The 72,089-nt window shown below is 44.8% G+C and overlaps 1 protein-coding gene across 1 annotated transcript; it reads right to left on the bottom strand.

Moving 5' to 3' along the window:
• Positions 1-27,197: 27,197 nt before the first annotated feature.
• PDZK1IP1 (PDZK1 interacting protein 1) lies at positions 27,198-43,519 on the bottom strand. The gene is made up of 4 exons (XM_082266632.1): positions 43,376-43,519; positions 36,083-36,203; positions 31,862-31,942; positions 27,198-27,300 (listed from the first exon to the last, which is right to left on the bottom strand). The coding sequence occupies exons 1-4, from the start codon at positions 43,437-43,439 to the stop codon at positions 27,219-27,221; spliced, it is 348 nt and encodes a 115-aa protein (XP_082122758.1). The 5' UTR covers positions 43,440-43,519; the 3' UTR covers positions 27,198-27,218.
• Between the last annotated feature and the right edge of the window lie 28,570 nt (positions 43,520-72,089).

The raw sequence follows: 72,089 nt of genomic DNA, 5'->3' as shown, positions 1-72,089 counted from the left end.
AAAAGTGAGTACACCCCTAAGTGAAAATGTCCAAATTGGGCCCAAAGTGTCAATATTTTGTGTGACCACCATTATTTTCCAGCACTGCCTTAACCCTCTTGGGCATGGAGTTCACCAGAGCTTCACAGGTTGCCACTGGAGTCCTCTTTTACTCTTCCATGACGACATCACGGAGCTGGTGGATGTTAGAGAAATTGCACTCCTCCACCTTCCATTTGAGGATGCCCCACAGATGCTCAATAGGGTTTAGGTCTGGAGACATGCTTGGCCAGTCCATCACCTTTACCCTCAGCTTCTTTAGCAAGGCAGTGGTCGTCTTGGAGGTGTTTGGGGTCGTTATGTTGGAATACTGCCCTGCAGCCCAGTCTCCGAAGGGAGGGGATCATGCTCTGCTTCAGTATGTCACAGTACATGTTGGCATTCATGGTTCCTTCAATGAACTGAAGCTCTCCAGTGCCAGCAGCCCCAGACCATGACACTCCCACCATGCTTGACTGTAGGCAAGACACACTTGTCTTTGTACAAACTGTGGCTCAGTGTACATGAACACTGACAGGCAGTGAAAAGGGATTATGACAGAAGCCAATAGGGTCTCTTCCGTCAAAAAAATTCCATCACTTTTGTTTTTAATTCAGCAAACACATTACAATCTGATTGTACAATGTACTTCAGATCTGCCGAAACCTGTAGTGCCAGGTTCTACCTGATTTCATACAGATTCATTGGATGGTTAACTGGTTGCCGACTATATACTGCGGCGGTCAGCCCCGGTCAGGCAGAGTGACGTAGGGGTACGTCACTCGCATGTCACTGACTTGTGAGCCAATTGCAGGCGCCCGCTCCGGCTCGTTCACTGACAAGTCAGTGCGTGTGACCGGTGGACCCGATCGTCCGCCGGTCACTCACGATCGCTCCGGTGAAGGGAGAAAGGCAGGCGGCTAATGTAAACAAGCCGCCTGTCATTCTCCCTGGTGTAAAAATGAAGATCAGACGGTTCTACTATGGAGAACCGTTGATCTCTGTTTTTACACCAATAGCCATGTCCCTTTACAGTTAGAATCACGCCCCTAGGACACACTTAACCCCTTCCTCCTCAATACAGTTAACCCCTTCCCTGCCAGTGTCATTTTACAGTAACAGTGCATATGTATAGCACTGATTACTGCAGTAATGTCACTGGTAACCCCAAAAGTGTCAAAAATGTCTGTCAAGGGTCCGATCTGTCCGCCGCAATGTCGCAGTACCACAAAAAAAATTGCAGATCGCCGCCATTACGCGTAAAAAAAAAAACACCAAACATGACAAAAATCTTTCCCTTTGTTAGTAAACGCGATAACTTTTGCGCCAACCAATCAAAATATGCTTTTTGCGATTTTTTTTTACCAAACATATGTAGCATAAAAAAAATTGGCTGAAAATGTTAAAAAATTTTGATTTTTACATTTTTTTGGTAATTTCATATAAAAAAATGTGAAAAATATTGTTATTTTTGCAAAATTGACGCTCTTTTTTTGTTTATAGCGCATAATCAAAAAATCGCACAGGTGATCAAATACCACCAAAAGAAAGCTCTGTTTGTGGGAAAAAAAAGGACAACAAATTCGTTTAGGTACAGCATCGCACGACCGCGCAATTGTCCGTTAAAGTCACGCAGTAAAAAATCGCAAAAAACCCCCTGGTAAGGAAGGGGGTAAAATCTTCCGGGGCTTAAGTGGTTAAAGTATTACTAAACCCAGAACCTGCAGTCACTATATCTGGTCTCCCACAGTACACAGTACACAGAACACGGAAATGCAATTATTTTAGTAAATATAAACTGCTAAATACCTTTCTTCATCAGCAGTATATAGCAGTCTTGTGACTTCTATCAGTTTCTAATAAAGGAGTTTTTATTCTCCCCTGACCCTCTGTCTGGACAGAGCTGATTGGCCCTGTGCTGATCACATGCACTCTCCCAAGAAAAGAAAATAGCTCTCTAGCAATACACACCAAACTGAGCATGTGCAGCCCGCCCCCTTGCTCTGTAAAAATCTTTTTTTTATTTGTGGAGACAGTAGAAGAAGGGGAGGATCAGAGAGACAGGATCAAACAGCCTTTATACACAATGCACATGATTAACCCCTTAGGTTCAACAGTATGACAATTATGCTGTTCTGCATATACAGACTGATTTTATTGTTGTGGGTTTAGTAACCCCATTAACCACTTCTGGACTGGAAGGATTTGCCCCCTTAATGACCAGGCCATTTTTTGCGATTCGGGATTGCGTTACTTTAACGGAAAATTGCGCAGTTGTGCGATGCTGTACCCAAATACATCAGATTTTACATACATGGCAGATAGCTGTCATAACCTCTGTATTTTTTTCAATGGCGGGCGATCGGCTTTCAGATAAGGGTGGTCCCGGTGGCGGATTCGCTACGGAATCACCCCTACGGAGCGGCAGAAAAGGTGCCCCCTCCTGCCACATCCTGGCCGTTTTCCCCACTTACCGGCTGCGGGGAAAACGATCCGGTCCCGGATCCTCAGAGACAGGAAGTCGAGTGAGGGCAAGATGGCCCTCACTCGACTCTATGGTCTTGGAGGACTGGAGCGACGTCAAACGTTGATGCCTAGCAACTGGTTTAAAGGGCCGATTTTTTTTAACACTTTTTTTTTTTTTTTCTTTTTTAGTGTAGATGTGAGGTCTGAGGTCTTTTTGACCCCAGATCTCACAATAAAGAGGACCTGTCATGCCTATTTCTATTACAAGGGATGTTTACATTCCTTGTAATAGGAATAAAAATGATCAAAATTAAAAAAAAAAAAAAACTGTGTAAAAATAAAAAAATAATAAATAAAATAAATAGGAAAAAAAATGTAAGCGCCCTGTCCCTATTAGCTCGCGCGCAGAAGCGACTACATACTAAAGTCCCGCCCACATATGTAAACGGTGTTCAAACCACACATGTGAGGTATCGCGGCAATCGTTAGAGCGAGAGAAATAATTTCAGCCCTAGACCTCCTCTATAACTCTAAGCCGGTACCCTGTAGAAATTTTTAAAGTGTCGCCTATGGGGATTTTTAAGTACCAATGTTTGTCGCCATTCCGTGAGCGTGCGCAATTTTTAAGCATGACATGTTGGGTATCTATTTACTCGGCGTAACATTATCTTTCACATTATGGAAAAAAATTGGGCTAACTTTACTGTTTTCTTATTTTTTAATTAAAAAAAAGTGAATTTTTTCCAAAAAAATTGAGTTTGGAAGACCGCTGCGCAAATATGGTGTGATAAAAAATATTGCAACGATCTCCATTTTATTCTCTAGGGTCTCTACTAAAAAAAAAATATATAATGTTTGGGTGTTCTAAGTGGTTTTCTAGCAAACAAAAATTAGTTTAGCTTGTAAACACCAAGTGTCAAAAATAGGCTCGGTCTTAAAGTGGTTAAATTAACCACTTGCCGACTGCTTACAGTAACCCTACTACAGCAGTGCGGCTCCCCTGGGTCCAGCAATGTAGACCTACGTCGCTGGACTCCTAGTGATTTCGTCAGCGCGCTCCCGCTGTGTTTAGACACAGCGGGAGTCGGGCCGGAGGAGGAGAGGCGGCCTCTCTTCCCCGATCGTCTGGGAAAGTGTGAGAAGACCCATCTGCTTATGTAAACAAAGCAGGCGGATCTTCTCAGTGACAGACAGGAGGAGATCACAGGATTCAGCATAGCTAAACCTGCAATCTCTGTCTGTGTCACAGAACCCCCCCCCCCCCACACACACACACACACACGCACACACGCACAACAGTAAGCATGAGGCTCACATTTAACCCTTTGATCACCCATAGGGTTAACCCCTTCCCTGCCAGTGTCATTATTACAGTAACAGTGCATATTTTTAGCAGTGACTACTATAGTAATGTCACTGGTCCCCTCAAAAGTGTCATAAATGTCAGTTAGAGGTCCGATCTGTCCGTCGCAATGTCGCAGTCCTGCACAAAATTGCAGATCGCCGCCATTACTATTAAAAAAAAAAAATGACATAAATCTTTCCCGTAGTTAGTAAATGTGATAACTTTTGCACAAACCAATCAAAATACGCTTTTTGCAACTTTTTTTACCAAAAATATTGGCCTAAAATGTTAAAATATTTTGATTTAAAAAAATTTTTTTGGGAATGTTATATAGCAGAATGTTTGTTTTTTTTTTTTTCAAAATTGTCACTCTTTTTTTGTTTATAGCGCAAAAATTAAAAATCGCAGAGGTGATCAAATGCCACCAAAAGAAAGCTCTATTTGTGGGAAAAAAAGGACGTCAATTTTATTTGGGTACAGCGGCGCACGACCACGCAATTGTCTGTTAAAGTATCGCAGTGCGGAATCGCAAAATAGGGCCTGGTCAGGAAGGGGGTAAAACCTTCTGGTCTTAAAGTGGTTAATAAAGCATGATATTCAGGATAATGCGCTAGGCCGTGCGCCCTTCTGTTTTTATTTTTTTTTTCCCCCAACCTGACCCTAGTGGTTGTATTGAGGTGACAGGTACTCTAAACGTATGTTCATATCTATACAACTCTTTAAATCTGTATAGAACAAGCTTTGACAGTTTTTTTTTAGATGTCAATCCCGAGATCCAAAGAAAAGGGTTAATATGCCCCCGGCTGGCATCAGGGGGCACGCTGAAAAGATGGTATTTTAGCACAGCGGTGGCTGAGACCAAAAACGTTTATCAGCCGTCATTTTCCGATAGCCAAACAATTGAAGTAAACGTAGACCTATCAGGCAGATAATCGTGAGCGGCGTGTCATTACTACACATCGCACATTTATTATCTGCTCCTGCAGTCATGTCAGTGCCACTGCACAGGGCCTGATAATTGAGTTCATTCATGCAGATGCTGTATTATCAGCTCCTACAGGAGGAGGTTGCAGACAGTTAGCGACGCTGCGTGCCAGTTAGAGATTAGGGCCCTTCTAACCCTCGGAGAATAATTAACAGTACCAAAACCCAGTATGCTGCAGAAAAAAAAATTCAGCCTGATCTCTTAACTGTAGCAGGTGTAATATGCTGATAACGGCAAGCTTCAGCCATGGCTTGGCTGCTGGGGACTGCGTATCATGGCGGCTGCGGTAAATATATTTCTCCTAGGCTCCTCCCATCCCCAGAGCCTGGCCGCTCAGTCTATGTCAGTTTGGTCATTGTTATATTCTACCGAAGGGTCATACGGACAATACGGCGCTCAGAGGTTTACAGACAAATTCCCTTCTATGACATTTATTGAACGTTTTTCATCTGGCTGTATTTTGTTATCTTTATCCCTCGTTTTACCTCTCCTTTTCATTGCAGCGTCCTTCTGCTTCTGTTTTGCTTTTTGCCAATGTGTACATACACTATATTACCAAAAGTATTGGGACGCCTGCCTTTACACGCACATGAACTTTAACCGCTTCTGGACCACCCGCCGCAGTTTTACTGCCGGAGGCAGCCCCTCTTGCGTGAACCGACGTAGGTATCCGTGGGTCACGCACCTGCAGCTAGGGGGCGAGCTCCCACCCTCACTCGTCAGCGGGGACTCCGATGCACAGGGCAGACGGCTCCAATTCCCGCCTGCCACCCGCAATCACTCCCCGCTGAGAGAGAAAAACGGTCAGCTGTTGTAAACACAGCTGACTGTTCTTCTCCCTGGAATAATCATAGAGCCCCTGTGATCCTTCTATATAGGATTAAAGGTCTCTATGGTCATTCCACAAGCCACGCCCCCCACAGTTAGAAACACGCCCCTAGGTACACATTTAGTCCCTTGAACCCCTTCCCTGCCCGTGTCATCAGTAAAGTGACAGTGCAAATTTTTAGCACTGATTACTCTAGTAATGTCACTGGTACCCCCAAAAAGGTAAAAAATGTCAGTTAGGGGTCCGATCTGTCCGCCGCAATGTCGCAGTCCCACAAAAAATCGCAGATCACCGCCATTACTAATAAAAAAAAACAATAAAAATGACATAAATCTTTCCCGTAGTTTGTAGACTTTTGCTCAAACCAATCAAAATACGCTTATTGCGATTTTTTTTTACCAAAAATTTGTAGCAGAATACAAATTGGCCTAAAATGTTAAAAAAATATTGATTTTTAAATTTTTTTTTTGGGAATGTTATATAGCAGAATGTGAAAAATATTAATTTTTTTTCAGAATTGTTGCTTTTTTTTGTTTATAGCGCAAAAAATAAAAATCACACAGGTGATTGAATACCACCAAAAGAAAGCTCTATTTGTGGGTTTAGGGTCGTTGTCCTGCTGGAAGGTGAATCCTCTGCCCTGTCTCAAGTCTTTTGCAGACTCTAAGTGCCGGGTCACACTTGTGCGATGCGGGAAGGCTGCGAATTAACGACACCCCCAGTTTGATCGCATATCACAGTGCTATCTGACAGTTCGCACAGGATCGGATCGCACAAGTGTGAACCACTGTGCGATCCGATCCTGATGCGGCTGAAAAGATGCCTCATGTGCGACTTTTGTGCAGGTGCAGTGCGAATTTAGCCATACAAAGTGTATGGCTGAATTCGCACTGCACATCCGATCGCATGTAATGAAGGAGCAGTGCGCTCCGATATTACATGCGATCTCTGCACACGCGGAAGTGTGAACCGGCACTAACAGGTTTTATTCTAAGATCGCCCTGCATTTAGCTCCATCCATCTTCCTATTAACTCAGACCAGCTTCCCTTTCCCTGCTGAAGGAAAGCATCCCCACAACATGATGCTGCCACCACCATGTTTCACGGTGGGGATGGTGTGTTCAGGGTGATGTGCAGTGTTGGTTTTCTGCCACACATAGTGTTTTGCTTTTAGGCCAAAAAGTTTGATTTTGGTCTCATCTTCTTCCACATGTTTGCTGTGTCCCCCTCATGGCTTCTCGCAAACTGCAAACAGGACTTCTTATGGCTTTCTTTCAACAATTGCTTTCTTCTTGCCACTCTTCCATAAAGGCCAGATTTGTGGAGCGCACGACTAATAGTTATCCTGTGGACAGATTCTCCCACCTGAGTTGTGGATCTCTGCAGCTCCTCCAGAGTTACCATGGGCCTCTTGGCTGCTTCTCTGATGAATGCTCTCCTTGCCCGGCCTGTCAGTTTAGGTGGACGGCCATGTCTTGGTAGGTTTGCAGTTGTGCCATACTCTTTCCATTTTTGGATGATGGATTGAACTTGGGATATTGTTTTTTAATCTAGCTTTAAACTTCTCCACAACATTATCCCTGACCTGTCTGGTGTGTTCCTTGGTCTTCATGATACTGTTTGTTCACTAAGGTTCTCTAACAAACCTCTGAGGGCTTCACAGAACATCTGTATTTATACTGAGATACATTACACACAGGAGGACTCTGTTTACTAATAAGGTGACTTTTGAGGGCAATTGGTTCCACTAGATTTTAGTTAGGGGTATCAGAGTAAAGAGGGCTGAATACAAATGCATGCCACACTTTTCTTTGTAAAAACTGTTGAAACCCATTTATCATTTTCCTTCCCCTTCACAATTATGTGTCACTTTGTGTTGGTCTATCGCATAAAATCCCAATAAAATACATTTACGTTTTTGGTTGTAACATGACAAAATGTGGAAAATTTCAAGGGCTATGAATACTTTTTCAAGTCACTGTATCTCTGCTCAATCCTCCTGTCAGCCTCCTGTCTTTTTAAGCTCATGTTAATAAAGGTCACCTGATTGGTTGAATGTGCTGCCCCTCCTCCCATTTTGAGAGTTGCTACAGAGAGGACTACATGATGCTGACAACTTTCATACCTCTCAATGATATATACGCATAGGTGTGCACGCAGGGTATGCCAGATGTGCCTGGGCACACCCTTTTTACCCTGTGTGGCAGAGATTCCCCCTGTTTAAACCACTGATATTTCACCAAAGCCCCCTAATGGGGTTCCTAAAAAATATTGTAAAAAAATAAAAATAAAAAAAAAAGGGAGAACATGCAAACTCCATGCAGACAGCCTGCTGACCAGGATTTGAACCAAGGGTCCTGGTGCTGTAATGCAAAAGTGTTAAAGCGGTTGTATACTGCCGAAAAAAAAAAAAACCCTGCAAGACAAAGGCATAATGAGCTAGTATGCAAACAAAATCACCTCTTTTAGTACAAATCTTTACCCTTAAAATTTCCTCTCCATGTACACATCCTCTGTCCCCCACTCGATTCCAGCACAAACCTCCCCCCCCCTCTCCAAATTTCCTCTCCTAGCACAAATACCCCCCAATCATCCCTACTAGCACAAATCCCCCCCAAAGAAAAAAATTCTCTTAGCACAACCCCCCCCCCCCCCCCCCCATCGTATCACCTCCTCTAGCACAAAACCCCCAATCCCCCTCCTAGCACAAATATCCTCTCCCCCCATCCCCCCTCCTAAGACAGATCCCCCTAAATCACTACTCCCCCAAATCCCCCCCCCTCTCCAACACAAATCCACTCTTCCCCTATCACCTCACGGCGCCATCCCACCTCCCACCAAATGATAACACAGTGCCCTGGTCAGCCGCCCCTCCTACTTACCCCTTGTCCTGGCCCTATCTGCCTCTAATATGTCAACTTACTTTGTGATTCCTATTGTGATTGTATATATGTAAATATATATATATATATATATACAGTGCCTTGCGAAAGTATTTGGCCCCCTTGAACTTTTCTACCTTTTGCCACATTTCAGGCTTCAAACATAAGAATTAACAACAAGTGGGACACAATCATGAAGTGGAACGAAATTTATTGGATATTTCAAACTTTGTTAACAAATAAAAAACTGAAAAATTGGGCGTGCAAAATTATTCAGCCCCTTTACTTTCAGTGCAGCAAACTCTCTCCAGAAGTTCAGTGAGGATCTCTGAATGATCCAATGTTGACCTAAAAGATGATGATAAATAGAATCCACCTGTGTGTAATCAAGTCTCCGTATAAATGCACCTGCACTGTGATAGTCTCAGAGGTCTTTTTAAAGCGCAGAGAGCATCATTAAGAACAAGGAACACACCAGGCAGGTCCAAGATACTGTTGTGGAGAAGTTTAAAGCCGGATTTGGATACAAAAAGATTTGCCAATCTTTAAACATCCCAAGGAGCACTGTGCAAGTGATAATATTGAAATGGAAGGAGTATCAGACCACTGCAAATCTACGAAGACCTGGCCGTCCCTCTAAACTTTCAGCTCATACAAGGAGAAGACTGATCAGAGATGCAGCCAAGAGACCCATGATCACTCTGGATGAACTGCAGAGATCTACAGCTGAGGTGGGAGACTCTGTCCATAGGACAACAATCAGTCGTATACTGCACAAATCTGGCCTTTATGGAAGAGTGGCAAGAAGAAAGCCATTTCTTAAAGATATCCATAAAAAGTGTCGTTTAAAGTTTGCCACAAGCCACCTGGGAGACACACCAAACATGTGGAAGAAGGTGCTCTGGTCAGATGAAACCAAAATCGAACTTTTTGGCAACAATGCAAAACGTTATGTTTGGCGTAAAAGCAACACAGCTCATCACCCTGAACACACCATCCCCACTGTCAAACATGGTGGTGGCAGCATCATGGTTTGGGCCTGCTTTTCTTCAGCAGGGATCGGGAAGATGGTTAAAATTGATGGGAAGATGGGTGGAGCCAAATACAGGACCATTCTGGAAGAAAACCTGATGGAGTCTGCAAAAGACCTGAAACTGGGACGGAGATTTGTCTTCCAACAAGACAATGATCCAAAACATAAAGCAAAATCTACAATGGAATAGTTCACAAATAAACATATCCAGGTGTTAGAATGGCCAAGTCAAAGTCCAGACCTAAATCCATTCGAGAATCTGTGGAAAGAACTGAAAACTGCTGTTCACAAACGCTCTCCATCCAACCTCACTGAGCTCGAGCTGTTTTGCAAGGAGGAATGGGCAAAAATTTCAGTCTCTCGATGTGCAAAACTGATAGAGACATACCCCAAGCGACTTACAGCTGTAATCGCAGCAAAAGTTGGCGCTACAAAGTATTAATTTTTCAGTTTTTTATTTGTTAAAAAAGTTTGAACTATCCCATTAAATTTGTTCCACTTCATGATTGTGTCCCACTTGTTGTGTCCCACTTGTTGTTGATTCTTCACAAAAAATGACAGTTTTATTTCTTTATGTTTGAATCCTGAAATGTGGCAAAAGGTCACAAAGTTCAAGTGGGCCGAATACTTTCGCAAGGCACTGTATATATATATATATATATATATATATATATATATATATATATATATACACATACATACAAGGTGTATCACCTAGAGGCATATCCTTACTTCCCTAAATATCACACTTCTACCCCAAAAAACAAGAGCTAAGTGCGAGGGAAACTCTCTGCCTTCCACCTATGGTCTAGACCAGTGATGGCAACCCTTGGCACCCTTTAAGTTTTGGAACTGCATTTCCCATGATGCTCAACTACACTGCAGAGCGCATGAGCTTAATGGGAAATGTAGTTCCAAAACATCTAGGGTGCCAAGGTTCACCTTCACTGGTCTAGACGGTCTACCTGGCCTCTCCACCTAGTCCCTAGTCCCACTCACCCCATCCCCTCCTCCCCATCCCCCCCCCCCCCCCCAACCACCCACATCTTCCTAGGATAGTGGGGAGAAGACGAAAAAAGAGAGAGAGAAAAAAAATATATAAAAACCTCACTATAACAGAACAAGAGGCAAATCAAGAAAATGCGTAGACTATCTATAATGATTTAGGGGGAAGAGCCAGAGAGAACCAGCTATGGCTACCTCCCTGACTCTACCCTTCCCTTGCTACTCTGTGCTCTCATATCCATCCCCCTTCCCATCATCCTCTTTACCTGTTTGGGCCTAATGTGGGCATTCTGCTTCGGTGATCACTATACCAAATTACTATAAGAGGGGAAAAAAACCACTCCACTAGGTCTCCAACCAGTGAACCCTACACAAGAAAGAAAACACACCACAAAAAGCAGCAACAAGACCAAACCAAGAAATATGTGAACTATGAAATAACTATCTGACATCTCTTTGAAGGCACTCTGGGTACCTGTGCAGTATGTGTGGGTATCATTATTTCAACTCAAATCCTGGAGTGAGGACTCAACTCTTTCTGTGCCATCTCCTTATCTGCTCTGTTATCTCCTCCGATCTCCTAGCACTTTGCTGACAGCTGAGAATCAATCAGGAGTGTTTGTCTGCTGTCTGGTACCTGCTGTGCTCCATCTATATACAGTAGCTGGTGAGTTGCTCAATGCTCCCGGCTTTTCTTACAAGTCCCCAGACAGTAGGAGCAGATTTATGACTTTCAGATAGCGCAGTCTTTATAGGTAATGATACACTCTGATATCTGCAATGTACCCAGAAGTGTCATCTGCATGCACAGCCATCTGTCTCCGGGCCTTACCCCAGGATGAGAAGTTAAAGCTGAACTCCAGGTACCATTGTAATTGCTTACTAAAGCTGGTGGTTATACAAAAGTACAATTTTATGAAAATTCTTCAATTTGTTTAAAAGTATTTCAAGGTAGCTCACTGAGATAAGTAATGTACAAGGTACAGTATGCCTGCTGGAATATACACTATATTACCAAAAGTATTGGGACGCCTGCCTTTACACTCACATGAACTTTAATGGCACCCCAGTCTTAGTCGGTAGGGTTCAATATTGAGTTGGCCCACTCTTTGCAGCTATAACAGCTTCACCTCTTCTGGGATGGCTGTCCATAAGGTTTAGGAGTGTGTCTATGGGAATGTTTGACCATTCTTCCAGAAGCAAAATCGTGAGGTCAGGCACTGATTTTGGACAAGAAGGCCTGGCTCGCAGTCTCTGCTCTAATTCATCCAAAAAGTTGTTCTATTGGGCTGAAGTCAGGACTCTGTGCAGGCCAGTCAAGTTCCTCCACCAAAAAAACTCGCTGATTCTTGTCTTTATGGACCTTGCTATGTGCACTGGTCCAAATCATTTTATGGAGGGGGATTATGGTGTGGGGATGTTTTTTCAGGGGTTGGGCTTGGCCTCTTAGTTCCATTGAAGGGAACTCCTAAAGCGTCAGCATACAAAGACATTTTGGACGATTTAATGCTCCAACTTTGTGAGAACAGTTTAGGGATGGCCCCTTCCTGTTCCAACATGACTGCACACCAATGCACAAAGCAAGGTCCATAAAGACATGGGTGAGCAAGTTTGGGGTGGAGGAACTTGACTGGCCTGCACAGAGTCCTGACCTCAACCCAATAGAACACCTTTGGAATAAATTAGAGTGGAGACTGCAAGCCAGGCCTTTTCGTCCAACAATTGTGCCTGACCTCAGAAATGCGTTTCTGGAAGAATGTAAAAACATTTTCATAGACACTCAAAAACCTTGTGGACAACCTTCCCAGTAGAGTTGAAGCTGTTATAGCTGCAAAGGGTGGTCCAACTCAGTATTGAACCCTAGGGACTAAAACTGGGGTGACATTAAAGGTAAAATTGCGTGTAAAGGCAGGCGTCCCAATACTTTTGGTAATATAGTGTATCTCTATGTATCACTCCCAATACCCATTGTACCTTGATGTATTTTTATAGTATACTGTTTTTTTTCTTGTTTTCCATGTGATTAAGTATTGGAATTTAATATTTTTTATTTCCTCAGATCTTTAAAAAAAATTATTGGAAAGAAAAGTATTTCAAAATTTTGTTTGCTTTTAGCACTCAATTTTGGAATGAATGTAATTTCCTGAACGGAAAAAGCATTCACTGTTAGAAATGAAATCATTCAAGAAAAATGTTCTCGCTCCTTCAAATTTTTTTTATCACATAAATGTTCTTAAAAACCCAAATTTTGAACAAAATTCTACTAGGGTATGGCCCAACTTGGCACAATGTAAAGCTGGCCATGAATGGATGAACATTTGGTTGGTTAAAAAGGTGCTGGTCAAATTTTGATCAGTTTGTGGCTGTCGATCTTCGTCAGAAGTTGATCCTTCTGATGATTTCTGTATTCTGGAAAATTCAGAAGCAGGTGGGAGAAAACAAACACCCCCCCCCCCCCACCCCCAGCTTGGAAACCCTGACCAGACTTAGGGCTCTTTCACACAGGCGGGCCGTTCAGATCCGCCTGTCAGTTTTTTTTTTTATTTTCAGATCGGATGGGATCGGATGAGAACGGACCGACGGTCCGTTCCCATCCGATTCCCCCATAGAGATGTATGGGGAAGGGGAACCATAGAGATGTATGGGGAACACACAGCGCGGAGAACAGCTGTCATTCTCCTGCTCAGTGGGGGGATCGGCGGATCGATCCCCTGCTGAAATAAATGGCCCCTTTCACACATACGGTCTGTTCAGTTCATCAGTTCAGTTACGTCAAATGTATCAGTTTTTCATCTGTTTTTCATCCGTTTTTCATCCGTTTGTCGTCCGTTTTTATCCCTTTTTCGTCCGTTTTTCATCCGTTTTTCATCCAGTTTTCGTCCATTTTTCATCCAGTTTTCATCCGTTTTTCATCCGTTTTTTTTTTTTACATCCACTACCAATGCAAAAACAGATGAAAAATGGACCGTTTGTCCTTTTTAAATCCGTTTTTCCTTCGATCCGTTTTTTTGACGGATGAAAAAAAGGGGAACTCATCCGTTCCAAAAAACTGACATTGACGGAAGCGGATGTCAACCGATGTTAACGGATGATCATCCGTTGTCATCCATTTTTACATAGAGATGTATTGATGTCCGTTTTTCATCCGTCAACGGATGGATGAAAAACGGACAAATGGACCGTATGTGTGAAAGGGGCCTTTAACCACTTAAGCCCCGGAAGATTTTACCCCCTTCCTGACCAGGGTTTTTTTTGCGATTTTTTACTGCGTGACTTTAACGGACAATTGCGCGGTCGTGCCTAAACAAATTTGACGTCCTTTTTTTCCCACAAACAGATTTCTTTTGGTGGTATTTGATCACCTGTGCGATTTTTCGATCATGCGCTATAAACAAAAAAAGAGCGTCAATTTTGCAAAAATAACAATATTTTTCAAATTTTTTTATATGAAATTCCCCAAAAAAAAAAATGTAAAAATCTAAATTTTTTAACATTTTCGGCCAATTTGTTTTATGCTACATATGTTTGGTAAAAAAAATCGCAAAACGCGTATTTTGATTGGTTTGCGCAAAAGTTATCGCGTTTACTAGCAAAGGGAAACATTTTTGTCATTTTTGGTGTTTTTTTTTTAACGAGTAATGGCGGCGATCTGCGATTTTTTTTGCAGGACTGCGACATTGCGGCGGACAGATCGGACCCTTGACTGACATTTTTGACACTTTTGGGGTTACCAGTGACATTACTACAGTAATCAGTGCTATACATATGCACTGTTACTGTAAAAATGACACTGGCAGGGAAGGGGTTTACTGTATTGGAGAGGGAGGGGTTAAGTGTGTCCTGGGGGCGTGATTCTAACTGTGATGGGACATGTCTACTATTGTAAAAACAGAGATCAACGATTCTACATAGTAGAACCGTCTGATCTCCATTTTTTCACAGGGGAGAATGACAGGCGGCTTGTTTACATTAGCCGCCTGCCTTTCTCCCGCTCTACCGACGATCGCCGAGTGACCGGTGAACATCGGGTCCGCCGGTCACACGCACTGACTGCTTAGTGAACAAGCCGTAGTGGGCACGCGCTAGCCCGCTATTGGCTCACAAGCCGGTGACAGGCTAGTGACGTATATATACGTCACTTTGCCTGGCCGGGGCTGACCGCCGCAGTATATTTACTTGCGGCGGTCGGCAAGTGGTTAACCATCATTTACTGTTCAACTGACTGCAGTAAATCCAAAAACTAAATTTAAGCTCAGATCGCACCTCAAAGGCGTAGATACTTGGTATCGACGAGTATTTGACCAAAAGTATCAGTACTTGTACTCGCCGGTAAAAAAAAACTGTATCGGCGCAACCCTAATTACAATACTAGCTCTAAAGATGTACCTGCTAAAAGACCGCACACTTCCCCTTTAAAGAACAGAAGTGTTATGCTAATGACTGTATCATTCATCAACTTTTTTTTCTCCTTCTAATCTCTTCACCTTTTCATCAGTTTGTATTACAAAACATTACATTATCAGCCAGTGATGTTATCTGGGGGGCCCGGCAGTCTCTCCAGGGCTGCCTTGTACATGGTATCAGTGGCTGTCTCAGCAAGAAGTTACTTGCACAATTCCCATCTTCCTGTTAGGAGCCTCCAAGCCCCCCTATCATTACAATGCACACGCCACGTCTGTGCGATAGTGCTGATACTGCAGGCTGATTGCCACCGGTGACTCGGCAGCCTACAGAGCTGGCAACAAATGAGGCTGAAGCAACAACCTTCGGCACTGTGTAATGTTGGGTTTAAAGCCAGCAGGGCTCCCACATCCATCCCTGATGGGGAGAGAGGAAGAGTTCTCATTTCTCTTCCACTCTGAACATCAGTATGAAATGATATACTTGTCATTTGTTCCTAGTACTCACCATCAGGTCAGAGGATCAGAACGGTTGGTCTTATCTCTCCAAAAAAGAAAAAAGAGACAAGCCGCGGACCCTGTCTCACTGTAACTGATATCACATGACATGGAGCCTGGATCCGTTAAAGTTTGGCAACAAAGTTTAGTACATAGATGGTATCTGTAGATATGAGCTTTTAAACCGCTTTTTTCTCGGAGAGGTGATAAAGTAACGGCCTGTCGTGCTTGAGAAATAATAACTGTATCTTGAAGAGCAGCTAAGGTTTAGTAGGGGTCTCCAAACTTTCTAAACGAAAGGCAGTTTACTGTCCTTCATACTTCAAGAGGGCTGCGCTGTGGCCAGTGGGAGTAGAAAATGCCCCATTATTGGTATTATTGGAGGGGGTATTGCCCCATTATTGGTATCATGGGAAGGAATAGTGCCCCATCACTGGTATTAGTGGGAGGAGGAGTGCTCCATCATTGGTGTCAGTAGGAGGAAGAGTGCCCCACCATCAGTGTCAGTGAAAGGAATAGTCTAGTGCCCTATTGTGGGTATCCGTGACAGGAATTAGAAACCATCCTTGGTGTCAGTGAAAGGAATAGTGCCTATTGTTGGTATCCGTGACAGGAATTAGATTTAGAAACCATCCTTGGTGTCAGTGAAAGGAATATTGTCCCATTGTTGGTATCCGTGACAGGAATTAGAAACCATCCTTGGTATCAGTGAAAGGAATAGTGCCCTATTTTTGGTATCAGTGGCAGGATATATGAACCATCATTGGTGTCAGTGAAAGGAATAGTGCCCTATTTTTGGTATCAGTGGCAGGATATATGAACCATCATTGGTGTCAGTTAAAGGAATAGTGCCCTATTTGTGGTATCAGTGACAGAATATATGAACAACCATTGGTGTCAGTGAAAGGAATAGTGTAGTGCCCTATTGTTGGTATCCGTGACAGGAATTAGAAACCATCCTTGGTGTCAGTGAAAGGAATAGTGCCCTATTGTTGGTATCCGTGACATGAATTCAATTCAGAAACCATCGTTGGTGTCAGTGAAAGGAATAGTGTCCCATTGTTGGTATCCGTGACAGGAATTAGAAACCATCCTTAGTGTCAGTGAAAGGAATAGTGCCCTATTTTTGGTATCCATGACAGGAATGATAAACCATTGGTGGTGTCAGTGAAAGGAATAGTGCCCTATTTTTGGTATCAGTGGCAGGATATATGAACCATCATTGGTGTCAGTGAAAGGAATAGTGCCCTATTGTTGGTATCCATGACAGGAATGATAAACCATTGGTGGTGTCAGTGAAAGGAATAGTGCCCTATTTTTGGTATCAGTGGCAGGATATATGAACCATCATTGGTGTCAGTGAAAGGAATAGTGCCCTATTGTTGGTATCCGTGACAGGAATTATAAACCATCATTGGTGACAGTGAAAGGAATAGTGCCCTATTGTTGGTATCCGTGACATGAATTATAAACCATCGTTGGTGTCAGTGAAAGGAATAGTGCCCTATTGTTGGTATCCGTGACAGGAATTATAAACCATCGGTGGTGTCAGTGAAAGGAATAGTGCCCTGTTTTTGGTATCAGTGGCAGGATATATGAACCATCATTGGTGTCAGTGAAAGACATAGTGCCCAATTGTTGGTGTCCGTGACAGGAATTATAAACCATCGGTGGTGTCAGTGAAAGGAATAGTGCCCTATTTTCGGTATCAGTGGCAGGATATATGAACCATCATTGGTGTCAGTGAAAGGCATAGTGCCCTATTGTTGGTATCCGTGACAGGAATTATAAACCAGCGTTGGTGTCAGTGAAAGGAATAGTGTCCTATTGTTGGTATCCGTGACAGGAATTAGAAACCATCCTTGGTGTCAGTGAAAGGAATAGTGCCCTATTGTTGGTATCCGTGACATGAATTCAATTCAGAAACCATCGTTGGTGTCAGTGAAAGGAATAGTGTCCCATTGTTGGTATCCGTGACAGGAATTAGAAACCATCCTTAGTGTCAGTGAAAGGAATAGTGCCCTATTTTTGGTATCCATGACAGGAATGATAAACCATTGGTGGTGTCAGTGAAAGGAATAGTGCCCTATTTTTGGTATCAGTGGCAGGATATATGAACCATCATTGGTGTCAGTGAAAGGAATAGTGCCCTATTGTTGGTATCCATGACACGAATGATAAACCATTGGTGGTGTCAGTGAAAGGAATAGTGCCCTATTTTTGGTATCAGTGGCAGGATATATGAACCATCATTGGTGTCAGTGAAAGGAATAGTGCCCTTTTGTTGGTATCCGTGACAGGAATTATAAACCATCATTGGTGACAGTGAAAGGAATAGTGCCCTATTGTTGGTATCCGTGACAGGAATTATAAACCATCATTGGTGTCAGTGAAAGGAATAGTGCCCTTTTGTTGGTATCCGTGACAGGAATTATAAACCATCATTGGTGACAGTGAAAGGAATAGTGCCCTATTGTTGGTATCCGTGACATGAATTATAAACCATCGTTGGTGTCAGTGAAAGGAATAGTGCCCTGTTTTTGGTATCAGTGGCAGGATATATGAACCATCATTGGTGTCAGTGAAAGACATAGTGCCCAATTGTTGGTGTCCGTGACAGGAATTATAAACCATCGGTGGTGTCAGTGAAAGGAATAGTGCCCTATTTTCGGTATCAGTGGCAGGATATATGAACCATCATTGGTGTCAGTGAAAGGCATAGTGCCCTATTGTTGGTATCCGTGACAGGAATTATAAACCAGCGTTGGTGTCAGTGAAAGGAATAGTGTCCTATTGTTGGTATCCGTGACAGGAATTATAAACCATTGGTGGTGTCAGTGAAAGGAATAGTGCCCTATTTTTGGTATCAGTGGCAGGATATATGAACCATCATTGGTGTCAGTGAAAGGAATAGTGCCCTATTATTGGTATCCGTGACAGGAATTATGAACCATCATTGGTGTCAGTGGGAAGAATAGCACCTTATATCATTGTACCGGTGGGAGGAATAGTGCCCCAAGGGCCAGATAAATGCAAGCAATGGGCCACATCCGGCCCTCCAGCCGCAATATGGAGACCACTGGGCTAAACTGATGCTACAGTTTGGGTAGATATAATCAGTACTTCGGAGGCCCATGGCGGTGAGTAACTTGTATGAATCCTTTATTAGGGAATGGTATCTTCTTGACAGTTCCTAGGTTCAATAGCTAACAATAATTTATTATGGGTGGGTATACTGCCACTTGATACTCTGTATTTAGGATGAGCCAGCAGTAGAGTGGGGGGGGGGGCAGGAGTATGAAGATCAGTCACCAGATCTTGGGTAGATCAGCCAGTACTTTTCATTAAAATCTCTGCATTTTCATATTGAGTGTTTGGTTCTTATTTTTTTTTTATATATTACCATCATCTTCATCATCACCAGCCTCATAATAACTGGTGTTTTGCATACATCTTAACCATTATCCTAATAATCCTCCTCCTCTAATCATCATCCAACCTTTTTTGAAAAATCGGTACTTGTTAGGACTATTTGGGTATCGTCTTGACAGATAATGATTATTGGGTTGGGGTTTTCTGCCATAAAAGGCTGATGCATGGCAATTTAAAAGGGTTGATTTACTAAAACTGGAGAGTGCAAAATCGGGTGCAGCTCTGCATAGAAACCAATCAGCTTTCAGGTTTTTTTTTTTTTTACAAGCTGAAGTTAGAAGCTGATTGGCTGTCATGGACAGCTACACCAGATTTTGCAGCTGTATCAAAGTAAAATGTTTTTAATATTAGTTTTGGATAAAACAAAAAAAGGATTAGGACCCCCGTCATATTCTTATTGCTGTTTGTGTCCCTTCCATGGAGATTTACCCTCCCTAACCGTCCTGCCGCCAATTTTTTTCAGGCAGTGAAAGTGAGGGAAATATCAAGTTATCGCAGGAACAGATGGGACATTTTCCAGTGTGGACATCTGCTCCACTAATAACTGTCTGAAAATGGATTTCCCCCAATTTGGATATAGAGGTCTTCCCGCTTCCTATTGGGTCTATAGGACAGAACATGAAGGGAAATCTCTCCAATTGGACACAAATGACAAAAGGTTGACCAGATGGAATGGAATACCCAGCTATGGGATGTCATATTGTCATGTCCCAAATCCGCAGAATACTTGATGTCTTCTGTATGATCTGGAACTTTGGAGCCAAATTAGAAAGACTTGGCCGAACATCTTTTTTGTCTAATTTAAGCCTCGTACACATGCAACGATTGTTGGCCGGCCGATTGGCCGTCTTTTGTCCAGTGTTGTTGTGTTGGTTGAAATGTGCTCTAGACTGCACACAAATTTTCTCGGCCAACAAAAACCAACTTCAGAAGTGATGTCATGTGCTGGTTTACTTTCCGTGTGTTTTTTCTTCTCTGAGCATGCCCAGTCTGGCTCATCTGATTTTTGTCTGCCGAAACCTGTACTGACTGACGGAAAATCGGCCGTTCTGTTGACGGCCAACAAAAATTTTATAGCATGCACACCAGATTTTGTTCGGCCGAAAAGTCGGAGTCGGTTGTCGGAAGCATCATACTAACAAGCCGACAATCGGCCGATCGGACGTTGGCCGAAAATTCACGGCCAACAATCGTTGCGTGTGTACGAGGCATTAGGTCTGGAACCTTTTATTAACATTTGGGTCATGTTACTGACCCTGCCACCCAAGCCACAGCCTATGTTTACTATTAAGAACCCCCAGCCCTGGCATGCTTGCAACAGTGGAAAGTAAAATGATCCTCTGGTCAGGGGGACAAATTATGGGCTTATAACTGTGCACTTAAACCAATCTTGAACTTTGGCATGGTCAAGCTTTTATATCAATAAATTGTCTTTGCCTACAAGAGAAGATTGGCAATTACAAGTCCATGAGACCAACGTGTTTGTAAAGCTTGAGGAAAGTGCTGAGACAGCCGGGAAGTTTGAAGATAACAGAGTTATTATTAACAGATGTATTGAGTATCTAAGCAAAACATTGACTATAGACATTGTATTAACCTGAACTTCTGTCCTGCAAATAAATAACCTTGTAATGTCAGCTGAACAGGTCAGCACACACATTAAGCCCTCACCGTTTTACCGCTGTGCATATGATCTTGTGGTCCACTAACAACTGTTATGTTGTAACTGCAAAGTGTAAGGTTCTGACAACTGTTGTCAGTTCAACATATTAGAGATGAACGAAACAGTTTTAAATTGGGATGATAACATTGATGTCAATGCAGGAGAGCGAAATTAAGGTGGGTTAAAGTGAAATAGGCTTTAAATAGCTTCTGAGGGCCAGGGGAGTACCTTATCCTCAATAGTTAAGCTGAAATTTTAATCCTTATGCTGCTTGTCTAAATAAATAGGTTAGTATATTATGTAGATGGCCTCAAGATGGATAGTAGGACCAGAGCTGGACATTCCATATGTTGTAAAGAGGCTGCAAACCACCAGATACGAATCCTTAACTTGGCATGAGAAATGGCCCACACAGCGGGTGCCTTGGAGAGTAGTGACTGTACTTCCCTACTCCTTACTGTCTGTGCAATCTAAAAGGTTGGGTCTCATCTGACCTTGCTGGAAGTAATTGACTCTGTATTGGTGTACTTATAGTAGGTACTTGCCTTGTAGAGTGCCAAAACATGATCGCCTTCCAACTCCACCACTAGGCTGCGCTCACAGTGTGCTGGGCCTGAGCACACTTATGTCATCTGTACCCTTAAATACCTGAGTGGGCACAAATGCATCTAATTGTCTCCAACATTCGAGTTCCATGTTTAGGCACGGTTATTGGTCACACAGATATTCACCGTAGCCTAAGTCCAACACCCTCTCATTCAAGCAGGCCAGGGCATAGTATGCTGAACCGTGTCACAGTACAGTACGAAGTGGTCACACTAGTCGAATGAACTGGATCAAATGTGCTCATGCATAATATGTTCACCCTAGGATAAATATATTCCAGAGCTGTCCATACATGGCTCGGTTTATATTCACTCAGTCTGACAGCTGAACAAAGGTAATTGAACCAATTTACCGATCTACGCATTTACCCACTTCCTGCCCGCCCTATAGGGAATTGACAGCGGGAAGGTGGTTACATTATCCTGACGGGACGTCATATGACAGGGGGCGCGCAGAGCGGTGATCAGTGCTGTGGTGTGTCACTCTGACACACCGCATCTCCGATCTCGGTAAAGAGCCTACTGACGTAGGCTCTTTACCATGTGACCAGCTGTGTCCAATCATGGCTGGTCACATAGTAAATAGGAAGGGCCGTTGATCAGCTTTCCTCAGTTCGCGCCTGACAGGCACGAGTAGAGGAGAGCCGACCTGCGACTCTCCTGACGGGGGGGGGGCATTGCACTGGTAATCAGAGCATTGATCACCAGTGCAGACCCTTGGGGGGGGGGCACTAGAGCCACCAGGGATGCGCTCCCATGACCCCAGGGATGCCCACCCATGACCCCAGGGATGCCCACAATGGCCACCAGGAATGGCAATCAGGGCTCAGGGAGCCCGCCAGTGCCCTCCCCTTCAGTGCTGCCCACCAGTGCCCATCATTGCCATCTATCAGTGCTGCCCACCAGTGCCCATTATTGCCCCATGAGTGCCGCCCATCAGTGCCACCTATCAGTGCCCATCAGTGCCGCCTATCAGTGCCCATCAGTGCTGCATATCAGTGCCACATATTAGTGCCACCCCATCAGTGCTATTTACAAAATTTTATAACATAAACAAAAAACCTTTTTTTTTTTTTTCAAACTATTCTTTTATTTGTTTAGCAAAAAAGAAAAAACCTTGCGGTGATCAAATACCACCAAAAGAAAGCTCTATTTGTGGGAAAAAAATGACATACATTTTGTTTAAGTACAGTGTTGCATGACCGTGCAATTTTCATTCAAACTGCAACAGCACTAAAAGCTATAAATTGGCCTGGGCGGGAAGGGGGAAAAGTGCAGGGTATTGAAGTGGTTAAGGGTGATGTGGAAATCCTCCTGTGTCTTTGTATTCTGACAGCAGGACTCCCCCAGCATCAGAATACACTGCTTTATGATCAGTTACAGCAACAGTTTTTTTTTTCATTTTGGGATGACGATTTTATGTAAATTACAAAAAACTGATCAGTGTAAGCATCCCTGTCAGTAGTAAATGGTTTGTCTCATCCCTGTAATTGCTACATCTGCAGGACAGCTTGTTCTTTTGAAAAACAACATAATTATTGGCTGGATCTTTAGGTGAAAATAAAAGAAAGAAAGCTTAAAAAAAGAAAACAAATGCAGCCACATTAAAGAATTAGTAAATTGCAATATAATAAATGTCTGCCTTTGGGTTTATTACTGCTTTACATTTACTGAAGGGCAATTTAATACTTCAATAACGAAGACCTTGTGGCAACTGTTTGGGGAAGGCCCTTTTCCATTCCAGCATGACTTTGCCCCTGTACACAAAGGTAGCTCCATAAAGACAGTTTGAGGAATTTGGTGTGGAGGAACTCATGTGGCCTTCACAAATCTCTGACCTCAATTCTACTAAACATCTTCGGAATTATTTAAAATTCCAATTGCAAGTCAGGCCTTCTTATCCAACATCAGTACTTGACCTCACTAATGTTCTTTTGACTGAATGGGCACAAATTCCCACAGCTACGCTACAACATTTTGTGTAGATCCTTCCCAGAAGAGTGCTAAACATTCCCTATGGCGCTCCACACTCCATGGCTTGGCTCTTTTTCCCCAGAGCAATCAGTTTTAACATCTCAGAGGAACACCGCCACCAAAGTCCTCACTATACTAAATGTCTTCTGCAGGATCTGGAACTTCGGTGCTAACAGGACGTGTTACCTGCTAGGCACAAGACTTTATCTTGAGAAAGGCCTATGTCTAATCCGAAACGTATCAGACCAGTATTTGTTCCTGCTGGCAAACGAAGTAAAGAACAATACAATTGTGCACGTCAGGGTGCGGGGTTTCCTATGCCATGGTAAAGTTTCCCAGAAGAGTCAATTATATCCACAAAGGAGCGGTTGGGGCTACTCCACATTATTGCCCATGGTTTTGAAATGGGATGACCAACAAGCATAAATACACTATATTATCAAAAGTATTGGGACGCCCACCTTTACATATACATGATTAGAGTTGAGCGGACACCTGGATGTCCGTGTTCGGCGGGTTCGGATAAAAAAAAGTCCAGGTCCGTGTCCCGGACTTTTTTCGAACTTTACCCGGACACCGAACCCCATTGAAGTCAATGGGGACCCGAACTTTCAGGCACTAAAATGGCTCTAAAAAACCAATGGAAAGGGCTAGACTGCTGCAAATGGCAGCAAAATGTAGTTAAGAACATGGCAAGTGCTCTTAAAAAAAATTCCCCTTTAAATTTGTAATTTTTAAATAGCAGATTAGAACAGCAATCTGTAGTAAAATATAGCTGAACGCTGCACACAACAGACTGATAAAAATATATTTTTTTCTCCCTCCTCCTCAGTGGGCTCAAGTGAGGGCAAAAAGATTGTTTACTGCACCACCCCCCACACAGCAAAATCGATGTAGATCGCTAACGGACGATTGTTCTGTCCTGTGTCTCCTAATCTCTCCCTGCCTAATCTCTCCAGCCTGTCCCTAAAATGCTCAAATATCTTTCCCTGCCTACACTCCGACCTGTCCCTGCATTCTTTTCAGCACAATGTTGTTTTACCCTGTCTGTCCCTAATCAGCAGCAGCCAGCACCTTTCTGTGTGCTCTCTCCCTACACTACAGCAGACTGACGCACCGCGCTGTGTCTCTCGAGCTTATAAAGACCTGGGTCACATGCTTCAGCTGGCCAATCACAGCTACTAATACATTAGTAGGCATGGCTGTGATGGCGCACACCAGTTAAACGCTTGTTGATTGGCTGTTGAAAGCCCGCCATTAAAAGCGCACCATTACATACAAAACAGGAAATAAAATTACCGAACACGGATTTTAAACCTGAACATACAGTAATGTTTTCGGGTCCGTACCGGATAATTGGATTTTTGTTACCCGGACACGGACCTGAAAACAGTCCGTGTTCGCTCAACACTATACATAAACTTTAATGGCATCCCAGTCTTAGTCCGTAGGGTTCAATATTGAGTTGGCCCACCCTTTACAGATAACAACTTCAACTTTTCTGGGAAGGCTGTCCACAAGGTTTAGGAGTGTGTCTATGGGAATGTTTGACCGTTCTTCCAGGAACGCATTTGTAAGGCCAGGCTCACAGTATCCACTGTAATTCATCCCAAAGGTGTTCTATCAGGTTGAGGTCAGGACTCTGTGCTCATCCATGTCTTTATGGGCTTTGCTTTATGCGCTGGTCCAGAACATTTGGTGGAGGGGGGATTATGGTGTGGGGTTGTTTCTCAGGGGTTGGGCTTTACCCCCTAGTTCCAGTGAAGGGAACTCTTAAGGTGTCAGCATACCAAGACAATTTAGACAATTTCATGCTCCCAACTTTGTGGGAACAGTTTGGGGATGGCCCCTTCCTGTTCCAACAGGACTGTGCACCAGTCTGAGTGTCAGGTCACACTTATGCGATGTGGGAAGGCTGCGAATTCGCAGCCTGTTCCCGAATCGCAAACGCACCCTTGGCAGTTCACACTGCCATATGCGATACACTGGGGGTGTCAATGAAATGTTAACGACACCCCCAGTTTGATCGCATATAGCAGTGCGATCTTTACAGTTCGCACAGGATCGGATCGCACAAGTGTGAACCACTGTCCGATCCGATCCTAATGCGGCTAAAAAAAAAAGGGTCATGTGCGACTTTTGTGCGGGTGCAGTGCGAATTTAGCCATACAAAGTGGATGGCTGAATTCTCACCGCACAGCCGATCGCATGTAATGAAGGAGCAGTGCGCTCCGATATTACATGCGATCGCCGCATTCCCAAGAGTGTGAACCGGCCCTTAGTCCACAGGGTTCCATTTTTGACAATATAGTGTAGGTGGAAGGCCCCGTTCACATTGGGGCGATCCGACTTCCCGGGGAGACCTCCGAGGTCGCAGTGCGAGCAGCGCGCCGTGACCTCGGAGCGGCCGGCACGGACTTCAAAACATTGAAGTCTATGACGGTCGTTCCGGGTCGCCCTAAAGAAGCTCCGGACCCTTTTTCTAAGTCGGAGCGACTTGGGTCGCTCCTATTAGAACGGGTCCGCAGCTTCCCTATGGAAGGCGACCTACGGCGACCTGTGAGGCGACCAGGTCGCCTCACAGGTCGCCCCAGTGTGAACGGGGACTAAGGTCAGGTGTTTACAAACATTTGGCAACAGTGTGTATATGACTTTGTTTTGGTACTTTTTCAGCTTTCAAAACAATTTTAACCTATTTGCTGTATTTATTTATTTATTATGTATTATCTTTATTATTCTATCCTAGCCCTGTAGATTCTCTTGAGTAGGTAGTTGTTTTTCCACCATACATGGGGACTTCTGTTTTCAATGGGACTTCTGTTTTCTGGCAGACAGAATTGAATTGCCAGAGCAGTAGCGTACAATCATTGGAACCACATTCTGTATACTGTATTTAAAGAAGAGATAAGGCAACTACATGCTTAATATAACAGCTTTTTAAAACATTAACTCATAGCGATAAAATTATATACATCATACTGATCATGTCAACATATATTATATGTAAAAGAAACTATTTAAAGAATAATTGATTACAATTCATGACTCTAAAGTTAATGGCTGAGATCACAAGTGAGTCACAAACAGTGGTGCATATATGTGACAGTAAAAGAAAGTATTTTTTTTTTGTGGTCTGTGGTTTTCTCTAATTGCTTGTTCTGTTACAGTTGTCAAGAAATCAAAGGGCAGTCCAAGATGTTTTGAGTGTCACTAAACAAGAAGTTAGGGTAAATCTTTAATTGGGGACACCTGTCTGGTGCCTGCCAACTATTAGATGGTGGGATTCCCTTTAATTCTGGGGACATTTTCACTTAGATCCTGTTAGATACCCAGCAAAGAAGTGAGGGTAAGGCTAAATATCTGTGGATAGCTTGCTGCGTTCATATCTGCTATACCCTGCCTTTGGACGCAGCAAGACTTTGTGCCAGGCCGTGTACAAACTGGTCACTTAGCTGCTGCCGGTTTGTGCGCAACCAGAACTCCACAGACATGCCAACCCTGGATGTACTCTCTCTGCGTTCAGGGTCGGTCAGATGAGTGGTTACATGTGAACAGCAGCCAGCAAACAGATGCGCCCGTGGGCTCTACCCAGCCTTCAGGTCCTGGATGAGCCCACCAGCCCATCTGAACCTACATGTGCAAAGAAAGGGAATATTTTGGACTTCCCTGGTTGTAATCTTTGCGCCTGCATAGGAAACCCCATGCATGCACAGATAGCTGATAGAGGGAAATCAGCGTTTGCGCAGATAATGTGCTGCGAGACGCATCCGAGGGGGGAGAGTGGTAGGAGGCAGGGCAGTACAGCATGATGGGTGATGGTCCACTTTATTCTCCAATAAAAAGAACCTAGATTGTTCTAGATGTAGAATTTCCATGATAGTTAGAGTAAATAGTCTTATTGAATAAAGACATAACGCCAGGACCCATGAGTGATATAGCAGAATCCATCCACAGAAATATTTTCTAACTGCATCCTGAGGGATGAGGTGTTTGATTCCATTTATTCGATAATTATGTCTCCATGTCACCTTCCATGGTGACGAGTCTTTAGTTCTCTACGTGATGGTCAATACCAAGCCTTGGTTACATAGGTGTAGAAAGTTCATTATCTGTGACTTTTATTGGGTTTTCATAAGCGTGCTGAACTTGTTCTTCATCACTGGACCTGAAATAAATTGTAAAATTATCAGTTGAACAATATGAAGAACAAGCTCCTTACTAGATGAAAGATACTCTTCGCAGTTTAACAACAAGTCTACCTCTAGGCAAAAACTCCACCCAAACCCAATCAATCCATCAGCTGGCTATACTATTTATTTATTTATTTTTTAAAACAATCTCTTAGGGCTCTTTCACACTATCCGTCCGTTGGACGGAGTCCGTTTTTCTCAGCGGGGGATCGAGCCGCCGATCCCCCACTGAGCAGCAGGAGGACAGCTGGGTCTCCGCGCTGTGTGCGGAGACACAGCTGACAGTTCCCCATGCATCTCTATGGGGGAAATCGGATGTCAACGGACCGTCAGTCCGTTCTCACCCGATCCCATCCGATCCGATCCGCTGGACGGATGGAAAATAGGGTTTCCATCCGTCCAGATTTGACGGATCGGATCGGGTCGGATGTCAGCAGACATGTCTCCGCTGACATCCGATGCCCCATAGGAATGCATGGGGGGACCGTTCAGATCCGCCAAAAAAACGGACAGGCGGATCTGAACGGTACGCCTGTGTGAAAGGGGCCTTAGGCTCCGTTCACATTAGGTCGCTCTGACTTAGGGGGCGACCTGTGAAGTCACGTGCAGCGCGACTTCGGCGCGACTTGCATGGACTTCATAAAATGAATGTCTATGCAAGTCACTCCAGGTCACCCCGAAGTAGTACAGGACCCTCTTTCTAAGTCGGAGCGACTTGTGTCACTCCTATTAGAACCGTTCCTGTACTACACTATGGGACGCGACGGACCGCGTCTTTTCAGGCTGACCAAGTCGCGGTCCAAGTCGGATCAGTGTGAATGGGAACTTAGGCTTGGGTCACACTGCCGCGACTTGTCACATGACAAGTCGCACCCCATTAACTGCAATGGAACCGTTCTAAACGGTGCAACTGAGAAAAAGGTTCTTGCACTACTTTGGGGCAACTTCATCACGACTTGCATTGACTTCTGTTAATGAAGTCGCAAGCAAGCCACAATGAAGTCGCGTGGGAGTCACCTGGCAAAGTCACACCTTAAGTCGTGGAACTTTCCGGTCACGGCAGTGTGAACCGAGCATAAGATCTTTATTTGCTTACTTACTGTTACATGAGCCTTCACAGAGCCTGCCCGGGCAATGGTCGGCCACTGGAGCCCTGGCCTGCTGACCAATCTTGCCGCTGCTCCTTGTCAAGACATCATAACATGACCAGCACTGGATCTTCAAGACCCTGGCAGGTCTTAGAACCTCCCTCAGGCTATTATTGCTGCCTGTGCCCCCATTATGGCCAAAATTCATTCAGCGTGCAACCCTGCCAGCTCCATTTCAATTAACAAAAGTTGATTTTGTGATCAACTTTTGTTTCAGGAGCCAAATGGAAATTTTTTAGTGAAACAGCAGCTGCATTATCTCAGAAGGACTACACCAGCAAACAGGTTTATCTAAACCCATGAATAACCTATTGCAGCTTACTAGTCCTTGGATATGAAGGCTGCATTCGTTATTTCTAATATTGTCTAAGCACATTCGTCATGTATACTTGAATCTTGATGTGCTTTGTGTATTTCCTCCAGATCGCTACAATATACTCATGAGAAATGTTACCTCTGTGCAGGAGTAATAAAGACCGTTCACTGCTGGCCTCTCCCCTTGTGCAGGGTGACTGGTCTTGTCTCCGCCCCTTCTGTAGTTTTCTGCAGTCAGCATATAGTGGGGTCCCTCCAATAGCTTAGTTCTTTGCAAAGGCTAGGTAAAGCATGGTGATGAGGTGGCTGCTACTTTCACAAGGTAATAACTGGACATGCACAGGTTTTTGCTGCACGGAAAGTGGACTGGTAGGCAGGTACAGTCTTTTTTCCTCACTGCAGGTGGTGCTCATCTGCAGCAGCAATGCAGGTGGATGAGGAAGTCAAGAGGAAACTAGTTCCTCTACTTTCTCCTCAGTCACATAGAAGCAACATCTGATTGGATGCTGGAGCTCCATGTAACATTGGTGGCCATCTTGGGTCAGGCAGAGTCTATTTAACCATTTGCCGACCGCTCTATTGCGCGAAACGACGTACCTGTATGTTTCATACAATAGCCACTGGGGGCACTAATTGCCCACAGGGGGAGCCAATCAGCATGTCCGGGGGACGCAATGTTTGCTGGCCACCTGTGATCGCTCCTCCAGAAAGACAGAGCGGCGGTCTGCCTATATAAAAAAGGCAAACCACCGTTCTGTCAGAGATGAACACAGGGATCCTGTGTTCCTGCTATTTATTAACATGGATCTCTGTGTTTATCTATTGAGTCCATCCCCCCACACAGTTAGAAAGCATCCCCTAGGGACACGTTTAACCCCTTGATTGCCCCCTGTTAACCCCCCTCCCTGCCAGTTTCATTAGTACAGTGACAGTGCAGATTTTTAGCACTGATTACTGTAATAATGTCACTGGTCCCCTCAAAAGTGTCAGTTAGGTGTCCGATCTGTAAGCCGTAATGTTGCATTCCCGCTAAAAATCACTGATCACCGCCATTACTAGGAAAAAAAAATAAAAAATCTATCCCCAAGTTTGTAGATGTGATAACTTTTGTGCAAACCAGTCAATATACACTTATTGGGATTTTTTTTTTTACCAAAAATATGTGGCAGAATACATATTGGCCTAAAATTATGAAAACATTACATTTTTTTATTGGCTGTGTTTTATAACAGAAAGTAAAAAAAAATTGTTTTTTATTTTCAGAATTGTCGCTCTTTTTTGTTTATAGCATAAAAAAATTTAAAAAAGGAGAGGTGATCAAATACCACCAAAAGAAAGCTCTTTTTGTGGGGGGAAAAAAAAAAGGACTTCAATTTTATTTGGGTACAGCGTTGCATGACTGCACAATTGTCAGTTAAAGTAACGCAGTGCCGTATCGCAAAAAAATGTCCTAGTCATTAAGAGGGTAAAACCTTCTGGTCCAGAAGTGGTTAAGACCCTGGCTCCCGGGTTTGGCGTGCATTTAATGTGTGGCTAGAGTCAGGGACAGTACCTGTCACAGACTGGCTTGGCCGCATTCAGACGCTGTCTATACGCCGGCACGCCTAAGACCTACTAGTATTATTTCTAGCTGTACATCCTGTGAGTGTTACCGGTCGGGTTGTCTACCAGGCCTGTTGCGTTTTACTGAACTTCAGTTTCAATACAGAACTGTTTTCTGCAACTGGACTCCCCACAGACTTCTATCCTTTCTGGCTATTAAAGAGGAGTTCCACTCAAAAGGGTCTGTCTCCTCCCCCCCTCCGGTGCCACATTTGGCACCTTTCAGGGGGGAGCGGGTATCTGTTTTGCACCTGTTTGGCCCCCTCCTTCTCCCTCCTCTGCTTCTAGGCCAGTAAGAGAGCGCAGCGCGCTTCGCGCGTGCGCAGTAAGGACCCGCTGTTCTGCCCCCCTCCAAAAAAAATATAAATAATTAAGTCAGCAGCTGCACACACTGTAGCTGCTGACTTTTAATATTAGGACACTTACCTGTCCTGGAGTCCAGCGATGTCTGCACCACAGCCGAAGTTGCTGTCGAATGCTGTCGCCGCCGTTGCCGGTAAGGGAACCCGGCAGTGAAGCCGCCTGTCCTGGAGTCCAGCGATGTCGGCACCACAGCCGATGTTGCTGTCGAATGCTGTCGCCGCCGTTGCCAGTAAGGGAACCCGGCAGTTAAGCCATCCAGCGATGTCGGCACCACAGCCGATGTTGCTGTCGAATGCTGTCGCCGCCATTGCCAGTAAGGGAACCCGGCAGTTAAGCCATCCAGCGATGTTGGCACCACAGCCGATGTTGCTGTCGAATGCTGTCGCCGCCATTGCCAGTAAGGGAACCCGGCAGTTAAGCCATCCAGCGATGTCGGCACCACAGCCGAGGTTGCTGTTGAATGCTGTCGCCGCCGTTGCCGGTAAGGGAACCCGGCAGTGAAGCCGCCTGTCCTGGAGTCCAGCGATGTCGGCACCACAGCCGATGTTGCTGTCGAATGCTGTCGCCGCCGTTGCCGGTAAGGGAACCCGGCAGTGAAGCTATCCAGCGATGTCGGCACCACAGCCGATGTTGCTGTTGAATGCTGTCGCCGCCATTGCCAGTAAGGGAACCCGGCAGTTAAGCCATCCAGCGATGTCGGCACCACAGCCGAGGTTGCTGTTGAATGCTGTCGCCGCCGTTGCCGGTAAGGGAACCTGACAGTGAAGCCTTACGCAAAGGCGGCGACAGCATTCAACAGCAACATCGGCTGTGGTGCCGACATCGCTGGACTCCAGGACAGGCGGCTTCACTGCCGGGTTCCCTTACCGGCAACGGCGGCGACAGCAACATCGGCTGTGGTGCCGACATCGCTGGACTCCAGGACAGGTAAGTGTCATAATTTTTAAAGTCAACAGCTACAGTGTGTGCAGCTGCTGACGTAATTTTTTTTTTTTGTGGGGGGGGGGGGGGGGGGGGGGGGAGAACACAGATTTAAGGAATCGTTTAAATGGAAGTTATTGTGCCCGCAGTTCCGCTTTACCATACAGGAAAAGATTTCCACACTTACCTTGTAACATAGCGCCCAGTGCTGCCATTGAGAATAGCCCCATCATCACATTTTCCCATAGAGAATGACTCTACGTTAGTCCTAGAGGAAAGCAAAATACACATTCAGAACAAAAGGACTTCCATCTGCAGAAGACATCGGATGACAAAGGACTTCCCAGTGCTTGATAGTGGTTTAAATCAAATTTATATTAATAGTATTTTAATATTAAATGTTTTTTGAATATTTAAAGTGGAACTCCAGCAAAAACGTTCTATTGTTCTGGCAACCCAAACAGTCCTGTCTGGCAGGGAAAGACACACACACACACACACAGTGACTGGACAGTGAATGCAGCAGGCTAATAAGTCCATCTCCCTGTCACTCTGCTCTCTCTTCCTATCAGCATGCTTCATGCACTGCAGCACACTTGAATGTCTCTCCTGGTACAGCTTTTCCCTCTCCAAGTCTGAGCTCTACTGTACAGGGACTGCAACAGGCTGATATCAGGTCAAATTTAGGCACTTACACTGCTTGCATGAAAAATAAAATACACCCTGCTGCTTTATTGGCATCCCAGTCTTAGTCCATAGGGTTCAGTATTGAGTTGGCCCACCCTTTGCAGCTATAACAGCTTCAACACTTCTGGGAAGGCTGTCCACAAGGTTTAGGAGTGTGTCTATGGGAATGTTTGACCATTCTTCCAGAAGCAAATTTTTGAGGTTAGGCACTGATGTTGGACGAGAAGACCTTCCTTTTTGTACTGGTCCAAATCATTTGGTGGAGGGGGGATTATGGTGTTGGGTTGTTTTTCAGGGGTTGGGCTTGGCCCCTTCGTTCCAGTGAAGGGAAATCTTAAGGCATCAGCATACCAAGACATTTTGGACAATTTCATGCTCCCAAGTTCCTGGGAAGAGTTTGGGGATGGCCCTTCCTGTTCCAACATGACTGCGCACCAGTGCACAAAGCAAGGTCCACAAAGACATGGATGAGCAAGTTTGGGGTGGAGGAACTTGACTGGTCTGCACAGAGTCCTGACCTCAACCCGATAGAACACCTTTGGGATGAATTAGAGCGGACACTGTGAGCCAGGCCTTCTCGTCCACATCAGTGCCTGGCCTCACAAATGCGCTTCTGAAGGAATGGTCAAACATTCCCATAGACACTACTAATCCTTGCTGACAGCCTTCCCAGAAGAGTTGAAGCTGTTATAGCTGCAAATGGTGGGCCAACTCAATATTGAACCCTACCTACTAATACTGAGAAGCCATTAAAATATATGTGCATGTAAAGGCGGGCGTCCCAATACTTTTGATAATATAGTGTACATTGAGTAAAGGAGTGTAGTAACATGGGACTGTACATTTTACAGAGGGACTCTGTATATTTTTCTTAGCTGCACACAGTGTACGGCTCATCTCTACATTGGGGTTCCACCATAATGTTGGCTTTCACATGATTCATTATCTACCCTAGGGGCTTGTTTACATTAGCGGTGGGGGGGGGGGGCATAAAACCATGTGGTTGAGCTGCGTTTTTTGCTGCCATCAACTATTTCCCTTTATCTGCAAAGGCAGCGGCTCTGAGTGTACACATGCCATGGCAGGAATTTTACCCCTGTTGTGCTCGGCGGACACCACTGCCTGCTGAATGCAACCCATTACCATGAAAGGGCTGCGCTGCAACTGGTATGGTGCCAGCGGTCTATCAGATTACCGATACCCATCAGATTGTGTAAGAGAAGAACAAAAAATACTTCCTGCGCATGCGCTATGCGTTCCAACATGCATTCCACACACTTCATGATCTGATGGGGAGCGGTAATCTGATAGAACACCCATGCGGACATCTTACTACACCCAGCTACATCTTGATTTTCAGAATAATTTTAGCAATAAAGTGAGCGTATATAAATACAGTATATTGATATCTGTGATGCTGTTTGGATGTTTCATTTTGAAAGCATAAAGCTTTAGCGCTGAGCAAGTGCGGGGTGTGGATGCGCCACACAGCATCATTGGTTGTTATGGTGTAGGCAGCTGCCGGTGTTCTATCAGATTACCGCTCCCCATCAGATCATGAAGTGTTTAGAACGCATAGTGCCATGGAACGCATGTTGGAATGCATAGCGCATGCGCAGCAAGTATTTTTTGGTCGGAACATCGCTGCTATTAAACGATCTGACGGGTAGCGGTAATCTGATAGAACACTGGCAGCTGCCTGCACCATAACAACCAATGATGCTGTGTGGCCCATCCAGTGGCGGCTGGTGTATACGGGGCGCAGGGGCGCTGCCCCCCCATCCATGCGTCCGGCCCCCTACTCTACATGTGGGGCACCAGATGCATGGAGTTCAATGGGACTTTTTTTTTTTTTTAGCCATTTGATTAGAGCCAGAGGCTCTCACAGGCTAAAAAAAAGGGTGGGCTCGGGGCGCAGAGCAGTGCGCCCTGAGCCCACCCAGTTGTGTGAAAATAGCGAATGAAAATTCGCTATTGTCACATGGATCCTCCTCCTGGCCAATCAGGAAGCGGGTTCTGAGACCCGTTTCCTAATTGGCTGAAAGGAGAAGCCATGATAAAGGAAAAGGAATTGGCAGCACTCCAGGTTGAGTCAAAATCCAGATTTATTGACTGGACATCCAAATATGACAATCCTGACAAGGTAGACGCGTTTCACACACTGACTGTGTGCTTAATCATTATTGATTAATTAGTAATGATTAAGCACACAGTCAGTGTGTGAAACGCGTCTACCTTGTAACGATTGTCATATTTGGATGTCCAGTCATTAAATCTGGATTTTGACTCAACCTGGAGTGCTGCCAATTCCCTTTACTTTAACAAGTTTCCACGGAGGCGAGCCGGGGCATGCACCGGTGTGAGTCATCAGGCAATTACACCACCTTGAGCAGTGAGCTCTTGTCTCTTCAAGGAGAAGCCATGCCATTGGGCATGGAGGAGGAGGGAGGAAACGCAGAAGCCACCGCCGCTGTCACCGCCGCTGATGTCCAGGCAGGGTGAGTGATCCTGTTCTGGGGGCCCTGTCCTGTCCTGGGGGTTCTGTCCTGGTCCGGGGGTATGCAGCCTGGTGTGGGTCTGGGGGGGGGTGTATGGTGCGGTCCGTCTGCCGCCCCCCCCCGCCCATGGAGCACCAGCCACCACTGGGCCCATCCACCAGCACCCTAGCAACCAGCCCTATTACACTGCTTTGTATACACATGGAGTGTTCGTTGTAGTCCCAGTGCTGACCCCCCCCCCCGCCCCCCCCAAGAGTTCCCTGGGACGGTCACCTCACTTTTCCTCTGGATAAGCATAAAAGTCAGATAAATAGTATTTTTAAAAAGGCGGCCAACAATGGCTTCCTCTTTTTTGTTTGGGCAGTAAGCTACTTCAATGATCTGTGGTCCGTGAATTTCTTTCCACCCACCAAGCTGTCCTCTGCCCTCGGTTGGCATACAGATTAGTCATGTGTGTTATTGAATATTCATTCACAGACCGAGGCCAGCAAGTGAAGACAGACAGGAGTTGTGGTGAGGGTGGGGTGTGTTGGTATACATGTATACCTTACATTACACAATCCTTTCTCTTCCACTAAGTAAACTATGCATGGCTCACAAAAGACTTTGTTTTTCTATGTTGCAAGCAATTAAGCAGAAAAGAGCACTCCTTATAAAATGCATTGATACTGAATAATACGACGCTCTGCCTGTACAAACATTTGGAGTTTGTTAATCTATCCAAATAATTGGGCTGTCTTACGTTAAAATGTATAAAAAAAAAAAAAAGAAAAAAAAATGAAAAGCAAAACTCCATTTAAAAGTCAATTGCCTTTCAATCACTTAAAGCCTAACTCCACTTTTGTTGAGAAAAAAAAAAAAAAAAAAGCCATTCCCCTCTGGGTGATCTCTGTACATTGCAAGGATTTTAACAAAATTTGTTGCAGGTGTGCTGTAGCGCAAGAAGCATGCTGATAGGAGGGGAGAGATGAGCTCATTGGTCTTCTGCTTCTCTTTTAACTGAGGGAGACCTGTAAGTGCTACTTAACTGCTGCTGCAAAAAAAGAATCAGGTCTCCTGATTTACCAGACAGGACTGTGCTGGGTAGCAGAGCTGTGTATATCTTAGGAATGCATGGACAGAGATACAACACTATGCAGGTAAAACATGTATGTATTTTATTTGTGCATGAAGTGGTTTAGTGTTTGGTGGTGTTGGTTTAGTCTCAATTTCAGATAACTTACTTCGATCTTTTGTTCCAATATATGTTGACCACGTAGAGGACGAGGACAAGGAAAAGGAAAACTGTCATTGCTATAAGGCCGGTGCCCCACTGAGGAATCTTTCTCACCTCTTTATTTCCTCCTGTAAAACAACCATTTACAGGCTGTTAGAGTATTTCAGGCAATCATGAAAACAGCATGTGCAAACTTTGCACAGGCACCAGGAATTACTCATTACTCACTATGGACAGCAGATGGCCTCATGTTTTCTTTCCTTCCGGGTAATATTACTCCTAACAGCTAGACATGAACTCAGGACCATTCTAATCATTGCTATTATGGTCTTTTTGAGACACCCATGCCCAAAGTGAGGCTTGGTTTGTGCTTATTAGTCACTCGTCATTCCGGTCCGTAGGATGGTGACTATTGTGCCGAATAAATTCTGGCACCTGCGCACCAGGTGACGTCTTTGAGGACGAAACGTGTCGCGTTGCCTATAATTCAGGCCATTGCATTCTGATATTCCATGCTGGATGTTGTTACAAGTGCTTGTTTCTTGGATAGGATTGGCGGTCCCATCGTGGATTCACGTTTGGAAATCTTCAGAGTTGCTTTAACCACTTGCCGATCAGCCGCCGTAGTTTTACTGCGGCAGGTCGGCTCTGTCCGGTGAAACAACGTACAGTGGGTACGGAAAGTATTCAGACCCCCTTAAATTTTTCACTCTTTGTTATATTGCAGCCATTTGCTAAAATCATTTAAGTTCATTCTTCTTCCTCATGAATGTACACATAGCACCCCATACTGACAGAAAAACACAGAATTGTTGACATTGTTGCAGATTTATTAAAAAAGAAAAACTGAAATATCACATGGTCCTAAGTATTCAGACCCTTTGCTGTGACACTCATATATTTAACTCAGGTGCTTTCCATTTCTTCTGATCATCCTTGAGATGGTTCTATACCTTCATTTGAGTCCAGCTGTGTTTGATTATACTGATTGGACTTGATTAGGAAAGCCACACACCTGTCTATATAAGACCTTCCAGATCACAATGCATGTCAGAGCAAATGAGAATCATGAGGTCAAAGGAACTGCTTGAAGAGCTCAGAGACAGAATTGTGGCAAGGCACAAATGTGGCCAAGGTTACAAAAAGATTTCTGCTGCACTTAAGGTTCCTAAGAGCACAGTGGCCTCCATAATCCTCAAATGGAAGACGTTTGGGACGACCAGAACCCTTCCTAGAGCTGGCCGTCCGGCCAAACTGAGCTATCGGGGGAGAAGAGCCTTGGTGAGAGAGGTAAAGAAGAACCCAAAGATCACTGTGGCTGAGCTCCAGAGATGCAGTCAGGAGATGGGAGGAAGTTGTAGAAAGTCAACCATCACTGCAGCCCTCCACCAGTCGGGGCTTTATGGCAGAGTGGCCCGACGGAAGGCTCTCCTCAGTGTAAGACACATGAAAGCCTGCATGGAGTTTGCTAAAAAACACCTGAAGGACTCCAAGATGGTGAGAAATAACATTCTCTGGTCTGATGAGACCAAAATAGAACTTTTTGGCCTTAATTCTAAGCGGTATGTGTGGAGAAAACCAGGCACTGCTCATCACCTGTCCTATACAGTCCCAACAGTGAAGCATGGTGGTGGCAGCATCATGCTGTGGGGGTGTTTTTCAGCTGCAGGGACAGGACGACTGGTTGCAATCGAGGGAAAGATGAATGCGGCCAAGTACAGGGATATCCTGGACAAAAACCTTCTCCAGAGTGCTCTGGACCTCAGACTGGGCCGAAGGTTTACCTTCCAACAAGACAATGACCCTAAGCACACAGCTAAAATAACGAAGGAGTGGCTTCACAACAACTCCGTGACTGTTCTTGAATGGCCCAGCCAGAGCCCTGACTTAAACCCAATTGAGCATCTCTGGAGAGACCTAAAAATGGCTGTCCACCAACGTTTACCATCCAACCTGACAGAACTGGAGAGGATCTGCAAGGAGGAATGGCAGAGGATCCCCAAATCCAGGTGTGAAAGACTTGTTGCATCTTTCCCAAAAAGACTCCTGGCTGTATTAGATCAAAAGGGGGCTTCTACTAAATACTGAGCAAAGGGTCTGAATACTTAGGACCATGTGATATTTCAGTTTTTCTTTTTTAATAAATCTGCAACAATGTCAACAATTCTGTGTTTTTCTGTCAGTATGGGGTGCTATGTGTACATTCATGAGGAAGAAGAATGAACCTAAATGATTTTTGCAAATGGCTGCAATATAACAAAGAGTGAAAAATTTAAGGGGTTCTGAATACTTTCCGTACCCACTGTACCTGTACGTCGCTTAGGGGGGACCGTTAATGGGGGCATGCATGTGCGCCCATTGTCCACAGGGGGAGCCAATCAGCGGGTCCGGCAGCCGCGATTACCGCCGGGCACCCTCGATTGCTCCCCATGGAGACAGAACACGGCAGACTGCTGTTCTGTCAGTTATGAACACAGGGATCCGGTGTTCCTCTTATTTAAGTACACAGGTCTCTGTGTTCATGCAATAAGCCCATGCCCTCCACAGTTAGAAAGCATCCCCCGAGACACATTTAACCCTTTGATCGCCACTGGTGTTAACCCCTTCCCTGCCAGTCGGCCACCCATGATCGCTCCTTCAGAGGAACAGAGTGGCGGTCTGCCGTTGTAAACACAGCAGACCACTGTTCTGTCAGTAATGAACACAGGGATCCAGTGTTACTCCTATTTAGGAACACAGTTCTCTGTGTTCATTCAGCAAGCCCATACCCCACACAGTTAGAAAGCACCCCCTAGGGACACATTTAACCCTTTGATCGGCCTAGGTGTTAACCCCTTCCCTGCCAGTGTCATTATTACAGTAACAGTGCATATTTTAGCACTTATTACTGTAGTAATGTCACTGGTCCCCCCAAAGTGTCTAAAATGTCAGTTAGGGGTCCGATCTGTCCGCCGCAATGTCGCAGTAAAAAAAAAAAAAAAAAAATCACAACGCAGTGCCATATCGGAAAAATTGGCCTGGTCTTTAGGGGGGTAAAACCTTACCGTTCATAAGCGGTTAAAACATCATCTCTGGATACACCCAAGTGTTGCTGACTGAGTGTGATGGGTATCGGAGTCCACGCTCTCTGGTAAGCAGCTTATCCTCAGAATGGAGGACAGTCACATAGTGGTGATGGAAGCACGGACGGTGCACCGGGATTTTTATCTTCCCATTTCTGTGGACTTTTTTTTATCATTATTATTTAATATTGGCCCTTTTGCACTTCATATCTTACCAGATATTGTTTGATATATTTATATTTATGTTTGTTTAGCGCTGACTTTTTTCACTATATACTTTAATTGACAGGTTTTGTCCATTGTAATGCGAGCGGCTGTATACACATAGGAGTTAGACCTACTCACCTTAGGCACCCAATACCGGCTTATATACCTATGCAAGAATCAAGATGATTTGTGGACCAATGTGGCGCTCATAGGCACCCTGTGCGGACGCCATCTTTCTTCCTTTACCACCTTACCCAGCGAACTATGTGTATTGGAAACCTGGCATTCCTCCCTTTCGGTATACTTACCGTTTTAACTTACAGCCCATCTCTCTCTCTATACGAGGACTCCTTTTGGTAGGTACTACTACTCAGTAATTATGATATTCTATACGCAAACATGTTTCTTTCTAAGCATATTTTTACCTACACAACACTAAAAGAAAAATTTATTTTTATAGGCACAATTAGTGTTTTGAACTTTGGTTGACCCCCGAAGAAGGGTACTATACCCGAAACGCGTAGGGTCCTGTCCGTTTCTCTTCACCAGCTGTACCTAGGAGTCTTCTGTGCTGAGGATGGTCTGTCTTTGCATGCAATTTTAATCTGTGATGTATACCCAGTTGTAAACCGTTTGGAACATGCATCTACTGTATAATTATGTTTTATGTTTTCTTTTTTGTATAAATAAAGTTTGATCTTTTTATTACCTTGTTGTATACCTCTTTTCAGTGCTTAGTGGCATTCACAGTCCCCAAAAAAAAATAAATAAAAAAAAAAAATCGGGGGTACCCTCCTTGTCTCTACCAATATACAAGTAGATTTTCTTTTCCTGCATTCACATGACCAGCACTGAAGGGAGTCTTCAGCAGTATTTGCCCCAAGAAAACTATGTATATCATCCCTTTTAATTATTCTTTATGTATCCATCCAAGCAAGAAAGGAATAAAACTTAACAAGCGTAAACATCCACATTCAACTACTTAGGGAACAATGATACCTTTGTCTGCCTTGTTACACAACAGATTCTGTTCAGAGACTCCAGTTCCAAACGTCTGCAGAAATTTTTTTCTACGTTTATATACAAGATCAAATTTCAGGTGAATCCTCTCCAAACTCTCCTAGTTCAGATAGGAGGTCGCAGGAATCTCTTGTTGGCCATAGATGGAACATTTTTTCAGAGTAGAGATTTCAGAGCCCAGAGTATTTTCATCTAAACTGGCTATACACAGCTTGAGTTTTGGCCGATTCCCATTGAATGGTCATGGTTGGCTTTGTCTGCAATCAACTCACTTAAAAACCTGAAGGAGCTGGGTGGAAAATTGTCAGCTGAACAGTGACTTCATCTCAAAGGACATCAGACTGGGCGACTGGGCATGGGGAAAAAAATGTAAGTTCTGCTCCAAAACTTTCTGCTCTCCCTTTGCTAAAAGAATGAGAGTGCTGCGGAAACTGGGCAAGTCCAATAAAGCGGTCATAAAAGCCAACACGTTTCAGAGGCTCAACACTCCCCCTTCATCAGGGCTTAGATGCTGACAATAAACAGGAAGAATATTGGACAACAAGTTCTAACAAAAAATATATATTTATGTTTATACTGAACGCCACCGCTTACACAGTTTCTGTGGTGCTCTCATTGCCTCTACATTTCTTTGAGTAGATAGATTCATTGAAGGGTACAATATACTAGGTATATTTCCCTCTGAAGACATCTAGCCAATGACAAAACGCGTTAGTGGAACGCACGTCGTTACATCACATGAGCTTGGTGGTAGCTCGCACATGTGACAGCATTTTATCCAATTTTACTTGTTTTATTTGCTTCTGCTTACACTTGGACCCTTGTAATGGCTTATTTGGATATTGTGCAATAAAAATACTTGTTGAAAAACGTTACTGCGCTATCTGGACCTTCCCTTTCTTTTATACATCCCTGGTTGGAGGTGGATGACAGGAGGAGCGTTGCTGTAGGAGAAGGTGTCTATCTGGAGGGAACGTATCCTGGCCCTGGAGGTCACCAAAGCCCTTATGGTCTTAGTGTCGTAAGGCACATAGGACCCATATGATCTGGTGAGTGTGAAATTCTTCTATTTGTCACGGTGGAGCACAAGGAGTGACACTAGGGATAGAGTGGAAAACCTATCACGGAGCACCAAGCACTATTTACTGTGCACTTTATTTTGAACTTTCACCATTAAGAAGTCACATTGTAATACATTTTTTTGCACATGAACTTTAAGAAAATTTTATGAGGGTATTTATGCACCTCGTGCACTGTATCATTTCCGTTAGTAATCTATTATAATTATATTCATTATATTTATTATAATTCTTGCATTTATATATTTAAGGTGTATCTATTTTTATATACCAATTGTAATAGATCACGGGGGTTGCTTACACCATATATGCACTTTAATAATTTTTGAATATTTTTAACAGTGTTAGAACTGTTTCCTTTATTAATATTTTTTATTCAAGCAAGCGCTATAGGTAATCCTATACAAGCAGATTACTTCACATTTGAGATAGATTCATACCAGATGCGGTGGGACTGTGTTGTCCCCAGGGGTTCTTTTCTCAGAGAATAGGTGCAGGAACTCCTCCTTTCTGGGTCACCCCTTGACTCCGCCCCCTACCCACCTCAGAGCACCATTCCTTGGGTCCACCCCTTGCCCACCTCCCAGTACAACCACTTTTTTAGAGAATACAGAACCAAGTATTATTTGTATAGAAGCAGAGGGCCTGAGTCAGAGGTGGTGGCACTGAGTTCCACCAAGTTCCAGCTGAAAAATACCCTGGTTGTCCCACCCCATGGACAATGCAAAATGCCTGGTCTTTGATGTGCCCGGTTCATACCACTGCATTGTGTGCAGGTATGATGTGCTGAATAAGTTACTGCATGCTGTACTTTTTTCAGCGCAAGTGTGCTGAGAGGCAATCCGCTGCCTTGCGCCACACGCTGAACTTTATAAAATGTCTGTGTGACATCTCAATAAAGTTTGTTTTAAAAAAAGCAAACTGTGTTCTGCTGAGCTTTGCACATCGTCATAGCTCTGATCTCGGTCAGATCGCACAGCGGACCAGCTATACTGCAATGCAGGGACTGGCGTGAACCAGCCCATTGGGTTTGTTCACATGGGTGGCCTGGGGGTGGTAAAAGAGGGGGGGGGGGGTCTTACTGCCCACTGACCAACCACCTAAAGAAGGGCATGCAGCCGCTCAGGGATGTACACATGGGGTGGCAAAAATGTAACAGCCCATTTAAGTGTGTAAGGTTGCGTCAAAACCGCATAAAATGTACATGGTTGTGCGGCATTTAATGGGTTAAAACATCCTTACTGCCTCTGAAAAGTGATCTCCTGTGGATTGCTTTTCACCCCTAGCAAGTGGTTTTGGTTGTATGGATGAGCCCTATGACTACTCTGGAGACCTCCTGGAATACCCCAACTGGAATCTACCTGCCTCCAAAATTCAGAGCTACCGTTCTCATTCTGGGTCCAGTGCTCCTTTACCATACAACCTGCTGTCCATCACTAATGCCTCGTACACACGCATCGATTATTGGCCGGGAATTTTCGGCCAGCGTCCGATTGGCCGATTTTCGGCTTGTTAGTATGATACTTTCGACAACCGACTCCGACTTTTCGGCCGAATAAAATCTGGTGTGCAGGCTATAAAATTTTTGTTGGCCGTCCACACAACGGCCGATTTTCCGTCAGTCAGTACAGATTTTAAGAAAGGAGGTAAAGGTATACTTTGTGATGACAACCTCTTATTTAAAACAACTGTGATTCGTTTTTTTCTTAATTATTGGTTCTCCTTCCTCCTTAATATTTTTTTTCAGCCTTTGGTTAGATAAGTTTTAGCGCAAAATTATTTAAAATGGCAAAAATTATTTAGTACAAGAAACCAGCTGTTGACATGTAAAACAGACAAGATGCAGTCTAATGAAAGTTGTAAAATAAACTTTTCTGCTGTAATTAAACAGGAATAGAATAATTGCCTATGATCTACCTACATAGGACTTACCTGACTGGCAGGAAACGTGTCCTAGGGACAGCAGTAGGAGAAGGGTGAGCTTTAGGGACAGCATGGTCTTCCAGAACGTACCGTCTCCAATGTGAATAGGGAACTCAGAATCACATCAATACAAAACTCGGAAACCAGGAAGAATTCCAGAGCAGTTAATGGTAAACCTGCCTGCAATTTGGGAACACCTCTTACCTCTTGGCTTTTGGGAGGGGCCTGGCACCCGTCTCTGTAGATAGTTTAGCAATAACAGGTAAAAGGAAATAAATGGCTGGATTAAGACTAAACCAGCTGAACAACTGAGGACACAACATAACCTTATTAGATGAAGCCTCCATTGTTATTATTGTAATGCAGTCAGGTTGCTTAAAACATTAGAAATGTGGGTGTATTTTTTATATTTTTATTATGTGTGCTATAACTGGGGTTATTAGATCCTGTGCTGCTGGCATGCTGGAGAGCTAAAACATTGCTCAGCACATGTGCACATCAACAACGCTCATGCTCCCCAGGTGGGGTTGATGATGATAATTGATAATTCTGTCTTTGCTGCAACAAAATCCCCAACAGCATTGTCAGTCCTGTACAGTCCTTCTCTGCTGGAGTACAGAACACCTCCTCATCTTCGTAACATAAGGGGAAGGTGTTCTGTAGTCCAGTATTGAAGCAGGGCTGATAACATTGCTTATTTGTAAGAGGGCAGAAGGATGTTGTCTTTGCTGCAACAAAATCCCCAACAGCGTTGTCAGTCCTGTACAGTCCTTCTCTGCTGGAGTACAGATCACCTCCTCATCTTCGTAACATAAGGGGAAGGCAGGGCTTTTTTTCAGCGGGAATGCGGGGGAACGCAGTTCCGGCACCTCTAGCACTGAATGCATGAAATGACAAGGGGTGTTGAGGTGTGCTTGAGGATGTTGTTGCTGGGGTTCATTTGTTGCTGGGAAGGATCTACTATAGAGGGAGGAGTCAACTGTTGGCTGCTGGAGGGTCTATTGATGCTGGCTTCTAGGAGATCTATTGTTGCTGGAGGGGTCTATTAATGCTGTAATGGGTCCATTGTTGCTTGGGGGGTACTTTGCTGTGGGGGGGGGTCTTTTGTTGCTGGGAAAAAACTATTGTCGAAAGGGGGGTGTATTGTTGCTGGATGCAGGGGATATATTTCATGGCTTATCAATAAAAAATTCCATAAAATTACTACAAAATGATGCTTGGTGGATATAGGGCGTAATCAAGGGATGGTGCTCAGAGGTTGGTAGGGGTGGAGACAAGGGGTGGCTTGAACGGGGAGTTCCTGCATCTTTTCTCTGAGAAAAAAAGCCCTGGGGGAAGGTGTTCTGTAGTCCAGCACTGAGGGCAGAAGGCAGAAGGGACAATGGCCCTGGGCCCGCTGACCGAGGGTGGTCCCCTCTGTATAAAAATATTATGAAAAAAAATATGAAAAATTATATAAAATAATAAAAAAATGTATAATAATAAAAATGACTTTCTTTTATTAAATGTATCTTGCGTCATAAGATTTTGCCAGCCATCAACTATAAAAGTTTTTACTCTGGACTGGTATATTGTGTCGTTTTTTAAAAACAAATTTTGGCAGCTTAACCACTTTCAGACCGCCCGTCGCAGTTTTACGTCTTTAATTTGACGTTAAATACCGAGGTTATGGCAGCAGATAGCAAACCATACATAGAACTCTATTACTGGGGGGGGGGGGGGGGGGGGGGTATGTGTGTGCACGCATGAGGTTGTTTCATGCATTTTAAAAATGTGTGATTGTCATTGAGAATTTAAACCAACTCTGTGTATGCAGGCCCCCCCTGAACCTAAAGGGCCACAGCCCCCCCCCCCCCCCCCCAACCTAAAGGGCCTAAAGTTCTAAATCTGGCTCTAAAGCCTCGTACACACGCATCGATTATTGGCCGGGAATTTTTCGGCCAACGTCCGATCGGCCAATTTTCGGCTTGTTAGTATGATGCTTCTGACAACCGACCCGGACTTTTCGGCCAAAAAAAATCTGGTGTGCAGGCTATAAAATTTTTGTTGGCCGTCAACACAACGGCCGATTTTCCGTCAGTCAGTACAGATTTCGGCAGACAAAAATCTGATGAGCAAGACTGGGCATGCTCAGAGAAGAAAAAACACACGGAAAGTAAACCATCACATGACATCACTTCTGAAGTAGATTTTTGTTGGCCGAGAAAAGTCGGACGATCGGTCGGCCGATAATCGTTGCGTGTGTATGAGGCATTAGGCTGGCCATAGTTGGTTCAAATCTCAGTAGGAACCAGTCGGAATTCAAACCATTATTAGGCAGGCTGAATGTACCAAGTGGATTGATCAATCACCTTGGGTACAACCAGCCTGCCGGAATCACTTGCGATTATCGCAAGCAGCTGCTATAGCCACTAGTGATAATCATTGTCTTCTCCCAGCGTGGAGAAGACAATTGCTCAGCAGGAGGGATTCCCCTGTCAATAATGTCTGTCTGAAATCTGCACCATCTATGGCCAGCCTAAACGTGGTGTCCAACCGAACAGGAAGTTAGGAACCCAATGGATTTCCAGAAGATCAATAGGTATTTCTCAGTGTTTGCATCATTTCATAATTCTTCTTGGCTGGCAGAGAAAAAATATATTAAAGAGGTTGTAAACCCCATCTGTAAGTTGTACCTATAGGTAAGCCTATAATAAGGCTTACCTATAGGTACTGTAAATATCTCCTAAACATGCACCCTTTAGGAGATCTTTACTTTTCTTGCAGCCGATGATGTCATCGGCGCATGCGCTCTGAAGGAAAGGCCACCCGTGCTATTCCTTTAGAGCCCTGTGCCGTGAACGGCGGCTCCCACGTGCATGCGCGGGAGTGATGTCATTGCTCCTCCGGCCAATAAGATGGCTGGAAGATGAGAACCAAATGTCGGCTGTGTCACTGCTGTGCGGCGGCACTGTGGGGGCTTTGTTCTAAGGTAAGTATTTCATAATGAGCTAGTATGCGATGCATACTAGCTCATTATGTCTTTGTCTAACAGGTTTTTTTTTGTTTTATTGTTTTTCACTTTTTTTTTTTTGAGTTTACAACCTCTTTAATACCAGATTGGAGGGGAGGCACAGTGCTTGAGGCATGCGATTGAGTGCAAAACAGCGATGTACAGTGGGTACGGAAAGTATTCAGACCCCCTTAAATTTTTCACTCTTTGTTATATTGCAGCCATTTGCAAAAATCATTTAAGTTCATTCTTCTTCCTCATGAATGTACACACAGCTCCCCATACTGACAGAAAAACACAGAATTGTTGACATTGTTGCAGATTTATTAAAAAAGAAAAACTGAAATATCACATGGTCCTAAGTATTCAGACCCTTTGCTCAGTATTTAGTAGAAGCCCCCTTTTGATCTAATACAGCCAGGAGTCTTTTTGGGAAAGATGCAACAAGTCTTTCACACCTAGATTTGGGGATCCTCCTTGCAGATCCTCTCCAGTTCTGTCAGGTTGGATGGTAAACGTTGGTGGACAGCCATTTTTAGGTCTCTTCAGAGATGCTCAATTGGGTTTAAGTCAGGGCTCTGGCTGGGCCATTCAAGAACAGTCACGGAGTTGTTGTGAAGCCACTCCTTCGTTATTTTAGCTGTGTGCTTAGGGTCATTGTCTTGTTGGAAGGTAAACCTTCGGCCCAGTCTGAGGTCCAGAGCACTCTGGAGAAGGTTTTTGTCCAGGATATCCCTGTACTTGGCCGCATTCATCTTTCCCTCGATTGCAACCAGTCGTCCTGTCCCTGCAGCTGAAAAACACCCCCACAGCATGATGCTGCCACCACCATGCTTCACTGTTGGGACTGTATAGGACAGGTGATGAGCAGTGCCTGATTTTCTCCACACATACCGCTTAGAATTAAGGCCAAAAAGTTCTATTTTGGTCTCATCAGACCAGAGAATGTTATTTCTCACCATCTTGGAGTCCTTCAGGTGTTTTTTAGCAAACTCCATGCAGGCTTTCATGTGTCTTACACTGAGGAGAGCCTTCCGTCGGGCCACTCTGCCATAAAGCCCCGACTGGTGGAGGGCTGCAGTGATGGTTGACTTTCTACAACTTCCTCCCATCTCCTGACTGCATCTCTGGAGCTCAGCCAGAGTGATCTTTGGGTTCTTCTTTACCTCTCTCACCAAGGCTCTTCTCCCCCGATAGCTCAGTTTGGCCGGACGGCCAGCTCTAGGAAGGGTTCTGGTCGTCCCAAACGTCTTCCATTTGAGGATTATGGAGGCCACTGTGCTCTTAGGAACCTTAAGTGCAGCAGAAATCTTTTTGTAACCTTGGCCACATTTGTGCCTTGCCACAATTCTGTCTCTGAGCTCTTCAAGCAGTTCCTTTGACCTCATGATTCTCATTTGCTCTGACATGCATTGTGATCTGGAAGGTCTTATATAGACAGGTGTGTGGCTTTCCTAATTAAGTCCAATCAGTATAATCAAACACAGCTGGACTCAAATGAAGGTATAGAACCATCTCAAGGATGATCAGAAGAAATGGAAAGCACCTGAGTTAAATATATGAGTGTCACAGCAAAGGGTCTGAATACTTAGGACCATGTGATATTTCAGTTTTTCTTTTTTAATAAATCTGCAACAATGTCAACAATTCTGTGTTTTTCTGTCAGTATGGGGTGCTATGTGTACATTCACAAGGAAGAAGAATGAACTTAAATGATTTTAGCAAATGGCTGCAATATAACAAAGAGTGAAAAATTTAAGGGGGTCTGAATACTTTCCGTACCCACTGTATATTTGGAGCAGCACAGAATTATACCCACTTATGTGTACAACCAGCGGGAAGGGGTTAAGGTTAAAGTAAGGGGGGAAAGCACATGTATTGTGCAGATGTTCTAGTATATTTTTTCGCTTTTTTTTTTTTTTAGGAAAAAAAAAAAAAAAAATCCTCTCTGGCTGACCGATGTACATTGCAGGGAGTTTAATAAACTTTGTTGCAGATTTCTACCTTTTTATTTTCTGAAGAAATAGCTGTTTTCACCTTCCCTTGTGCAGACTGTTTCTAAATGGGAGGGTCTGGTTTATTTTAATCATCTGATGCACTTTCAGTGTTTTAATAAGGAACGTTGCAGTGTACTTCTTGGGCAATATCGCAACAAAAAATAAATTCCTATTGCAGGGGCTGGCTAAAATCTGATTTGTATCTTAGTTCAGACTTCTGAGAAAATCAGTGAGCCAATCACACAAGCAAGAAATTACTTTTCTGGGGGTGTTCTATACAGCAACAAGTCACCATAATTGTGTTACATTTAATTTTATAGAAAATTACAGAAGCTACAGATTGAAATGGATAAGTCATTTTAAATAATATTACATTTTAAAATGGCCCGTGTGGTGATTTTATATCCCGCATTATTGTTTTTTTTTTTTCTATAAATATTCCATCAAAGTGGAGTTACCCTTTAATTTAATTTATTTATTTATTTATTACATTTATTTATTTATTTGTTTATTTATTAAATTTAAATGTAAATATTAAACGTATTAAATATTTATTTATTTCTTAAATAAATGAATTACTTTAAAATAACCATTGTGTGTTTTTCCTGGAGTTCCTCACAGAACAAATATGACCCCTCCATGGATGGTCGCCTGTCCCTGTCATCTTGATGCATTGTTGGTGATAAAGGTTCACCTGATTATTTTACAAATGAATAGATAACTAACTATCTGGTGACTGAGTGCTAATGTCACTTACTGATGAGGGGAGTCTTGGACAGCTTTTGCAGATTCCTGCATTGGAGGGCGGGAGGTTCCAGCCGGGTAAAAGAAAGATTTACATGTTTATAAAGGCCAGAAGAGGTCACACAAGAGTTCCATGGGCAAATAAAATGACAAATCTGAGCTGCTTTGTATACTAAATATGGGGAAGCTCTGAAATCTTCTATGGCCAATAGGATGTTTCCTTCATATTTACTTTAAAACACATTCAATATTCCCAAATCCCATATTCCTCCACTCCCACTGATCTCCTATGTGGGACATTCTTCCTCCCGCTGATCACCTATGTGGGGAATTCTTCCTCCCACTGATCACCTATGTGGGGAATTCTTCCTCCCACTGATCACCTATGTGGGACATTCTTCCTCCCACTGATCGCCTATGTGGGACATTCTTCCTCCCGCTGATCACCTATGTGGGACATTCTTCCCCCCCATGATCACCTATGTGGGACATTCTTCCTCCCGCTGATCACCTATGTGGGACATTCTTCCTCCCGCTGATCACCTATGTGGGACATTCTTCCTCCCGCTGATCACCTATGTGGGACATTCTTCCTCCCGCTGATCACCTATGTGGGACATTCTTCCTCCCACTGATCACCTATGTGGGACATTCTTCCTCCCACTGATCGCCTATGTGGGACATTCTTCCTCCCGCTGATCACCTATGTGGGACATTCTTCCCCCCCATGATCACCTATGTGGGACATTCTTCCTCCCGCTGATCACCTATGTGGGACATTCTTCCTCCCGCTGATCACCTATGTGGGACATTCTTCCTCCCGCTGATCACCTATGTGGGACATTCTTCCTCCCGCTGATCACCTATGTGGGACATTCTTCCTCCCACTGATCACCTATGTGGGACATTCTTCCTCCCACTAATCACCTATGTGGGACATTCTTCCTCCCGCTGATCACCTATGTGGGACATTCTTCCTCCCACTGATCACCTATGTGGGAGATTCTTCTTCCCACTGATCACCTATGTGGGACATTCTTCCTCCCACTGATCACCTTTGCAGGGACATTCTTCCTCCCGCTGATCACCTATGTGGGAGATTCTTCTTCCCACTGATCACCTATGTGGGACATTCTTCCTCCCACTGATCACCTTTGCAGGGACATTCTTCCTCCCGCTGATCACCTATGTGGGACATTCTTCCTCCCACTGATCACCTATGTGGGAGATTCTTCCTCCTGCTGATCACCTATGTGGGAGATTCTTCCTCCCGCTGATCACCTATGTGGGGCATACTCCTCCCACTGATCACCTATGTGGAACATTCTTCCTCCCGCTGATTACCTATGTGGGGCATACTCCTCCCACTGATCACCTATGTGGAACATTCTTCCTCCCGCTGATTACCTATGTGGGGCATACTCCTCCCACTGATCACCTATGTGGGGCATCCTTCCTCCCGCTGATCACCTATGTAGGGACATTCTTCCTCTCGCTGATTACCTATGTGGGGCATACTCCTCCCGCTGATCACCTATGAGGGGCATACTGTTCCCACTGATCACCTATGTGGGGCATACTCCTCCTGCTGATCATCTATGTAGGGGCATCCTTCCTCCCGCTGATCACCTATGTGGGGCATCCTTCTTCCCGCTGATCACCTATGTGGGGCATCCTTCCTCCCGCTGATCACCTATGTGGGGCATCCTTCCTCCCGCTGATCACCTATGTGGGGCATTCTTCCTCCCGCCGATCACCTATGCCTGGACATTCTTCCACCCATTAGAACCTTTTAAATTTAACTCTGCACTCCTCTCCTGCACATTCTGGCCCCTTTCTTAATCTTAGTACTCCTTTTCTGCAAATACTGCCACGTCATACTTTCTGCACTTTTCTCCTGCACACACTGCCCACCTTTACGCCCTGCATACTCCTCTTCTGCACATACAGTACTGCCCACCTTCTTACCCTGCACACTCCTCTTCTGCACCTACAGTACTGCCAACCTTCGTACCATGAACACTGCTCTCCATCACATACAGTACTGCCTACCTTCATACCCTGCACACTTCCCTCCTGCACATACAGTACTGCCAACTTCCAAGCTTCATACCCTGAACATTTCTCTCCTGCACATATTGCCCACCTTCATACCCTGCACACTACTCTCGTGCACATACTGCTGCTTACCTTCATACCCTGCACATTCCTCTCCTGCACATACAGTACTGTCAACCTTCTTATCCTGCACACTCCTCTCCTGCGCATACTGCTAACCTTAATACCCTGCACACTCCTCTCCTGCACATACTGCTCACCTTCATACCATGCACACTAATCTCCTGCACATACTGCCCACCTTTATACCTTGCACACTCCTCTCCTGTACATACTGCCCACCTTCACACCCTGCACACTCCTCTTCTACACATACTGCCCATCTTCATACCCTGCACACTCCTTTCCTAGGCATAGTGCCCAACTTCATACCCTGCACACTCCTCTCCTGCACATACTGCCCACCTTCATACTCTGCACACTCCTTTCCTAGGCATAGTGCCCAACTTCATACCCTGCACACTCCTCTCCTGCACATACTGTCCACATTTATACTCTGCACACACCTCTCCTGCACATACTGCTCACCTTCATACCCTGCACACCCCTTTCTTACACATACTACCCACCTTCTTACTCTGCACACTCCTCTTCAACACATACTGCCTACCTTCATATCCTGCACACTTCTATCCTGCACATACTGCCCACATTCATACTCTGCACACTTCTCTCCTACACATACTGCCCACATTCATGCTCTGCACACGCCTCTTCTACACATACTGCCCCCCTTCATACCCTGCACACACCTCTTCTACACATACTGCCCACCTTCATACCCTGCACACACCTCTTCTACACATACTGCCCACCTTCATACCCTGCACACACCTCTTCTACACATACTGCCCACCTTCATACCCTGCACACACCTCTTCTACACATACTGCCCACCTTCATACCCTGCACACACCTCTTCTACACATACTGCCCACCTTCATACTCTGCACACACCTCTTCTACACATACTGCCCGCTAAGACACTTTAGCATTGTAATGTTCCCAACCTTGGCCATTCTGGATAAGGAGCACTTTGCCGGTGCATATAATTTATCCTCAAGGATGCATATAACATGAGACAGACTGGGCCCGTGCCAGTGGGTACTTTAGGTCAGGGGGAAGTGAAAACAAAAAATTTATTTTCCTAGAATTTTTTATTTTTTTTTTCATAGGAAAAAGAGACACACAGTCATTTATTGATTAATAGTCATTATCTTGTTTCAATATTGGAGTTACTAACTCACTGCTGGACAATGAAGAGGAAGTGCCCATGTCACCTAGGCACTCAGTGAGGTAGACATCCCAAGAACTACCATTCTACTCTGCATTTAAGAAGATAGAAGACTTGGGACTCCAGCACATCATATGACAGCAGAATTAGGTGGGGTTTACTGTGAGGGATAAAAGTATTTGATCCCCTGCTGATTTTGTACATTTGCCCACTGACAAAGAAATGATCAGACTATAATTTTAATGGTAGTTTTTTTTTAACCGTGAGAGACAGAAAAACAACAAAAATATCCAGAAAAACATGTTTCAAAAAAGCATAAATTGATTTGCATTTTAATGAGTGAAATAAATAATTGATTTCCTATCAAGATTTCTGGTTCCCAGGTGTCTTCTATACAGGTAATGAGCTGAGATTAGAAACAAGCTCTTAAAGGGAGTGCTTCAAATCTCAGCTTGTTACCTGTATAAAAAACACCTATCCACAGAAGCAATCAATTAATCGGATTCCAATCTCTCCCCCATGGAAAAGAGCTGTTCAAAGATGTCATGGACAAGATTGTAGACCTATACAAGGCTAGAATGGGCTACAAGACTATCGCCAAGCAGCTTGGTGAGAGGTGACAACAGTTGGTGTGATTATTTGCAAATGTAAGAAACACAAAATAACTGTCTCTCTCCCTCGGTCTGGGGCTCCATTCGTGGAGTTTCAATGATCATGACAACTGTGAGGAATCAACCCAAAACTACATGGGAGAATCTTGTCAATGATCTCAAAGCAGCTGGGACCAGAGTCACCAAGAAAACAATTAGTAACACATGTAGAACTGTCCCCATAGGGCTTGCTGTATAATGACTTGTTGGGTCTCCTCTGACTACTAGTACACAGTCACTTAGGGTACAGTTCACACATTTATCCTTACTCCCATTGGCTCGTTGCTCAATAAACAGTCCAGGGGTATTGGTTTTTTAGTTTTTATTTTAGAACTTGATGGGAAAAGGGAATAGTGGGATACTCCAACTGGAACTAGATACATTGGATAAGGACAACTCTCACTTGGCCTTACCAGGTTGCTTGTGAAAGCAGTGGCACTGCTTGAACCATGCTGCCACATGTATGGAAAGGGTTAAGTCTTCTTGCTTTCTCTCTCCAGCAATAGACTTGGTGAACTACATTATCTTCCGGATAATCTCTAGCATCTCCTTTACTGACACCGAGCCCACTGACTCTCTTCTAGCTGCCGGAGTGCCCCCCCCCCCCCCCCCTGGTCAGGCCCCTTGACACAGATCTGTACTCACTGTACAGCAGAATCAGATCCATCAGTGTCTCCCCTTCCAGTCAGCTTCACAGGACCTCTGGGTTCCTCTCCAGCTCTTTAGGCCCTCAGATCACCTACCTGAGGTCGCATGGCACCTCTACAGAGGAGGAGGCAGCCACCCCCTCCCTGCGGGACTCCGCTATCCAGCCGAAAGGCCCAGAGCACATGTGCTCCCGGCATCCACACAGTATCCCAGCATGCACCGAGGCATCACCCTCTGCCAAATCACCAGGGCCGCACCAAACACCCATGCAACCTTTCGCCAGGTCTCCTTCCACTGTCCAACATGCCCCCCCCCCACCGGACCAGTGCGAAACATTCCGAGCTGCACACGAGCACACATAGCAGACCTAACCAACAGATCCCGTTCCCTGGTAGGCAAAGAACAATATAGGTCCACCTGCAATCCCCCTGGCAAGCAGACAGGATCCGAAACTATACTTTCTCTCTCCAACAATTACCCAGAGTGGTGCCACACACAGTACGACATAAAGAACTGAAATCCTGCAGCGCCTGCAAGGTTCTCCTGCTCAAGAAAGCACATGTACAGGGCAATCTGAAATTTGCTAATGAACATCTGAATGATTCAGAGGAGAACTGGGTGAAAGTTTGTGGTCAGATGAGACCAAAATTGAGCTCTTTGGCATCAACTCAACTCTCCAACTCTCTATGACTCCAGGAACACCATTCCACCGTCAAACATGGAGGTGGAAACATTATGCCTTTGGGGGTGTTTTTCTGCTAAGGGGACAAGATAACTTCACCGCATCAAACGGAAGATGGACGGGGCCATGTACCGTCAAATCTTAGGTGAGAACCTCCTTCCCTCAGCCAGGGCTTTGAAAATGGGTCGTGGATGGGTATTCCAGTAGGACAATGACCCAAAACACATGGTCCAGGCAACAAAGGAGTGGCTCAAGAAGAAGCACATTAAGGACCTGGAGTGGCTTAACCAGTCCCCAGACCTTAATCTCATAGAAAATATGTGGACGGAGCTGAAGGTTCGAGTTATCAAACATCAGCCTCGAAACCTTAATGACTTGGAGAGGAGTGGGACAAAATCCCTCCTGAGATGTGTGCAAACCTGGTGGCCAACTACAAGAAACATCTGACCTCTGCGATTGCCAACAAGAGTTTTGCCACCAAGTACTATACCAACCCTTTACAATGTTTTGCAAAGGGGTCAAATACTTATTTCACTCATTAAAGCGGAGTTCTGGCCACAAAAACATTTTTTCAATGAACATACCCCCGGGACAGTCAGGGCTAGTACATTCCACAATGGCTAGCCTCTGATCTGTCCCGGTTCGCACTTACCTGCATGAAGAAATACTCACTTATAAAATTTCTTCTACAGCTTTGCCATCTCTGTTGTGGGCAGCTTAAGCCAGCGCGATCCTCTTCTGCGTCCTCTTCCGTGTCTTTTTCTCCCAGAATGCGCCTTCACCGACCCCTCTCGTCACTTCCGGTGTGGCGCTGCATTCCTACACAGCTTCTGGGCATGCCCAGAAGCTGTTTAGCAGGGAATGCGGCGTCGCACCGGAAGTGACGAGCGGGGTAGGTGCCCTCGCATTGATTCCTGGGAGCGATGACGTTCAGCTCCCAGGAATCATTGCAAACCGGAAGTGACGGCGCGGGCCGCGGCCGCCGAGGGAGGAAGTGGAAAATAGGTAAGTATTTCTTTCTACAATAACAAGGTAAGTAAAAAAAAAAAAAATCCTAACTATCCATTTCCTTTTCAGGTGAAGAAGAGTAAGCTGATGGCCACAAAATCGATTAGGTCGATTTTGTGGCCGGAACTCCGCTTTAAAATACAAATCAATTTTTTACTTTTTTGAAATGCGTTTTTATGGATTTTTTGTTGTTTTTCTGTCTCTCACTGTTAAAATAAACCTACCAATAAAATTATAGATTGAATATTTCTTTGTCAGTGGGCAAACGTACAAAATCAGCAGGGGATCAAATACTTTTTTCTCTCGCTGTAGGTATGTAAAATAGCAAATAATAGGAGACAGGAGGGGCAAAAGCTGTTAGGGAATTATTGGCTGGAGTTCTGCCTTAACTACTTTACCTCCGCTCACATGGAGGCTACTGCGGCAAAGTGCCGCGATCCCATCCAGCGACGTAGACCTACGTCGCTGGACTCCGCCCCTTGTGGGCGGCGCTCGCGCGCCGCCGGAGGCTCGCTCCCGCTGTGTTCATTCACAGCGGGAGTCGGGCCAGCGGAGGAGCAGCGGCGATTGCCGCTGCTCTGCCCCGATCGTCGGGGATCGAGTCTGGAGATCCGCCCGCCTGTGTAAACACAGCGGGCGGATCTCCATAGTGACAGGGACTGACAGATCGGAGTGTTCAGCATAGCTGGACATCCGATCTGTCCTTCTGTCACTCAGTCACCTCCCCCCCTACACGTCAGTAAGCACCAGGCATACATTAACCCCTCCCTCTCCAATAAAATTAACCCCTTCCCTGCCAGTGTCATTTTTACAGTAACAGTGCATATATATAGCACTGATTACTGTAGAAATGTCACTGGTACCCCCAAAAGTGTCAAAAATGTCAGTCAAGGGTCCGATCTGTCCGCCGCAATGTCGCAGTCCCGCAAAAAAAATCGCAGATCACCGCCATTACGCGTTAAAAAAAAACACCAAAAATGACAGAAATCTTTCCCTTAGTTAGTAAACGCAATAACTTTTGCGCAAACCAATCAAAATACGCTTATTGCGATTTTTTTTACTAAACATAGGTAGCAGAAAACAAATTGGCCAAAAATTTAAAAAAAATTTGATTTTTACATTTTTTGGGGGGGGAATTTCATATAAAAAAATGTGAAAAATATTATTTTTTCAAAATAAACGCTCTTTTCTTGTTTATAGCGCAAAAAGTAAAAATCGCACAGGTGATCAAATACCACCAAAAGAAAGCTCTGTTTGTGGGAAAAAAAGGACGTAAATTTCGTTTGGGTACGGCGTCGCACGACCGCGCAATTGTCAGTTAAAGTCGCACAGCGCCGAATCGCAAAAAGTGGCCTGGACGGAAGACAGCAAAATCCTCCGGTGGTAAAGTGGTTAAATAACCACAAAGTGAAATGTGTTTCGCTGTTCTTTCTTACAATGGAAAATGTCAGAGAAAAAAGTTATGGAAATAGGTGCGTTTTCTTTAAAACATTTCTTGCAGATAATTAAAATGACATCTGAGAAATTACCCTCAAATTTTACAAAGTTGTTAAAATAGTTTCTGTACCCTTTAAATCTCTATAAAGAGGCATGCACCCTGCGTGTGATGTATAACGGTGTCACCCAAACACCTTGCCTGCACAAACAATGATTACAAAGAAATTGAATTCCTGCTCCTAATTGAAATGCTCTTTTTTTCAGCGGAGATGCTAATCCCTCTCGAACATGGACTTATAATTAGAAATTCATGGAAGACGTTTCCCAGGAGCAGGGAGCGATGCTGTCCTGTAACCTCTGAGATGGGGTCTTATTATGCATGCGGTGGCAGCAGTTGACGAAGCTTCATTAGCCAGGGCTGCGGAGAAGAGATAGAGTCTTGGAGCAGAAGTAGCTGCCCCTCCAGGGAGACTTTAATTGGAATGACTCCATAACATTGCCGGATAAAATGGCTCATCTTAAATTATTGTTTTATTTGCTATTATTGTTATAATAGATATCATTGTGCAGAAAGTCTACTGGGAACTGACGCAGAGCAAGGTGTTTCGTTTTTTAAAGGGGGAGCTCCAAGAAAATGCGAATTCTCCATTTGATTGGGGTCCTGCCATGTGGTTAAAGGTCCCAAACATGTTGGCTGGAGCTGGGCTTTCATTTGTTTGTCACTTTCTTTAAGTCCTTAGGGCTCTAACCTATCCTAGGCATTTCTTTTTCTTCCCTAAGGGCTTGTTTAAACTTGTGTTTGGGGGTGGTAAAAACATGTGGTTGAAAAACCACAAAAAAAACAGGAAGGAAAAGAACATGAGAGGTAAACCACACTCACAATTGTCATAGAAAAACATTTAGTTTATAGAGGGGGGAAGTATTTGTACCTTTATCAAGATTTAATTATTGATGCCCGTGTCCCTACTGGGCTGATTCACCCTCTTTTTTGTATTGGGGACCCTTGTCAAGAAAGTGAAGGGAAATCCACATTTTTAGAGGAGCCCCCAGAACAAGAAGTGAGGGAAAATCTCCCAATGGGGACATCCATCTAAGATGGGAATTCCCCTTACTTTGGCAGATTTGCTCTAACTTCCTGTTTCATCTCTGGCACAGGAAGTAAACAGAAGTGTCCCCAGTGCTACACAGATCCCTATCCAAAAGAAAAGAAAATGCTTTGGCTGTGCATAAACTTTACGCATCTAGTATTATATATAATAAAGTGAATCCCTAATTCAAACAATGATCACTCAGCCGTGCATTTAAACAAAACACTTAACTTAAAGCGGAGTTCCAGCCATTTCACTCACCTGTCCAACGGTCCAGCGATGCGGCCGCCCGAAGCCTCGATCCTCTCCCTCGGCGCCGTCATCACTGCTGTGGGCACCCGGCTGTGACAGTTTGCGGCTTCACAGCCGGGTACCCACTGCGCATGCGCGAGTCGCGCTGCGCGTCTTGATTGGCCGGCAATCTTCTGGGACCTCTGACATGTCCCAGAAGATTGCAGGGAGGGAGGGGGAGAGGAGAACTTCCGCTCAGGGCGCCGCGGCCCTCCGAGCGGAAGTGGGAGCGGGTACCTGTCAAAACTAGGTACCCGCTCCCCCCCCAAAAAAATGACATGCCAAATGTGGCATGTCAGGGGGTTAGCATACCTAAAGCGGAAGTTCCACTTTTGGGTGGAACTCCGCTTTAAGATACACACTACTCCCTATTTTTTGGGAAGCTCCACATCTGTGATCAACTTTATGACACTAGATTGCTCTCTTATCCAATCAGATCTGTGGGATTCGGATCACATATACCTATTTGAGTCTATTTACAGCTACTTCACTCACTGAAGCTCTCACAGGATCCCTGCTAACAAAAATATATGTTTTGGGGGTTAAAGTCGGAAGTGACGAAATGCGTCGGGCGTGGCTACACAGCACACCGGAGGATTGACCGGAGAATTGGAGGTGGTTCCCGAGGGTCAGTTTAGTCATCGTGGAGGTGGTGAGGACTGTGGGAACACCCCAGATCCCCTATTTTTGAAACATGTGCTGTATTATGTAACATTTTGTGAGTGCATTTTGTGATGGGTTTTAATATGAGTTAATAAACAAATGTAAAGACCATGTTGCACTAGTGGAGCTCTCTTTCTTTTCTATGGTGGGTTATTCATGAGAGAGGAGGAGCCGTTCTAGGCGGACGATTTAAAGACGATCCCCCCAAGTATAACGAGTGATTTCACTGCGCATGAGCCCTCAGCATGAAAATGGGGGGCGATAATATGGGGTGAGTTGCCAGCTGATGGGAGCGGTATCACGAAGGTGGTGAATTTTGGGTGATTCAACTACATCACAGGACTCTTATGCTGGTCATACACCTGCCGAAAAATCGTTCGAAAATCTGTCATTTGGTCCAATCGTCCGTTTTTCGTCCAGTTAATGGATACAAATAGAAAATCGTTTTCAACTTTTCAGAGCCGAAAAATCGAAGGAACAGTTTTGAAAATCTGCCGGCCGATCGATAAATGAACAATGAATTGAAAGGTTATTGTGTTTCTCGGCCGACCTGTTTGCACTAGGTATATGTGACAAACTGAATTCATTTATGTCCATTGAATGATTTATTGCTCAAAATTTGATCATTATATGATGGCACGATCGTCTGCTCTCATTTTTCAAAATTGAGTTTGCCCGATTTTTCGGCAGGTGTATGGCCAGCATTAGTATCTGATCACTATTCACTTTATGAACTGCAGTGTGTACGGAGTGTGGACTGGCTTTTGTGCACACCTTCTTTCTTTGTGCATTTCTTTTTTCACCTCTTGTCAGTATTATTATATGATTTTACTTATTAATTTTCACTTAACTGTTTTGTTTAAATGCACGGCTGGGTGATCATTGTTTGGATTAAGGATTCACTTTATTATATTGAGTTTTATTTTACCAAAGGAAGCCGGCTGTGACTCCTTGTGGCTTCACACTGCGCATGCGCAAGACGCACTGCGCTTTGTGAATGGTCCTGCAGAATTCTAGGACGTGTTCCAGGAGGCTTCAGGCAAAGGGGGGGGGGGGGACTTCCTCTCGGATAAAAACCAGGTACCCACTCCCCCCCCAAAAAAAGCTGAACTTCCTGTTTTGGGTAAAGTTCCACTTTAACCACTTGCCGACCGGCTGCCGCATATATACTGCGGCAGGCTGGCTCGGCTGCGTGAATCACCTTACCTGTATGGCAGGAGCGCTCCTGGGGGCGAGTGGCTGATCCACTAGGCAGCGGGGATGCTGATCCATGGGGCCGGCAGCCGCGATTGCTGCTGGGCACCCGTGATTGCTCCCCGCAGAGAAAAAACGACGGTAGACTGTTGTAAACACAGCAGACCGTTGTTTCCTCTGAAATGATCACAGAGCGCCTGTGATCCTTCTATATAGGATCACAGGTCTCTGTGATCATTTTACAAGCCCCCCCCCCTCCCCCCCCCCCACAGTTAGAAAACACTCTCCTAGGCTCACACTTAACCTTTTGATCACCCTTGAGTTAACCCTTTCCCTGCAAATGTCATTATTACAGTAACAGTGCATATTTTTAGCACTGGTCCCCCCAAAAGTGTCATAAATGTCAGTTAGGGGTCCGATCTGTCCACCGCAATGTTGCAGTCCCGCTAAAAATCGTAGATCACCGCCATTACTAGTAAAAAAAATAAATACATAAATAAAAATAACATAAATCTTTCCCGTAGATTGTAGATGCAATAACTTTTGTGCAAACCAATCAAAATACGCTTATTGGGAGTTTTTTTTTTTACCAAAAATATGTAGCAGAATACAAATTGGCCTAAAATGATGAAAAAAATTGATTTTTAAATTTTTTTTTTGGAAATGTTATATAGCAAAATGTGAAAATATATATATATATATATATATATATATATATATATATATATATTTTTTTTTTTCAGAATTTTTGCTCATTTTTTGTTTATAGAGCAAAAAACCAAATTTAAACAGTTAATCAAATACCACCAAAAAAAAGCTCTATTTGTGGGGAAAAAAAAGGACAAAGATTTCATTTAGGTACAGTGTCGCACATCCATGCAATTGTCCAGTAAGGTAGCGCAGTGCCAAATCGCAAAAAATGGTCTGGTCATTAAGGGGGGAAATCCTTCCAGTCCAGAAGCGGTTAAAACGTTTTCCCACTTTGTAAAATAATGTAAAATATTGTAAAAATATTTGTAATATTTTTTTTAACTAAAATATTGTTTTCACTTTGTTTGTCCTTTTTTGTATCTTAGTGCTACTGATCTCCTCAAAGTGTATGCCAAGGTAAAAAAAAAAAATACCCATATCTGTAAACACGCACATTTCCCTGTATCTTATCCCTTTAAAGTCCAACTTAAGAATTTAGAAAAACTACACTTACAGTGGGGCCCCTGCACTGCAAGGGTTAAGTGCTTGTTATGTCTAGGGGTAGAGGAACAAGTGATATTACTTACCCTATTCCATACTCCGCCTGCCTCCAGTGCTGCCCTCTTCTCCCTGAAGTTCCGCTCTGTGGTTGGTCCTTCATTGTTTTCACATACATGGCAAGGCTATTCACCTTGCATTGTACATGACTGGGTAAGCCTAGTACACACTGCAAAATTTTTTTTGCATTCAGCCCGGTGATAGCTCAGATCGGAACCGCTGTACTAACAATCTGATGTTAGTACAGTGATCTCCCCTGCTGCGCTATTGTGTTCTGACAGGGGGACGCCCCCCCCCATGCACCAGAACACCCCAGTCAGTGCTCTCAGCCATTGGCTGGAAGGGCTGATCGTCAGCTGGTCAGCTGCTGGTTTTCCAGCATGCTTGTCCGACAGAAGCCGGCCGTTCCGTCTGCCATGCACACGGGCCAGCTACAAGCAATAGAAACCAGGCTGATGCCGCCTGACATTCGGTCTGTATGTGTATTAGGTATTAGACAGGAGGCTGCAGGAGACCAAAAACACTGCTGGAGCATGGTTTTTGGCTAGAGTATTTTTTTTAGTGCCCAGGGTTGGATTTCAAAGACCCTGCAAGTACAAAAAATACATGTTGATCTGCCAGTGCCAACATGAACTCCTAAATCCTGTTGTGGGCCAAAAGCACACAGTTTTTGTGGAATAATGGGTGTCAGCCCTGCCCATTATCTTTTGATAAAGTGCTCAACCATTCTCAAATCTCCACCCTATAAAGGCTAATCATTTCTGTTGTCCATGATAAGAACTAGGTGGGCTCTTTGAGATAACACAAGATGTTTACAGAGGACACAGTTCAGTTCTGAATTTCTGACAAGAACAACAGTTTCTTTTTGCACCTTATTAAACAGATAAAACGATGTCAATGAATTATTATACGAACCAAAATGGATCAAATAGGAGAAGTCCAATGTTGGGGTTTACATACCCTTTAGGCCTCATTGCCCAAGAAGCTCTCCTGAAGGAATTTTATAACGAAACGTGTATGAGAGATGGCGGAAAAACACGGGCGTTACAAATAAAAAATATAATTTATTTCATATAACTGTATATTACATATTAACATGTAACGTATAACAAGGTAAGGATCAACTCAGTACCATATCCATAATAATTTTACAAAGACAAGAAGAAATATTTTTTTTTGGATGGACTTTATAGGTACCACATGGAGACACAAATAAAAAATGTCCAATACAAAATATTGACAGGCATATTACATTTCTAGTTCCACTTGGAACACCCAACACCAGGGGCAGACTGGCAACTTTCAGCCCAGGGGGCAAGTACAGTCTAGAGGCCCATGGTGCAGTGACTCAGCCCCCCTCCCACTCTTCCTCTTCCCGTCCTCTTCCTGACCCCCATTGCAAGCTGAAGCCCTGCTCCAGGTGCTCTCTACTTACCGGCTTCCCGACCTGGCCAGTAGGGGGTGTTTGGGGGTAACTGGGACAGCTAGGTTGGGGCTGGCCGGGGGAGAAGAGTCTCCAGTGGGGCATGGAACCGGCTTCTGCTCAAACACAGTTTACACCATCCATGCTGGGGGGGGGCGCTCTGTCCTTGTCTTCAATCCGCACTCAGTAGGTCAGTGTTAGAGGCTTTTTACTTCTCTTCACCAGGAATTCATTAGGCATGTCTGTGGCAGAAGCGGTGCAGCCGGGGCATCAGAGCAGCCCAGGGGATTGGGGGGGGGGCAATTGCCCCCCTGCCCCCTGGCCCAGTCCTCCCCTTCCCAACACCATTGAAAACTAGGGTTATAAAACAACTGTAAATTATAAACATAGTATCAGAGTATATTTTAACATGATACATCAAAAGGAAATAATGTATATGGACATACATACACTTATATATGTACAAAAATACCAAAAGTATAGATGCATAATTATACATAAAACATTATACATAATTATAGGTCATTGTGCATGTGGCACCTAAAGCAAGCGCTAAGCTCCTTTTTTTTTTTTTTTTTTTTTTTTTAAGCCACTTTTCCTTATGATGGATCATGTTTAGTGAGCTACCGTTCCATCTTGAGGAAGTCTGTATTTTGAGGAAGTCTGTATTTATCTCCTAGTTGTCAGTAGTGTTGGATTTTCCATATGGAATGGGAATTAATATGCCTATAAATATTTTGTATTGGCATGCACTTTTTTAGGACTGTTGGCCCAGCACTTTAATTAATTGATATCAAGAAAAATAATGGCATTTTTAATTTGTGTCTCCATATGGTATCTGTAAGCATCAAAAATGTTCTTTTTGTATGTATAATATAATGTAATTCAGTTGTGAATTTAGCCAAATTTAAAGTTACATTAATATATGATAATGATATCGTTATTCTTAAAAAATTATCTATAAACATCCACTACCCAAAGTGATTCTAAACGTAATTTTTTTTCTCTTTGAAATAACAAACATGTTATACTTACCTGCTCTGTGTAGTGGTTTTAAACTCAACCCCGCCCTCCGCTCCCTCATCACTGGATTCCGCTGCTGCCTCTGAGCCAATAAGAAGGCAAATTGCAGAGAGAGCTTCTGCTCTTGAGCACATCACTGAATCTTCTACCTTTAGAACCAGTTTAAAAATCTTGTAATCTATTTTTCATTAGATTGAATCTTCTGCCTCTTTGTAACAACCTCTATAAACTCCCAAGCCTCTCCTTTTCCTCATCACTGCTGTTTGTTTGGAACGAGCAGCATATGATATTTGGAGTTATAGTACTTGCTTTAAGTACACTGCAAATCCCATCGTCCATAGTCTATCTCGAGAGCAAGCAAGAGAGGGTGGCTACATTCCTACATAGAGTGGGGAGAATAGGGAATGAATGTAGCCACCCTGAAGCCGTGTACACTATACGCTTTTTTTTTTTTCGTTCAACCCAGTGGGTCACCTATCAGTTGTTGTGTTCTGACAGAGGGACAGCCCACTGCCAGAACACCCGGTTCAGCACTCTCCCCCATTAGCAGAGAGCTCTGATTGGGTGTCAATCAGCTGTTGGTTTTCCAGCATGCTGGTCTGACAGAAGCTGGCTGTTCGGCCGCCATACACACGGGCCGTCCCCGTTAAAAAAAAAAAAAACAGTCTATGTCACCCAACATTGGGCCTGTGTGTGTACTAGGTATTAGACAGGAGGCTGCAGGGAACCGAACACACTGTGGAAGTGACACTGGTGGAACATGGAATTTGGCTAGAGTATTTTTTTGTGCCCAGGGTTGGACTTCAAAGACCCTGCAAGTACAAGAAAATACCTGTTGATCTGCCAGAAATGCACTCAACTACTAAAGCCTGGTACACACTATGAGTTAGAGCCACTGTACTAACTATGCAAATTTAGTACAGCGATCTTCCCTGCTGAGCTGTTGTGTTCTGACAGGGGAATGCCCCCCCCCCCCTCCCCACCAGAACACTCTGATCAGCGTTCTGTTCTTATCAGTGATCCAGTGGGGGCACTGTGCTATCCTCTGACCAAGGTTGGGTGGTGTAAACCTGCTGGAGTGATGGGGCTTGGAAGGTTAGCATCGGCTGGAACAGCCCATTACTTCCTGATTTGAGCGGTCTACCTTGTCTGGCCATGGGCTGGGAAGGCAGAGAGTCCACAGTGTCTGTTCCCTCTGGGAGTGGTCGCCCCAGAGGTGCTCTTGGTAACACTTGGGTGTGGAACCCCAATGTGTAAACGGTCCATGTTCACAGCTCCAAACACTTTTTCTGCACCGCGCCTTCTAGGGCTGGGCCTTTTGGCTAAAGTCCGGGACAATTTTTGTTACCAGGCTCGGCCAGTGCACCAACATGCACGGCCACTTATTGATTCATTTATTTTCTCTCCCACGTTTTGTCACTTTCACTATGTGTGTGTTTTCTTCCCACTAAGATTAGGGTTGTGAGTCTTCAGGCTTGCCCTGAAGTCTAGGGGGAGGATGTGTGGCCCTCAGGTTCCTTCCTCCCATGCACCTAGGGGGGGCCTCTCTTCGGAGTCAAGTATTCGGAGTCAGCTTTGGCTGGCCCAGAAGAACGGGGTCCACCAGGTCCTTCTGGTTAGGCTGACCATTGGAAACCCTTAGCCCCTGTCAGGAGCCTTGCGCCCCGGAGGATCAGGGTAGAAATCCTACCCCTTCAGGGGGTGGACAAAGCTCACCCCTAAGTGCACTTTTTTGTGTGTGTTCACTTATGGGTTTTTTCGTTTCAGGATTTTGCACCACCGCGGATTAGAAAAAAAAAAAACATTCTGATCAGTGATCTCTGCCATTGGCTGAGAGAGCTCATTGGGATTCGGTTGGCTGTTGGCTTTCCAGCATGCTTGTCCAACTGAAGGCGGCCAAATGGCTGGCTTCTGTCAAACAAGGTGACATACACGGGCCGAATGTCAGCTGTTTTTTTTTCCGGCCGATGTCTCGCAAAATTCGACCCATGTGTATGGAGCCTAACAGGAAGTCAAATCACAGCAGCAAAAGGAATTTGGAGATTTAGAGAAGCATGAGAGCAAAAAAAGGGACTTTTTAAGGTATGAATACTTTTTTCAGTACATTCTTTTTTAAACCAGAGTTTAGTGTCACTTTAAAGTGGTAGTAAAGTCTTAAAGCCTAAAAGTGGAAGCTCGGTTTATCTGCTTCCTCCCCCCTCCAGTTTCACATTTGGCACTTTTCAGGGGGGGGAAGAGCCGATACCAGTCAAAAACAGGTACCTGCTCCCACTTTCATGTAGGATGCTGCGGCAATCTACTTCATTTATGGCCCCTCCTCTTTCCCCCTGCTGTTTTTTGGGAGACACACACAGGTCCTAGAAGACAGTGGGCCCATTCAGAAAGCGCAGCATGACTTGTGCATGTGCAGTAAGAAACAGGCTGTGAAGCCACAAGGCTTCATTCCTTGTTTCCCTTAGGGCCCTTTCACACGGGCGTTCCGCATGTCCATATATCATCCTATTTTTTTGCAAGTGATATACGGACATAATGCTTGTCAATGGCATTGCGGATTTCAGCAGCTGACCATCCGTTGACAAATCCAATTTTCGTCCTTTCAGTTCTGTTCCGTTTTTTGGAGCAGAACAGAACCCTATTTTTCTTCCGTTTAAAAAATGGAACGGATGCAAAATCGGATGTCAGCGGTGTCATCCGCTGACATCCGCAATGCCCATAGACATACATTATGTCCGTATATCATCCGCAAACGGATGGGATGATATGCGGACATACGGAGCGGATGACACAAGTGTCATCCGCTCCGTGAAAAAAAAAAAAGTGCCGGAGCGGATCGCAATGCGGTCCGCTCCGTGTGAAAGAGCCCTTAGAAGGGAAGCGTCTGCACCCATAGCGAATGGACAGATCCCCGAAAGCCAGATTGATACCAGGACAGGTAAGTGTCCTTATATTAAAAACAATTAAAAGTCAGCAGCTACCAATACTTTTAATACAAGTTGGGACTCCACTTTAAGGTTTTCACCTTAATGCATTCAATGCATTTAGATGGAAAACCTTCTGTGCTGCAGCCAAGGGTGTAGTAACCCACACAAATCTGGGGGGGACAGCATTTTTACTCGCCAGGTATATGCTTTTCCGTGCCCCCATCAATGCAGAGTTCAGCGCGCGAGCCCCTTTCAATGCAGAGCGCCACAGCATTGTCCCCAATCACTGCAGAGCACCACAGCATTGTCCCCAATCACTGCAGAGCGCCACAGCATTGTCCCCAATCACTGCAGAGTGCCCACAGCATTGTACCCCAATGATTGCAGAGTGCCACAGCATTGTACCCCAATGATTGCAGAGTGCCACAGCATTGTACCCCAATGATTGCAGAGTGCCACTGTCAGCATTGTACCCCAATGATTGCAGAGTGCCACAGCATTGTCCCCCAATCAATGCAGAGACCAGCGTGCGTGATCCCTTCAACCCATTGCACTTACCTGGTGGCGGCGGGAAGGTGAGCGGCTTCTCCCTCGTCCTCTTCTGCGGCGGGAACCGGCGGGTGGCCTCTCCTCTTTTCTGCGGCGGGAACCAGCGGGAAGGTGAGTGGCGGAGAGCGGCGGTGACGGTGAGTGACTGACGCACGCACCGGCACTGCCCCCATTGCGACGTCAGCGATCGGATGTCCTGGATGATGATTGGTCCAGGCTGGAGACTGGACCAATCACAGCCAGGACATCACGAAGGTGGGGGTGGCCAAGCGCTCTTTCCTGCGCCCAGGTTACGCCCCCAGAAGGCAGCCAATCAGCGCCTTTCTGGGTCGTAAACCCCACTAAACTGGGGGGGATTTCACCATACCTGTCCCCCCCGCATTATTTCCTGGGGGGGATGTGTCCCCCCCATCCCCCCGGTTCCTACGCCCATGGCTGCAGCTCCCACCCCAGACCCCCCAATCCCTTTTTCTTACCTGGGCCCGATCTGATCCAGCGATGTGCACTAGCTCAGCGGCTCCAGCTGCTGTTGCTCTCCTCATTAGACAGATTAATAGCAGCAGGAGCCATTGGCTCACACTGCTATCAATCAAAAGTTCAGAAGTCCCGCTGTCTGTGTCAATGGCCACAGGAGCAGGACTCGGGGAGCGAGCCCACACGGGTACCCCCAGGGAAAGCAGCGAAGAACTAGAAGGGCCTGGAGCATTGGCGGGGAGCCCAAAAGAAGAGGATCAGGGCTGCTCTGTGCAAAACCATTGCACAGAGCAGGTAAGTATAGGCATGTTTATTATTTAAAAAACTTTAACTTTGAAACATTTCTTTTAGCTCAATGACCGCATATTTTTCATTCATTTTGGTTTCTCTTACAGTTGGTCTGTTTTTCCCCTTATGGGAAAGCCACAGATGTATAGGATTCTACACCATTCATCAGACTCGATTACCACTTCTGCACGCGACACAAAGCTGCGCTGACACGGTCAAACGAAAAACATCCTTCAGAATAGACTGGCGATTATCACAAATGGCCGCCATCAATATCGCTAACACATATTGTACGTGGTAATTGCTGGGTGTAAACTATCTCTGATCACACCGTTTAGCTTTGGAACAACAAGCAGAAACAAATGCACCGAACGACACGTCCTTATAGATCACTGATAGAAACAAAGGCTGCTTTTATTAACCCGAGAAGTGTTAAGGTGAATAGGGGGGCAGCAGGCTAAACAAACCTCACTGAATGGGACCGCACGAGGAGAGAAAAGGCCTTTCAGTCAGAGATAAACAGATCACACCCTGATTAAATTCATCTCTCTCTTCTGCCGAGTCCTAGGCAACCAGGCTGGTGCCGATCGGTGGAGATTTATAGACTGCCAGACACGGGAAGGAGGGTGGCACCCACACAAAAGCCAAAGCACTTAATGGAATTAAAGTGCTTGAGTTATCTGGGGTATGAAAAGGGTTGGCAGTGTCATAGAGGAAATGTAGACAAAACCATTGTGGCAGTTCACCAACAAAAGGGTGTATTTATACTTCAAGAGCTCACCAGCACAGAATCTTGGGCACCCTGCACTTTGCCCATCATTTATTAAAGAGCCCTCTGAGTCCCTTGGATGGGCAGAGAACAACAGGTGGAGCTTGCAATTTATTCAAGTGCCCTAAGTTCTACTACTGTTGGCTGCTGCTACTCAAAAGTTGGCCATAGTCCAGGAGAACCTAGAATGTTGTTTTTGGAACATTTGTGGGCAGGACAGAGAAAACGTTGGTACAATGTTGCATCCCTGAGGACCACTAATAGGCCTCTTGCCCCATGTTAGTGTAGCACTGCCCCTTGAGGACTGCTGAAATGTGTACCTCGGGATCCCCCTGGGTTACCGTTAGCAACTGCAGCATGCACAATTTAACTATTTTCTTCCTGGCTCTGTCAATAAACAGTCTAGGGGTTGTAGTCATTTTTGTGTTTTTATTTTAAATAGGGATGGGAGCAGGGAAGAGTGGGATACTCCAGAATTGAACTATTCACAAAAGATGAGGACTCCTGTCTGTGTAGATGCAGCCAGGCTGCTTATTCACCTTGCCACTAGATGAACTTTAGGATTAAGTCTCTGAGTAGATGACTTGATTGAGTAACTATCTTCAGGGTACTCGCCTAGCACCCCCTTTCACTCCACCAGCTGACACCCGTCCTCTGACTATACTACTTCGGGGTAACCCCCTCTCAGGTCAGGCCCCTAGACACGATCCCCTGTACTCACTATATTGTTTTTCCAGGGTCTCCAGTGTCTTAACCCCTCTAGTCGGCTCTCCTGGGCCTCTGGGTTCAGCTCCTTCCTTCTGGTCCACCAGGCCGACCAGCTGTGATCACGCACCAACTGCTACAGAGGAGGAGGAAGCCGCCACCCTCCTTCCGGGACTCTGCTCACCAGCCAAAGACCCCGAGCACATGTGCTCCTGGCTTTTATACCATACCCCAGAATGCACCGAGACAACCAGTCTGTGCCAATTCCTGAGGCTGTACCCATTGGCCTGGTTTCCTCCACTGTCCAATATGCCCCCCTATTGGACCAGTGTGAAACACTCCCTAGACCAAATGAATCACACACTGAGTACTATGAGCAGACCTAACTTACAGATCCTGCTCTCTGTTAAGCAGAAAGCAATATAGAATTTGCCTGCTGCTCCTCTGATAGGCAGACAGAGCACAAAACTATATGCTCTCTCTAGCACCTACCTAGGAGGGTACTACATTAGTATGGGGTGGGCCCCTCTCCCAAACATTTTTTCAGAATTTCAAAAGTTCGAAAGAAATTCTGATGGTGTATGGATAGCTTAACCACTTACTTGCTTACTGGGCACCTATACCCTCTTCCTGCTCAGGGCAATATTCATCTTTGAGCGCTGACACATTTTGAATGACAATTGTGTAGTCATGCAACACTGTACCTATATGACATTTTTATACATTTTTAGACAGATAGAGCTTTCTTTTGGTGGTATTTAAACACCACTGAATATTTTTAATTTTTTGTTAAACGTACAAAAAAATATGGAAAGTTTAGAAAAAAACAACAACTTTTTTTAGTTTCTGTTATAAAAACGAATAGGCAATGATAGGCAGCACTGATAGACACTGATAGGCGGCACTGATGAGCACCGATAGGTGACACTGATGAGCAGCACTAATGGGCAGCATTGATGGGCACTGATAGGGCTGCACTGATTATCAGTGCCCAGAATATCTGTGTACATTTCCCCTGTCAGGATTGCCACTTTCTGGCTCTCCTCTGGAAGTGGTTAAAGTGGAACTTTAGGCACCAAAATGAAAAATGGGCTGAGAGGCAGGATTTTAAATGCAGAAGAGACATGCTTTCTCTCTTCTGCATTAAAGCTACTTTCCTGCCTCTCCGTCCCTGTACAGCAAGCTGCACAAGCGCAGCTCACTACACAAATTCTGCAATGCTGAACCTGACGGAACAACTGCGCATGCGCGGTAGTGATGCTATCTTGGCTCAGCCAATGACAGCGGCCAGCGATCGAGACCCGGAAGCCAGCCGGTGGAAGATGTCAGCGGCCGGCGGTAAGTTCTGGGGGTGACGCATCGCTGGATTTAAGGTGAGTACCTTAATGCATTCTCTGCATTAAGGTAAAAAATGTTTAGGTGTCAGGATCCCCGCTCCCCTTTTACTTACCTGAGCCCTCATTCAATCCAGCACTGTACATGTCTGCAGCTCTTCTCTCCTCTCACTTCTGGGTCTCACTGGCTTTGCTGGGGCATCGGGAGCCATTGGTTTCCAGTGCTGCCAATCAAAGCCAGTGACGAGGGAGTGAGGGGCGGGTGCGAGCACACATGAGTGCCCCCATGGGAAGTGGCTTCCCATGTGGGCACTGGACAAAGGGGAGGGGCCAAAAGTGCTGGTGTGGGAAAATAGGAGTTTAGCGGCCACTAAGCAGCAGGTAAGTATAAACATGTTTATTATTTTATTTTTTTTAATTACCTTTCAATCAATTTAAACTTTTAGATCACAGAGGCTGCAGCAGGCGCTGATTTGTATGAGATATTTGTAAACCAAGCCAAGAGCTACACAGGCACCAGGATTTACATAATTATGTCATCTCTGAGCCAGCATCTCAGTCCAAGAAGTAGATGCTACCTTCGATGATGCCTGAAATGTGACTCTGTCTTTCTGATGAGAAAAGTAGATAAATGCATTGTCAGAGGTAATAGTGTAATCTCTGTGAGAGGTAATAAATACATTATTTACACTTACATACTACTTAGCCTGCATGCATGAAAAAATATACCTGACGTCAAGTCCATTTCCATCAGGGGCGTAACTACAGGGGTTGCAATTGCAACCGGCGGCTCCCCTGTACACCTGGATAGGAGGGGCGGCGGGGGCAGAATGTAGAGCAATCACTGTCCTCCTTTTTCTTCCTGTAGCTGCAGGAGGAAAATAGAGGAGATTGGTTCCTCTGTATGCTGCCCCCGCCACTCCTCCTATCCAGGTCACTTGTGTTCTGCTGTCTCTGGGCCCCTGTGTGCTTCCCTGGTCCCCCCCCCCCCCCCCACATCTCTCCTGCTCCTGCCGGGTGCTGCAGGGGATGTGTCACAATAGAGTACCAGGAAGGGGTCAGTAAATATGTAATTCACCAGCTCCTTCCTTTTCTGAATGGACAGAGTCATAGTCAGTGACATTGTAAAAAAATAAATAAATAAAATTATAAAAAATAATACAATTAAAGTACCAAAAAATAAAAACTACCGACACCAGTGGATGAACTTCCAGGATCGCAAAGGTCAGACTTGCAACCAGGC

The sequence above is a fragment of the Pelophylax lessonae genome (assembly GCF_965119305.1).
Source record: "Pelophylax lessonae genome assembly, chromosome: 8".
NCBI classification, from domain to species: domain Eukaryota; kingdom Metazoa; phylum Chordata; class Amphibia; order Anura; family Ranidae; genus Pelophylax; species Pelophylax lessonae.
Note: the sequence above shows the minus strand (reverse complement) of the source record. Positions and strands in the feature narration are given on the sequence as shown.

Bases quoted from the DNA above. Each gene is read 5' to 3' on its own strand.
- PDZK1IP1 (XM_082266632.1), bottom strand. From the start codon at position 43,439: ATGCTGTCCCTAAAGCTCACCCTTCTCCTACTGCTGTCCCTAGGACAC. The intron at 31,943-36,082 runs GTAAGTTATCTG...GCTTTCCTCTAG, and splicing joins TATTGGAACAAAAGATCGAA to GACTAACGTAGAGTCATTCT. The intron at 27,301-31,861 runs GTAAGTGTGGAA...AATTTATTTCAG, and splicing joins ACTGGGCGCTATGTTACAAG to GTCCAGTGATGAAGAACAAG.